At 38.8% G+C, this 72,089-nt stretch overlaps 2 long non-coding RNA genes across 2 annotated transcripts; one reads left to right on the plus strand and one right to left on the minus strand.

Moving 5' to 3' along the window:
- Positions 13,914-17,335, minus strand: LOC110260008. The gene is made up of 3 exons (XR_002342707.1): positions 17,258-17,335; positions 16,023-16,098; positions 13,914-15,037 (listed from the first exon to the last, which is right to left on the minus strand). It is a non-coding gene; the product is annotated as an uncharacterized LOC110260008 (long non-coding RNA).
- LOC102158999 lies at positions 19,691-52,516 on the plus strand. The gene is made up of 3 exons (XR_002342708.1): positions 19,691-20,882; positions 51,589-51,723; positions 52,127-52,516. It is a non-coding gene; the product is annotated as an uncharacterized LOC102158999 (long non-coding RNA).

Genomic DNA, 72,089 nt, shown 5'->3' on the forward strand with positions numbered 1-72,089 from the left:
TTTGTTTTGTTTCTCTGACCTCTTCAGATGGATTTGTATAAGTAGTTCTCTCTAAGGAAGAGAGTGGTAATGATTTCTTTTCTTTTCTTTTCTTTTCCCCAAGATACATACCCATGAATTCACAGGAATTTGTCAGGGTGATAGGAACATGTTGAATGTTCAAAGGTATTGATAATATTAAAGCAGCTAGCTAGAGCTAAATAATCTCATATCTGTATATATACACACACAATTGTGATAGATATCTTGCTAGAACTCTAAGGAACTGCTCTCTTTTTTCTAAAATATTTTCTTGTATCCTCTTCTAGGAATCCTGGAAAAGGAAAGATAAAAACGAAGTTTTCTGTATAAACTAATTGACCAAAGGACTAAAAAACAAGTTATATAATTCTAAAATTCCTTCCTCAGTCTGCTCATGATGACTGGTGACAAAGATGTCTCTTATCAACGGGTCATCTGATAGATCACATGTTCAACTATCTGGCCACAGCAGGTACAAAAGACAGAACCCACTTCTAAAAATAGGAATTTTAGCGACACTGTGTGTGTGTGTGTTTGTGTGTTGTGAAACAAGCAAGGATGGTCAGACTTTCAAGGTTATATTGGCATAGACCTGTGTGCTGAAGTGTGATTTTCAAAAACCCAGACAGATTTTTATGTCTTCTGAGATTCTTCAGTGATGGAGACCAAGATTGCTGTTCTAACTTTGCCTCCTTCATTTCTGATAAAACCACCGTTTCTCATCATATCCTCTCCTTTCATCTCTGCCAATTAACTAAGTAGCCAGAGCCTTGTTTTGAAAAGTTCTGAGTAGTTTGTAATCTCTCTCTTTTTTTTTCTTAGCCAAGTCAACGTGTCCTCTGGAGGCCTCTGAATGAGGGGTCTGTCCACTGCCCCACCCCTGACTGCCTGTTAGTGCAGGCCTGGGCTTAATCTTCTGCTTTCAACGAGTGGCGGGGGGTGGGGGGGTGTAGCTAGAGCATGGGGGGTGGGGTGGTGACCGCAGGTGGCTAAAGAAAGGGGGTCTTGTTCTCAGGATGCTAAATGACTGGTTAGCACTGCTTTTACTGTGAAATCCAGCTTCTGTCACTTCATGGCTAATTGCTTTATTATTCTCAGATCCAGATTGGACCTGATTTAGTTCTATCAGGAGCCATGACTCTCCCTGGCATTTGGCCAGGATCCTTTCGATCCTTTGATCTGAGGTTTTATAATCACATTACCATTTTAGGCGGAGGCAGGAGGCATGGGCTTTTGCTGATGCTTTCTATGTACAAGGGCACAGGTTTGCTCAGTGGGCAGATGGAGTGTGACTCTAACCTGGGCAGGGTTTGAGGAATGGAATCTTCTCTGTAATTTGGTTTTTCCTTCTCAGTCTTAGGCTTTGTGGGTTTAATTTGCTTTCTTCCCTCTATTCAGCCCCGTATGCGCTTACCCTGTCGGTGGGTTTAATTTTGGCCATTTCAATGTTGGACCCTGAGTAAGGTTTTGCTCTCCTCTTTTGCCAAAGCTTTTCTGCATCGGCTGGCTGCCCTTAATGTGAAATAAGTCAACAGGTAGTTATAATGACCTCCCCTAATTGTCAGCAGAGCCTGGCTGGTCCCCACCAGTTGTTCTGGGATCCAGACACCAGAGCTGAAAACGTCAAGTGGCCCACAGGCTGTGTTGGTTGTTAGTTTGCCTGAAGAGGGCGAGGAGCAGGAGCAGCAATGGCCTGGGATTTTTTAATAGGCAGGGCTGTAAACTGTCAGCCAGGCCTAAGTCACAGATGCACCACAGAGCTCTTTCAAGCCCTTATTCCAGTGCTCCACTTGTAACTATTTTTAACCTTATTAAAAGGGAGCGAAATGCTTCAGCTTCACAAGCACATGCTAGCGTCTTGCAGTAAATTTCTTTGCTTTATAACCCCACCTTTGATTCAGAAGGCCAGCGGGCATGAGAACTTGGATAAACATAAATCTCCTCCAGATCTGCTTCAGGGACCCCTGCACAGTCAGCGATGTGCTAGAAGTAGGCTCTGGGTCTCCAGCTGGAGCAGAGGGGAAGGAGAGGCTCCCCTCTTTGGATTTTCAGGCAGTTCAATCTTCAATTCAATCTTGCAAAGACAGAATTTGTGGCATTTGTGTAATAGAAACACAGACAAAAGTCAGAAGAGGCACCCAGGCAGGTGATGTCTGATAACTTGAGCTCCACGTGACCAGTTTCCCAGTACAAGGTCAGCAGGCCTGTGGAAGCCAGCTGTGGAAGCGGGAGGTGGAAGTGGGGCTGGCATTACAGGGCTGAGGGATTTTTGTCACTCTCTCTCTCTCTTTTTTTTTTCTACTTCTCACATGGCAGCTGCTCCTCTATCAGTGGCAGGGCCTAAAATCTCATTTAGAATTTCTTCCAAGCTTTCTAGTTTGGAAAGTCTTTGCTAACTTTTGAAAGGACTTTGGGGGGCCTGGCATAATCTTCATCTGAAGTACCTGCTTAGGTCTCTTTTTTGTTTTGATTCAAAACAGAAAGAGACTCTTGCCCAATATAATGCGTTGGGTTCAGGCGTCCACTATGTGGAGAAGCCCAAATTCTACTGAGCTTCAGATCATCCCCATGGGGGGCCTGAGATGAGCTGACATGATAGCAGAAGTTTTGGGGTTGAAACTGTAACTGTCATTATGTAGAGTCTGCTCTGTGTACTGTGCCAGGATGGAAGGAGCATTGCAAAGGACAAGTAAGACAAGACTTCTGTCCTCCAGGAGCTTCTCAGCTTATTAGCAATGTCATACCCAGTTATAGAGCTGTATGATGCAGTGCATGATGAGCATTAACAGCAATGGGGGTCAGAGAAGGAAGTATGTGTGATGCTAGAACAGGTCAAGAAAGGTTCATGAGGAGTTCCTGTCATGACTCAGTGGTAATGAACCTGATTAGTATCCATGAGGACATGGGTTCAATCCCTGGCCTCCCTCAGTGGGTCAGGGATCCAGCGTTGCCATGAGCTGTGGCATAGGTCGAAATTTCAGCTTAGATTCTGTGTTGCTGTGGCTGTGATGTAGACCAGCAGCTGTAGATCCAGTTGGACCCATAACCTGGAAACTTCCATATGCTTCAGGTGTGGCCCTAAAAAGACAAAAAAAAAAAAAAAAAAAAAGGGAAAGGCTTATGAGAGTTGGGCACCTCAATTCTCAGCTACTATTGAGTAGAGACTGTCATGGACATCTGGTATTTTGGGCTGTTGCCGATTACTTCTCTCCATTCATAACCTTCTTTTTGCTATGGGAAAAATCCAGTCTATATGGTTGGTTCCATTGGGCTGCCCTGCCATGGAGCTGGACATATGACCGAGGATTTGCCGGTCTCACCACCAGGGCTGTATTGATTGGTTTAGGGAGGAACACCAGACTCAATCTGGCCAATCCTCCTCCTCCTGGGACTTTGCTGACAGAGTGCTACAAGGAAGACTTGCTCTTTCTGCTGGGCTTGCCGGGCTGGACATGTGTGAATGAGGAGCGGCTAGCAGCTCTCTTTGACTCTGTGTGAAGAGAACCAGTGTAAGCTGAACAGAGATAAGCAGAGCGAAGAGATGGCAAGAGAAACAGACATCTTTGGGTGACATCATTTGAACTTCCATATCTAGCAGTGTCTGAAGCCAGTTACATGGGCTGATCATTTCTTTTATCTCTGTGAGCTTGAGTCAGGTTCTATAACTTATACCTGGAGGAATCCAACTAATGTGGGCTAACTGGGGTGCAGTGATAGAAATGTTTCAAGGAAGTAGGGTGTTGGGTTTTTATGTTAGTGTGGGTAGCTCATAAACAGGATAACTTTACCCAAAACAAAACAGTAATAACAGAACCGTTACCCTGGTCAGCTCTTTTCTCTTGAAGACCAGCTACAGGAGAAGGTATAGAAACAAAGCACGATGGAATGTTTATTAGTACTGGATCCATTGCATCCATTTTTAGAAATATATTTATCAGGTTCAGTCCCTCCTCACACCTTCCCCAGCTGCTCAGAATCCTCTTTGTTACTACATATTATACCTACAACACACTTTGAAACACGACACTTTAACCAGAACATTTAATTCAATAAATATGACTGAACTCTTTGAGTCAGGCACTGTGCAAGTTTTGGGGGTGGGGTGGTATACATTGATAGGCAAGAGAGACATGGTGTTTTTCCTCATAGAATTTATGAACTCAATAAAACAGCATATACTGGCATTACTTAATGACAAAAGTTTTTCTGTGGCCTTACATTTATTAGGCACTTAGTATCCAAGATCTCTCTCAAGACTTTGTTTATCCCTTGGGCCTCAGGGCATACCTGTCTTAAATATTGGTGATCCCTAATTCCTTCCTAGGGCTTGTCTACTAGTGTATCTTTGCCTGATCTTATAATCCATTGGCCTTGATTAAATTAAGTGTTGTACTCTTAAGGGTTGGGCCATTTCTATTAATTTGCTTTGTACAATTCTGACTAAAGTGTTCTACTCAAATTAGAAGAAAAAAGAATTTAAGGAAGAAAGAAAACAACAATAAATATTGTGCCAATTCTAGCCAAATTGAATACAGTATCCTATGTTCCCCATAAAACATCCTCCCTACTTTCTGTCTCGACCTAGAATGTAAAAAAATTGTAGCATCAGTATGTATGCTTTTAGGTCATGATGCACTCAAGGTAGCAGAGCAGGAGAGCCCAGGGGCCATAAATACTGGAGACTTTAGTTGCTGGTGTGCTTCTCCTCTCATGTGTAAGAGCAGCAGAATCAGACTATGTCCCAAACCATGGCTCCATCATTTAGTAGCTGTATGTCCTTGGTTCAGTTGCTTAATCACTCTGAACTTCATATTCCTTGATAGGAATTGAATGAGAAGTTCTCTTGTGGCGCAGCATATTAAGGATCCACTTTGTCACTGCAGTGGCTCAGGCTGCTGCTGTGGCACAGGTTCGATCCTTGGCCCAGGAACTTCCGCGTGCTGTGGGAGTGGCCCAAAAAGAAAAGGGTTAAATGAAATAATGCATGAAAAATGCTTAGCAAAAATGCTGGCATGTACAAAAAGAATCTGTAAAGGATGCTAAAATTAGTATGTGAATGTATGATGACAAACAGCATATGTACCATGCATATAAGTTTCAAAAGGAAAAATAATCATTTTTCACTGTAGAAGCCTGATGAATACTACCTATATCACGTGGTCAAAGATATCAACATAAAAATTAATGATGTTTATTATATAATTATAGTGGGGCAGGTCTAAATCATGTGCCTCCTGACATCAGCATTGAGAAGGGCACAGCAGCACTTGTTGATACTCTTGCTTGAGTTTAATCTTGAGGAAACATCAGATAAACCCAAACTGGGGGGCATTTTAAAAAATAGCTGATGGAGTTCCTATCATGGCTCAGTGGTTAACGAACCCGACTAGCATTCATGAGGATGCAGATTCGATCCCTGACCTCGCCCAGTGGGTTGAGATAAGGCGTTGCAACCTGTGGTGTAGGTCGCAGACGCCGGTTGGATCCTGCGTAGCTGTGGCTCTGGCGTAAGCCAGGCTCTGGTATTGGCCAGCAGCTACAGCTTGGATTGGATCCCTAGCCTGGGAACCCCCCTATGCCGTGGGTTCAGCCCTAAAAAGACAAAAAGACCAAATAAATAAATAAATAACTGAGCTGTACTCTCCACAAATATCAAGGTCATGAATGATGACAGATTGAGAACCTGACTAAATTCAATATCTGATCCAGGCTTGGCTGCTGGACCAGAGAAAAAGGGATCTAAATAGGACAGTCGACAAAACTTGAATATAGTTTTTAAATCCAACTATAACGTTGTTTTAATGTTAATTTCATGATTTAGGTAATTGTATGATGTTATATAAGACAATAGTTGAGAAATCCGGGTGAAGGACAATTTTATATTTTGAAGTCTGAAACTATTTTGAAATGAAAAAAATAAGGCAGGTAATAGACATTTGGTAAACCATGCTGTGTCAGAGGGAATCTTCCTGAATCTGGGCCAGCCATTTAGATGAATGAGGTTGGCAGTTTTGAGGGCTGGATCTGCTTTCTCTGTTGGGAGGTCTGCTAGCTCTGTGAGGGAGTCACGCATCTGCAAGGTCGTTCCTGGGCTGGTCTCTGGTCCTCTCCTAGGGTATATCCTTCAGCTCTATAGCTCCTTTGAGGAAGAAGTTTGAGACAAGTAGGAAGTTGCTCTCTGACAGTTTTTAGAAATGGGGCTCCTCCTTTCAGGTCAGTGAGATTGTCCTGTTGACAGAGATTCACCCAGAACACTCCCTGTGGCTCAGATATTAATTTTGTTCTGGAATCTACCATCATTCTATCACTTGCTGGACTTTGGCTCTTGATCACTGGGAACAGGAGGAATAATGATGGACTTATAAAAAAGTGCTGCGTCTACATCTGACATCTATATTATCAATATAGGATGCGCAGTAGAAGAAAACTTAGAAAAGATGACTAAAGCTACCAAAGGTACATTCTATGAAGATATATAAAGTTTTAGATAGAGACCCTGTTCCAGAAAACCAAACCAGAGAAAATGTTATCTGCAAAATGCATAAGATCTTGGAAAGTAAGAATGTGTTGTTCACCACCCATAACAGGAAGACTGCCTGCATGTGGAAATGTAGGAGGACCAGTTTTCAGAAAGTAAGAGGAAAAAATGATTTCACAAAGTAAACAAAGAAAAATATGAGTCTTGTTAACAAGTACTAAATCTGACAATGATGAGGTTCAAGACAGGTTTGAATTAACTCACAGGTGACAGTTATAAAAAACAAATAAGTGAAACTATGGAGAGTGTAGTTGCCAGCAAGGAGCCCAAGCATTTCCTAAGCTTCTTTTGATGTCCAAACTCTAATTTTCCTATTCTTAATTTTGCTTATTCACTATTAGCTCATTGAACCTGGGCTGCTCTCTAAGAGTGAATGGTGAGTATCTTACAAGGAATGTTGTGAAATTAACAAATACAGTTTGTAATATGCACTGCAAATATGAAGTGCCATAAAATGCTAATGAATGGTAATGCCTGTCCACTCATTAGCGACCGGTGCAAAGGGCCAAGGATAACAGGAAGAGAGGCTGCTTTTTGAACACACAGAGTGCTGTCCTATCCATCTGGCCTCATGCATGGCACCAGGGGAGGCTCTGGCTCAGCTCTCATTATTCACCCAAACAACTTCCTTTCCTTCCCTGTCTGGGTCTGCAGGCTGTGTTCTGAGCAAAGAAAGATTCCTTGAAATCCTTTGGCGCCATCAACAACAGCAGCAACGCAAGTTTGGCTTGAAAAATCCATTCCAGGAATGAAAAAATACAATGGAAATCTATCATTATGGATGTTTGAGAGAGAGAAAGGAAAAAAAAAAGACCTGGCTTTGTTTTGCATTTTGGTAAGAAATGATATATAGCTACCTAGTAAAAACAGTTTTATTAAAAAGATCCTCTAGCTCTGAATTCCAAATAAGAATTGTACCCTCTTATCATCCAGTCACTTTAGAATGAAAGTTAAAAATGCTGATACTGTGGAACTAGCCCTTGGTATTATATCTCATAGCTGATATATTTGTCTAATACTTTGGTTTTTGAAGGCCCATTACTCAGGACAGCGCGCAGGGCTGTTCATTTTAATCCTTTCTGGTTAGTGAAAGCAGGAATGCTAGGAAGAGCTTACAGATAAGATTTCATTCCTTGCTTTTATGTGTAGGTAGGTAGTGGGGTATAAACCAGATAGTGAAAGAAATGGAGTTTATCACCCTGAGGAAAGGGTTTTGACTTCAGATCTATGGGCTTTTGTTTAGGGGAACCCTGCTGAAAAGTAGGGTTCTATGTTGTCAGAAGCAATCCTTCCTCTTGCAGAGTGGAAAATTCTAATAGCCCAACAAGGGTCCAGATATATATAACTGAGAGTTCAGTTACCTTGGTCACTTTAGAGTAGCAATAAAGCAGTGTAGAATTTCGTTGTGTTTATTCTGTCCTCTTAAAAGGATCCTCTTTTCCTGTTGAAGTAATATATTGAGGAGCAGTCAGGGGGCTTGGGCTTTCTGTGCTGTCCTATGCTGTGAAACATAGGACAGTTAGGGAGTTTTTATGCAGTGGTTCCTTCTGGGCTCCTCGAATGGTTCAAAGGGAGGGTGGCTAAGTGACCTACATTAAGCAGTTTAATAGATCTAATACTTGTTTGGTTTACACAAAGCCGTCCAGCAATTATATTGATGCTTGACAGTGTTATCATCATTATTTATTTTGCTATAAGCTAGATTTATAGCATTTGTAATACTAAGCATAAGAAACATTAATAGTTTTACTAATTATATCAGTACTTTACAGATATAAATAGCGATAAAAATGCCAAGTAAAGTGAACTAGTAAAACATTTTAAAGAGAATTTTAAAATGAGTTGCTGATTGATGATGTCTTGGGTGAGCCTTGGAGTTTGAATGGAGACGAGAGTTTCTTTGTAGGTTTAAGTCTTGCTTTTTTCTGCCTGTTCTTAATGAACAGAAAGTAATTGTGTCTTAACCTAACCATAATCAACTGAACCATGTATTTAATGTAGCATCAGCAACATAAACTTTGTTTTGGATCAGAGAAAATGAAAGCCCAAATGTGAAGAAGGACAGAGAGCGACGAGAAAGAGAGGACCACACATGATGAGGGGATTAAAGAGAACAGAGTAACTAACATTGTGCATCTCCCATTCTAATTATTGATTTTGCTCTGTGTTCTCCAGAAAACACCTTCTTATAAATAAGGATATTGAGTGAAGAGTTAAATCCACTGCCTTTACCACAGTTGCTAATGGAAATCCATGAGCAGTTTAAATGCTGGACAAATGAAAAAAAACCAACTTGGGAATGGAGGACCTAGCAGATAAGACCAGGTAGGCAGCATGTTTAGTTTGTGAGCTGAAGCAGTGGGCAACCACCTTCGATAGGTTGCAACTTTTGGAATTGCTGAGTTCCTGTCTGTTGACCTACATAGCAGGTCAGCTCTGGGGAGGCCCACTTAGCTTAGAACAGGGGCCTCCTGATTTTGTAAATCAACATGGCCACCCCCATTTATTTAAGTATTGTCTATGGATGCTTTTGTGTTATTACAAAGTAGTTACAACAGAGACCTTCTGGCTCACAAAGCTGAAAATATTTACTATCTGACCATTTATTTTTTAAAAGGATTACTCTAAAGTACCCATTTTTATAATTATTTTTCACTGGGATTCCACATATAGCTGTTTCAGAATTTTTTTACTGCCCACCTCAGTGCAATCTGAGCATCAGAACTGAGATGGGGGTTGGGTATAAAGGTGTATAAAAGAAGGCCCTTCTGTTTGTGCAAAACTAGAAGTGTGATCCGTCAAAGTAGGGCCTTAGGTTGCATTAGATAATTCTGATTTTAAATGTCTATTCTTAAAGCCATAACTTAGGGATAAAAGAGTGTGAGTATTTTTATTTGTGGTTTATCGTGGGTCTTACTGCATTTCTCCATCTTCTTAGATCTAGCCAAGAGGTTCATGGTAGAAAATAAGTCACCTAAGCCAACTTGAATGAATTCTCCACTACCACCTCCCTGAAGAAAATTCCTAACATGGAAATTCATTTCAGTGGGAGAGGTCTCTATTTTTAAAATGTTTTGACCTGATTTAGAGGCTAGTTATAAATAAAATGGAGGGAGCTGTGTACTCACTAAACTTATAATAAAACATTTGAGAGCTCACACATATTGGATGCAATTTAACAGTATTTGCAAAATAGACAAATACTTTCTGCTGCTTTCATTTTCCGTGTAACAATTCTTGGGTTTTTCATCACATCTGATCTTATTGTTGCCTCTGTAGAATTTTATACTCTGTGAAGTCTAGCTAAAACTTCACCACTTTCATGACTAGTCCTCAACCAACTCAGGTGAGCATGGTAGAAGACTCACAGGCTTTACAATCAGATAGATACACCTGAGTTCACATCCTGGCTCATCCATGGCTCAGGGGCCATGAACAAGTTACCCTTCTTTCTCAGCTTCCAGTTTCTTATTGTAAACAAACTCAACCTCAGAGTTTTTATGAAGATTAAGTGGGATTGTGCATGGAAAGGGCTTGGCAGACAATACTGGCTTTCAGTGAATGAAAAGAATAAGTATTATTTGTTTTTAGGTAGAAGACTTCTGTTTTAAAGAATGGCAATTACCTGCACCAGTTATGCGACTTTTTCTATATACTGTCCTACATTTTTAGTTTATCTTTTCAATTACCTATTTCCCCTACCTAATTGAATTTTGGGCTTTTAAGAGTAGGCATCCCATTTGTGTATCTGTTCAAGTGTATTGCAAATAATCGGCACTTAATAAGTATCTGGGTTGATTCTGAGGTTTTGTTATTTTGGGTGGATATAGAGGGAAACCCAAGCAGAGAGACTATATTTTGCATGCTCACTATGTTGTCCAAGGAACTGTGCTGGTAATGGAGTGGAGAGCCTTGCCTTTCTGAGGTGTGAAGAAATAGCCAGGTGTCCACATTTGAAAAATGGGATAGGAGCCCCCATTGTGGCTCAGCAGGTTAAGAACCTGACATAGTGTCTGTGAAGATGTGGGTTCAATCCCTGGCCCCACTCAATGGGTTAAGGATCCAGCATTACTACAAGCTACAGTGTATGTCACAGATGCAGCTCAGATCTGGTTTTGCCGAGGCTGTGGTGTAGGCTGGCAGCTGCAGCTTCAATCTGACCCTTAGCCTGGGAACTTCCATGTGCTACAGGAGTGTACATTAAAAAAAAAATGTGAGAGATGTATGGAGTTGAGAAGATAGTTTCGAAATGTATGGTCCCTACTCACAGGGCACGAATCTCTGGTCTTTTCTCTGTTTACAGACCCATGTAAATACTGCTTTCCCATACAACATGGATAGTAGACTGTCAGTAGAGATAGCTTGCTTAAAAAAATTATTATTCTTTCAGTAGGGAAGATAGCATAAAATTAATTTTAAAAATCTGGAGTTCCATTGTGGCTCAGCAGATTATGAACCCAACTAGTATTCATTAGGACATGGGTTTGATCCCTGGCCTACATCAGTGGGTTAAGGATCTAGCATTGCTGTGAGCTGCAGTGTAGGTTGCAGATGTGGCTTGGATCTGGCATTGCTGTGGCTGTGGCTTAGGCCAGCAGCTTGCAGCTCCGATTTGACGCATAGTCTGGGAACTTCCATATGCTGCAGGTGTGTCCCTAAGAAAAAAGCAAAAAAAAAAAAAAAACAGCCCTATCATCTTTGAGTCCTGTTTTCATCTGGGAATGTATCAATATTGCTGTAGGCATTTTTTGAGATTATAAAATTGACTGTTTTAGGTGTACAGTTCTATGAATTTTGACAAACTTTTGCAATGTATAACCTTCACTACAGTAAAGATAGTGAATATTTCCTTAATCTTCCCCCCCCGCCCCCGCCCTCCACAATTTCTCCTAAACCATCAGTGTCTGGAAGTCTCTGATCTTATTATTGGTCCTATGATGTTGCCCTTTTGAGAATGAATCACACAGTATGTGTCCTTTTGAGTCTGGCTCCTTTCCCTTAGCAAAATGCTTTTGAGTTTCCTCTATAATGTTTCTTGCAGTAGGAGCCATACTTTTTTATTGTTGAAAATTTCATAATATGAATGTATCATGATATATTTATCCATTCACCATTTAATGGACATTTGCATGTTTCCAGGTTTTAGTGATTATGAATCAAAGTATTCTAAATATTTGTGCATAGGTTTCTGTGTGTTCATGTACGAAGACATGGGTATGGAATTCCCTTGGGTGAGGGATCACTGGGTCATAAGGTAAGTGTATGTTTAACTTTATAAGAAATATTATATTCCAGAGTAGTTTTACCACTTTGCATTCCTACCAGAAATATGTAAAAGTTCCAATGGTTTCATATATTTGCAGTATTTTGAATTGTCAATTTTTTTTCTTAATTTGAACAATTATAATATATGTGTAGTGGTATCTCATAGCTTTAATTTGCATTTCCCTGTGGCTAATGACATTGAGCAACTTTTCCTATGTTTCATTTTCATCCACGTGTCTTCTTTGGTGAAGAGTCTGTTCAAATCATTTGCCTATTTTTTTCTTCTTTTTTTGGAGGGAGGTATTTTTGTGTGTGTGTGTGCAATAGATATAGCGCATGCGTGCTAGTCGACACACACCATTTTGTAACATGATACCACAGTGAGTCAGTCAGTTCCCCATCCCCTTGGAATATTCCTTTTAGCACTTCATAAGTATAAAGACTTAGAAGCAAATTACCTAGGAGTTCCCGTGGTGGCTCAGTGGTAGCTAACCTGACTAGTATACATGAGGATGCGAGTTCGATCCCTGGCCTTGCTCAGTGGGTTAAGGATCTGGTGGTAGTGTAGGTGGCAGATGCAGCTCAGATTCTGCATTGCTGTTGCTGTGGCATGGGCTAGCATCTACAGGTCCAATTTGACCCCTAGACTGGGAAATTCTATATGCTGCAGGTGTGGCCTTAAAAAGACAAAAAAAAAAAAAAAAAAAAAAAAAAAAAAGAAGAAGAAGAAGAAGCAAATTACCTAAAATGTCCAGAGTGAGTAAATTACTGAGACAATTTCCTTTGTCTCAACTCACCTCCCCCTTCAACTCCATGCTTTCTTCTCCTCATCCTTGCTCCCCTCTTGCTGACAAAGGCACATGCCAAACATAGTCTTGCCTCAGGGCCTTTGACTCAGGGCTCACTTTACCTGGTGAATGTTTTCCCAATAAAGTTGCATGACTTTTACATGGCTTTCTCCTTCACTTCCTCTGGTCTCTAAACAAATGTCACCCTGGGTAGGCCTTCCCGAACCAGCCTATATAAAATACATCCACTTCCTCTATATCCTTTGCCTTATATTACTTTGCAGCCTTTGTCACTACCTCCTCGTATGCTATATTTTATTCCCTTATTTGTTTACTGTCTATCTTCTCCCACTGAAATCTAAGTTCTATGAAAGTAGGAACATGACCTGTTTTGTTTCTTTGCTAGATTCCACAGCCTGGAAAACTACCAAGGATATAGCAGATACTCAATAAATTGTGGGTGGAATTAGTAAGTCTTAAGGAGAAAGGTGAGAAAATGCTAATTAGCTTAGTGTTTAGACCAGCCTGCACCTCCTTCCAGACCTGGTCTGCTCCCAGTACTTCAGAGTTTATTAAAGTATTTCATATTTGGCTAGGTGAATGCCTAGACCAAGCTTCTTTGGCTGAAACCTGTGTAACATTTCCAAGTAGATTTAATGGTCTTTTTCAAAGCAGTCCCAAGATGGCAGCAAACAGAGGTGGCAATGGTGGCCTTTGTTTGAGGCCCACTGCCCAATTTCTTTTGCCTCTGGCTGGTTTATGGATACTGTAAAACAAAAGCAGATTCTGTGAATCTGAGAATTCTCTCTCAGGCACACTGTGATTGGGCTCAGACTCTTCAATCTGGGGTTGGTCCAGGTTTCTTACCCTTGCTTTCTCATGTTACACACACAGACAGGACATTTAACTGCTTGCTTTTTCCCCTAGGGTTCATTTGAGTAGAGTGTAGGAAGCATGAGGTGGCTGGTTTTCCATCCTGCAGTGGGTGGGCTGTCCTTGAGTTACAGGTCTCCAGAGTTAAGAACTTTAAGAAGTTTCTCTCTCTCATGGGGCTTAGATCACAATGGAGTCAAGGATGAGTTCAAACTTCTCAGTGTTTCTCAGTGTCCCGGCTCATAAATCATTTTCTACACCTGGTTGAAATCTGGAGACCTTCCTGAATGTGGATACAGTAGAACCCACTCTGGTTTGGAACTCAATGGAGAGAATGGAAAACTTCCTAGGAAAAATAATCTGTTAACCAACCAATGAAATGAGCAAAAACAAAACAAAACAAACAAACAAACAAAAAAACCCCAAAATCCACTAAACTGCCTTTGAAACAAAGAATATTTTATAATTACCAAAAAGTAGGGAGAAAACATTCTAGAAATGTAATGTTTCTCTTTTTTATTTGGTGTAGATATTCAGATTTTCCAATACTTTTTCAGTTCAGACATTACTGGAAGAAAGCGACAATCTAACCTCCATTAATAAAACACAAAACAGTATTTGTGCCTTTTTCTTGTCAAAACTTCACAAATAGAAGAGGGTGTTAAAAGAGCACAGGGACACCGTCTGTAGCATCTCTCTTGGGCTGAGTTCCTTTTTAAAGTGTAGCCTTGTGATTTCTGGTTTTCAGAAATCTTTTAAGCTGAGCATGTTTCAGAACTGATCTTTGCCTTCTCAGTGATCTTAAGCAAAATTATGAAAATCTTCCCAAATCCTGATTCTATAACACAAGAAATACTGACAGTGATGCTTCAGGAGGTTAATGATGGTCTAATTATCTTGCACCAATAAGGAAAAAGAGTCAGCCTTTTGGCAAGATTGTGTCAGAACTAGTCAGATAATATAGATATTTCTACCTCCACGCATTTTCTAAAGGGGGATGTTGCTGCTTTAATTAAATGTTATATGAATACATTTCAAATAGATCCAAACACAGGGCAAACTCTGTTTCAGAACTGCTGTTCCTACATTTAAAATGTATTTGAAATGTAATTTAAAAAAAGATAATGGGAAAGAAAAACTAAAATAACTCGAAACAAGCAGAATATAGTAGCTCATCATTACACTAATATATCAAACAATGTGATCTTAGCTTAATTATCCCCTTTGAGAGTTGAGAAAACTAAGCACAACCTTCAATTTACAGCTGTTTGGTGCCGGGAACCTGAATTATTATTGAAGAAGAAGGGGGGGGGTGAAAGTTTATTTATTGTGACCTCCACTCAGTTTTTATTCATCGTGGAAAATCTGTATATTCACAAATGAGGGCTATTCATCGTTAGTCCACAGCATTCTTCAGCTGTCCAGGCCTACATCAACTGCACATCTCCAGCTTTTGTGTTCATCTCGAAGGCTCTTCATCCAGATTGTTCATCATCTTGATGGTCGAGCTTTATCTTGCTTTTGTGCAGCTGCATTCCGCTTATCCAAAGTGCTGAGGGAGACAGAGAGGGAGAGAGAAAAGAGCTAGCGAGCAGGCGAGCGGGAGAGAGTAAGTAGGAGAGAGTGGGAGAATAGAAAGGAGAAAAAGCAATGGCCGGTGCACATATGAGGATAATTTGTAGTTTCTCAATAATAATATAAAAAAAAGGAGGACAGGCTAATTACTGGCTTAACTAGGGCAGCCTGTGGATCTTCATGTCAAAAGGACTGCCGTAATTATTTGCCATCAAAGCACATTCATATTGTGGCACAAAAGAAGGGCCTTTTGCAAATGGATCTTGCTAATAAACAGGGCTGAGAGGAGCATTATGTGTCTCCCTGGTTGCAGGCACATTAACACAGTGACATGGAGCATAACTTGGGGCCTGAGGAACAAAACACCAGAATGATAATTATCCCCCTCCCCTCCCCAGCCTCCCTCATCTTTCCCTTTGTGTTGGATGAGGAAGCTGAACATGACCTATTGGAGGGCCCAAGGCAGGCTATTAGTGACCCCTGAGCCCTGACAAGGTGCCTCTGTTCTTTTAAAAGCCTGCCTCTTGATGTCAGGAGGGTCACATGGACCGGCCAGCTCAGCTCGAAATGGTCCAGCAAACACTTCAACCTTACAGACACCTGGAAGGTCATGACCAATTTAATGCAGATGAAGACAGCAGAGACAAGGCTCTCTTGAATTCTGGTACTGAAGTTTCCCTCTCGCTCCCTTTTTTTCTTCTTTGTCCACACTTGCTCATGCATTTAAGTCCTCAAAACTAAATTCAAGGGGAAATAAGTTCTTTTTTTCTGTTAGTAAATGAAGAAAGTCTTAGGCAGTAAAAAAGAGAGGATGCAAATTCAGCCCCGTGGATTAACCCTTCTTCTGGCAGATGTAAACACTCTGATTTCCCACAGGTAGGGGTCACTGGGGGGTCAGGGGGCCGCCTTCCTCTCTGTTTGCCAGGCAGGTGGTACGAGGCTCATCAGTAATAGGAAGTCACCTGTGAACTGGTCCTGCCCGATGCTGGCGATCTCTGGAGCTGCAAATCATCTCTGAAGGCTCCAGGCTTGTTCCGGCTTTACACAGAGCAGTTGATATTAAAGAAAAGGGCCAGTAATCAGCTTGGAAAATGTACCTGAGACCATTAAGATTGGATTGTCTGTTCCCTTTTCTTCCTTTTCCTTTTCCCTCTTGTGACTTTTCTGTGAGAGAGGGGTCTTTAAAAGGGAGGCGACATCCCAGAACCCAGGCTGTGGGGGAAGGTAGTCTATTTTACACGCACTAGAAGCAAACCGGATCCCTCTAAGTCTTATTTTACCAGCAGAGAAATTAAGGGTGACAATTTGCATTGCAAAACGATTCTTGCTTCACAAATGTGGGCTTTCCTGAGCATTTAAATATTTAATTATTTGAAAGGTTGGAGGTTGATGAACTTCGAGTTAAAATGTTATGAGCCATTTCTAATGGAGGATCTACTAGGAATGACTTAGAAATAGTGAAAGATGTGTATTTGTGGAAAAATAGAATTAAGGGTTTTTAGAGTTTGATTGAACTGTTCAAAAGTGTGCCCTCTATCTGAAGCAGATTGAGTTTAGGGAAGGAACACGTTCTTAGACTGTTGATCTCCCAACAATCAATCGATTTCTCTCTTTTTGCCTCCCTCCCTTTGCCTCACACCTTCTCTTCCCTTCCTCCTTCCTTCCTTCTATTGTTTTGCCTCTTTCCCACCACCTCCCTCTCTCTCTTTCTCTCCAAATAATCTTGACATAAAGGAATTGGGGCAGTTACAAATTAATTATAGACCTAAAATTTCCAAACTGTGAAGAGTAGAAAAGCAAACAGATAAAAAGTTTGAAACCACACTATTTCTAGTTTTATATCTAAACTGCTCTTTCTCAGGAACTTTAAACTCTTATATTCAATTACTGACAAGACCCCTCTGCACCTGCATATCTAGTAGACATCTCTTAGTCAACATGACCAGAATGAAAGTCTTGATCTGACACAAACCCCTGCCCTGCCAAAAACAAAACAAAACAAAACAAAAAACTCCTCTCTTCATAGTTTTCCTAATATCAGTGGATGGCAACTACAGCCTTCCAAGGCTTAAGTCAGAAACCTGGAGATCATTCTTGTCTCTTCTCTTTCTCACTACATCAAGTCTATCAGAAAACACTGCTGGCTCTACCTTCAAGATGCATTAACTAACCACAATGCAGTCAACTCGACTGATACCTTGTTCTGAGCCACCATCACCTCTTGCCTCTGCTATTCCAGTAGCATCTTAACAGGTCTGCTCCCCTCTTCTATCCACTCCTAACCTGGCAGCTGTAGTGATTCTTCTAAATTGTCATCAGTTGTGTCAAAAGTTTGTGACAAATGCCCATGAGGCTCTGATTTTATCTCCTACTCTCCCTTCCCTTGATCATTCTGCTCCAACCATAGTTCCCCTTAATTTCTCCATGAACATGAAACAAGTGTACCCATTTTAGCTCACTCAGCTCCTTGAGCCCCAAGTCAGTTTTCAGAACTTCCTTTGTCAGGGAAGTCTACCCTAAGCATTCTGTTTAAACCTACAACTGCCCACTACCCACCTGGCTCCCCCTTTGCCCCTGATGCACTTTTCATTTTTTTCAGTCAAAGTTGAACATACTATGTAACTTATGTTTTATTTATTCAGTTATTCTTTTTGCTGTTCACTTCTGTATCATCAGCTTTAAGAGAGTAAGGACCTGTGGTTTGTTTTGGGTTTGGTGGGGTTTTGTTTGTTTGTTTTTCTTTTTTTTGTATTGATGTACCCTTAAGTACCTAGAATAGTGTCTGGAATAGTAAATGCTCAATAAATATTTGTGTTGTGAGTATTGAATAAATGAATTATAAAGTTCAGGAAAATAGACACCTAGAGTAATGATTTAAAACAAAACAAAAAACAGCAAAAATGCTCAGAAGGAAGAGCAAAGCTTGCCATGATAAAACAGATCTTGAATGAGAATGCAGGTCACTGGATTATTACATAGTCAGACCTATCATACCTTATTTCAGTCTTAGGAGGAAAAAAAGACAGGATGCAAATTCAGCCCCATTGTGGGTCAGCATTAACGAACTTGACTAATATCCTAGTATCCATGAGGATGCAGGTTCGATCCCTGACCTTGCTCAGTGGGTTAAGGATCCGGTGTTGCCATGAGCTGTTGTGTAGGTCTCAGATGCAGTGGCTCGGATCCAGCATTGCTGTGGCTGTGGCACAGTCCCACAGTTGCAGCTCCAATTAGACCCCTAGCCTGGGAACTTCTATATGCCACAGGTGTGGCCCTAAAAAGAAAAAGAAAAAAAAAAGCCATAGTAAAATAACAAGAGGTATTTTTGTTTCTTTTGCTTGTTTACTTTCTTTTTGCTTTTTTCCTTATTTACTTTGTTTTTGCTTTTTTTCCCCCTTATAACCATGAACATTTGAGGACTGAATTTTTTGGGGGGTGGGGAAGTGGGGCAATGGCCCTCCTCCCACTGCCAGTGCTAATCAATTATTGTGGAATCATAACAACCAAGGAGTCTGCTTTAGCATCTCCTACTTCCTCCCAACACTGGAAAACAATGAACATCAGGAGCTAAAATGATAGATCAGGTTCAAATATGTCTGTCTTGCCACCTTAATGGATAGCCTTAGTGATATCTATTTGACTCCATAGCTCTTAGATGGGCAGATCTTTCTTTCAAGGTTACAGAGCAAACCAGTGGCAGTTCAGTCACTAACTCTTCATTCTCAGGCCTGGGCTCAAGTCAGTCATCCATCTCTGTCCCTCTGTCTCTATCTCTATACAGGTATTCCTGCTTTTCGAAAGTTTGCTTTATGTAACTTTGCTTTTACGAAAGACCTATATTATTAGTACCTGTTTTCGCTAACCAAAGAATATCTGAGGTTTTTTGCCTTTATGAAAAAAAAAAAAAAGGGCAAAAAGCAAAAATAGCCTTCAGCATTTATTTGCAGTGAGCTGTCGTAGAGGCAGCTCACACCCTGAGCAGCATTGAGTGGCCCTGCCCAGCTCCTTCCCCAGGAACTACTCTCAGCATCTCAGCATTAAGCCACCATGACTTTGAATGGTGTCTGTGAGCATCTGTGCTTTATCTAGATTTTTTTGTGTGCATTTGTTAGCAAGATGGGTTCTAAGGTGATTTCTTCTTTACTTTACATGATTTCAGTTTACAAGTTTCCATAGGAATACTCTCCTTTCAGATAGCAGAGGACCCTGTAAATCAATGTCTTAAAGATTGGAGAAGGAATTGAGGGGAAGTATTAGAATAAATACAGCTATGTTTAATTAGAGTAAAGCAGTTTGTTACTCATCACAAGGTGCTTCTAGGACAAAGAGGAAGGTTAGGGAAAAGGAAACAGGATTAGATCAGGATGCCATTTTGAGTAGCTACTCTTCTCTGGGCTTTGGCTGAATCCCCATGAGACCAGTGGTCCTGGAAGTGTGGCCTGGGTTTTCCTGTCTCCCAGGACAGAACTGTTTCAAGCATCAAGTTCTCTCAGCCTTCAAAACCAGACAGGTGGAGCAGGTTGAGAACTGTGTTTATCTTAGAAGGCTTAGGGTCAGGTCTGCCCCAGAACAGAGCAGAGAGAGGCAGCACGACCCCTAGGATATGATTGTCAGCACATGACCAGAGTTGCCACCAGGTGCAAACCTCCATGTGTCACAGAGATACCTTTGGAAATTCTTAAATTCTTACTTTAAAAAGTAGACAGGGGAGCCTGATGTTCTCTCATGATTTCCCCTTCTGATGTGTGGAAAAGTTATACCAAGCAGTGCCCCAGTTCTCAGTGGACACCTGCTGGGTGTCCTACACATTTAACTCAATCCTGATACGGTCTGCCTAGAGATAGCATCCAATCCCACCGGCTAAGGGCTCAGTCCCATAAAACTGCCCACACTTCAGACACCAATCACAAGTTCAGGTCGTTACCTATGCTTATCACCACTGGCTATAGATTAGAGGTTTCTACACTGCCCCCACCCCCACCCCAGGTTTGAATAATTTGTTAGAGTAGCTTGCAGAACTCGGAGAACATTTACTTAGGTTTACCGGTTTGTTATAAAGGATGTTACATAGGACACAGAACTGCCAAATGAACAGGTACATAGAGTGAGGTCCCGAAGAATACGAGCACAGGAGCTTCTGTCCTCATGGAACTAGAGTGTCACCTTCCTGGCATGTGGAAGCTTTCATCAATGGAAGCTGATCCAACCTCATAGTTTGAGGGTTTTTATAGAGCATTCATCTCTGGCTCCCCTCCACCTTCCCAGAGGTCAGTGGGTGTGGCTGAGAGTTCCAATCCTCTAATCACTGAGTCTGGGCTGACTGACCAGCCCCATCCTGAGGCCCTCCAGGAACCTTGAGCAACGTCACCTCATTAGCATAAACTCAGGTGTACTTCTGAGTAATCAGAAACAATCCTATTGTTACAGACCCTCCTGCCTCATCCTCAGTAAGGGTCCTTCTGCTCTATGCTGTTGAAGCCAAAAGAGAAGACCTAATGCAGTTCAGAAGCAAAGGAAAGCTTCATGCTTTGATCAGAGAATGGAGAGGTGGGAACCTGAAGCCCTAGGCAGCTGGGATTGTTTTTTAGGCAGCAGGAGGAGTGGGTGGAGTTCTCGCCCAGCGGGCACAGCTTCACCCAGATCTGCAGTGCTTGACGCCTGGGCTCCGCCCACGGCGCGCTGCCGCCATCTTGAATCGAATGTTGGGGAGCAGCGGCTTTGCGGTAGGAGCTCCGGTCAGAAGGGCTGGGTGCAAGAGCTCTGCCTGCCGTACTGGTACCCTACAAGCAAATGACACTAGAGGAAGCACAAGGGAAAAAAAGGTTAGACTTTATTACCCAGGTTCTATTTTTATTTCCCAGGAATTGTTAATGAGCTTTGCTGGTGCCTCTATCATTCAGGTAAAGGATCTGGGGGCTTTGTGCCAGGAAGGGGGGTTCAGAGACCAAATCTATTTCTTCTTATACCCCAGTTACTGTGTAACCAAGGGCTCCATCGTCATCAACCTGGAGGACATTAGCAAATTTGTGAATCAGCTTACATGGCTATTGTGAGGGAGAACCATTTGTTAGCTTAAGTAAAACCTGAATTAATTGCTGTTGTCTGTCTGTGAAAATATTGAGTAAGGAGGCCTTTAGTACATATTTAAAAAAGGTGAAAATTTAACAGACTCATGAAATTTAAGACTCTTTTTTGTTCTCCCATAGTAGTTAGGGCAGTCATAAAAGCAGACTCTTGATCTGAATGATGATACAGGAAAAAAATTATAGTTTCAAATGAATGATTTTGCAAAGGTTTTTTTTCCCTTCTATCTCTGAACAAATGAGGTATGTCGTAGGCTGCATAAACAAGACTAGAAAATGCAGCTAAAGGTGACTCTGTGAAGTTTTTTTATTTGTTTTTTGTTTTGTTTATTTCATTTTTCCCTGCTTTTGTGTGACTTTGGAAGAAACAGTCCTAGAAAGCCTTATGAGAATAGTTAGGGGAAGATGTAAAAGTTTTGTACTTTTTGTGGGTTAACGTATTAGGGAATGAAGATCATTGGCTTGTTGTGACCTGTGTTAATGCTGACACTAACTTTCCTAAAGTTTTAGTTTGTTTGGTTCCCTGTCCATATTTTCAACTCCTGAATATGTACTGTCCAAAGTCATTTACTTTGGTTTGAAATCATACATGTGATGTCAGTTATTAACTTAGAAAGCATGTTTTGATGAAAGTGTTTATTGATACTAGCACATGCAGAAGAATCTTTGTTGAAGAAACAATACTATCTCTTCTTTGAAGATTTGAATGTAGAACTAATCAGGGCTCCCAGTGTGAGCCTGAGCATCTTGAGCTGAACTGAGCAATCTTCCTAGGCTGTGTTTTCAGGGACCCTCCCGCAAACAAAGGGGGGTTTCTTTTCCCCTTTTATAGCCTTCTGAGAGCCAAGTGGAATCTGTCACATAATTGTTTCCATAAGGAGAGGCCTCATTCTGTGGCTGAATCCTTTATGCCCTCATGTCCCTGAGCTTGCCTTTCCGGAGAACAACATGCAGAAAGTCAGTGGCACAGCCCAAAACCTCCTACAAAAGACAGAAGAAAATAGAGTCCCAACATTTAGATAAAAAAAGAGGCAAATAGGATAGTTACATTTAGATGTATAGATCGGGCTACTGGTTAACACCATCAAACAATGTTAATGTATTTATCCTGGTATTTAGTTCACTATTTTAGGGTAAAGTTTTCGTTGTTATAATAGTGGATAAATTTACTTAGTATTTTCTATTTTCCTAGAGGGTAATATGTGTGTTTATATCCTCTTTACCCATGTTTAAACCTAAATACACACCCCCACACACACACCCACACCACACATATACATAAAAAAGATATGTATACATATGTGTGTGTATACAGAATGGTATATATGTATACATGTATGTATATTATATCTATACATATGAATTTTCATATTTAAAATATAACAGAATTCTCAGGACTTCCAATAAGGCTTACAGAAAGAATGCTTATGATTTGTAATGTCTTTTATACCTATAGCATGATACATTTTTCTTTAAAATGCTAACTTTTCATATGCAAGTAATATATGTTTACTGTGGAGCATTTGGGAGATATAGAAAAGTACAAAGAAGAAAATTAAAATCACATAAAACCACTATGTCAAGAAAACCACTATTACTATTGGGATTTTTTTAGCGGGCTACTTTTTTTTTTTTTCCCTTTTGGTCACAACAACAGCATGTGGAAATTCTCAGGCCAGGGATCAAACCCACAGCAGGGACCCAAGCTGCTGCAGTGACAACACAGAATCCTTAACCTGCTAAGCCTCAGGAGAACTCTTAGCAAGCTACTTTTTAATTTTGATTGTCTTCAACTTATTATCCTTTAAGATGAAGGTGTTATCTCTATGTGAAACAAACAAATTATGGCAGTTGTGGTTTCTTTGTTTTGGTATTTTAAGATAATGCACATTTCATTTTTGCTTGTTCAAAAAATTTCCTTCTCTGAAGTACGTGACCATCCTCTATCCTCCATCTATTCATCCACAATCCATTCATCTATCTGTCCATCTATCCTTCCTAGTGGTACTTACAGATCTTCAAGGATTTTCTTCAGTTTCCTTTGGGATTTTGTTTCAATAGATATTCTTATCTGACCAGTCTTTTGCATCATCCTGGGTCTTCCCAAATTCTGTTTTGACAAGGTATTAAAATACTATTGATAATGTGTTTCCTTGGTGTTCTTTTTTTCCCACTGTCTTCTCTCACCACCAGTCCTTTAGAGACTCATCTGAATGGCTTGAATTATGATGTTACTATTCAACCCTTTTAACCTGTTACTCTGAGTTTTCCTTTCTGAGTACTGTCTATAGTCCATCCACCCAAAGCCTTCATGTCAGTTCACCTCCATCAAGATCTTTTCATCTTTGTCCCCATCTTTAACGTCCCTTTTATAATCACTGTCTCCCATCTGATTTGGGCACAGGACGTCGGTCCTGTGAACTATGTTCTATGCCATACCTTCAGATTATTGACTTTGTCCTTGTCCAAGTCCAGATCAATGTAAATAACTCTTTTCCCTTTCTTTGACAATGCCAAAAGAAATCTAATGATTTTATTGATTCATAATTTTTTCTTTTTATTTATTTGCTTGTTATTTCTGCAGTACAATTTTTTTTCAACTGTACAACATGGTGACCCAGTTATACATACATGTACACATTCTATTTTCTCACATTATCATGCTCCATCATAAGTGACTAGACATAGTTCCCAGTGCTATACAGCAGGATCTCATTGCTAATCCATTCCAAAGGCAATAGTCTGCATCTATTAACCCCAAACTCCCAATCCACCCCACTCCTTCCCCCACCCCCTTGGCAACTACAAGTCTATTCTCCAAGTCCATGATTTTCTTTTATGTGGGAAGGTTTGTTTGTGCCTTATATTAGATTCCAGATACAAGTGATATCATATGGTATTTGTCTTTCTCTTTCTGACTTACTTCACTCAGTTCGAGAGTCTCTAGTTCAATCCATGTTGCTGCAAGTGGCATTATTTCGTTCTTATTTATGGCTGAGTAGTATTCCATTGTGTATATATATCACGTCTCAATCCATTCATCTGTCATTGGACATTTGGGTTGTTTCCATATATTGGCTATTGTGAATAGTGCTGCAGTGAACATGCAGGTGCATGTGTCTTTTTTAAGGAAAGTTTTGTCCGGATAGATGCCCAAGAGTGGGATTGCTGGGTCATACGGTAGTTCTATGTATAGATTTATAAGGTACCTCCATACAGTTCTCCATAGTGGTTGTACCAGCTTACATTCCCACCAACAGTTCAGGAGGGTTCCCTTTTCTCCATGCCTTCTCCAGCATTTGTTATTTGCAGACTTGTTAATGATGACCATTCTGACTGGTGTGAGGTGGTATCTCATGGTAGTTTTGATTTGCATTTCTCTAATAATCAGGGATGTTGAGCATTTTTTCATGTGCTTGTTGGCCATCTGTACATCTTCTTTGGAGAAATGTCTATTCAGGTCTTTTGCCCATTTTCCAACTGGGTGGTTGGCTTTTTTTTGCTGTTGAGTTGTATAAGTTGCTTGTATATTCTAGAGATTAAGCCCTTGTCAGTTGCATCATTTGAAACTACTTTCTCCCTTTTTGTAAGATGACTTTCTGTTTTCCTTTTGGTTTCCTTTGCTGTGCCAAAGCTTGTCAGTTTGATTAGGTCCCTTTGGTTTATTTTTGCTTTTATTTCTGTTGCTTTGGAAGACTGACCTGAGAAAACATTTGTAACGTTGATGTCAGAGAATATTTTGCCTATGTTTTCTTCCAGGAGTTTGATGGTGTCTTGTCTTATATTTAAGTCTTTAGGCCATTTTGGGTTTATTTTGGTGCATGGTGTGAGGGTGTGTTCTAGTTTCATTGATTTGCATGCAGCTGTCCAGGTTTCCCAGCAAGAAAACTGGGAAAGAAAAGACTATCTTTTTCCCATTTTATGTTCTTGGCTCCTTTGTCAAAGATTAATTGACCATGGGTGTCTGGGTTTATTTCTGGGTTCTCTATTCTGTTCCCTTGGTTTATATGTCTGTTTTGGTACCAGTACCACACTGTCTTGATGACTGTGGCTTTGTAATATTGCCTGAAGTCTGGGAGAGTTATGTCTCCTGGTTGGTTTTTTGTTTCTCAGGATTTCTTTGGCAATTCTGGGTCTTTTGTGGTTCCATACACATTTTTGGATTGTTTGTTCTAGTTCTGTGAAAAATGTCAAGGGTAATTTGATAGGGATTGCATTGAATCTGTAGATTGCTTTGGGTGGTATGGCCATTTTACAGTATTTTTCCAATCCAGAAACATGGACTATCTTTCTATTTCTTTACGTCTTCTTTAATTTCCTTGATTAATGTTTTATAGTTCTCAGCATATAAGTCCTTTATCTCCTTTGTCAGGTGTAGTCCCAGATATTTGATTTTTTGTGGTGCAATTTTAAAAGGTATTATGTTTTTGTATTCCTTTTCTAATATATCATAGTTAGTATAGAGAAATTTGATTTCTGAATGTTAATCTTATATCCTGCTACTTTCCTGAATTTGTTGATCAGTTTGAGTAGTTTTGGGGTTGAGTCCTTAGGGTTTTCTATATATACTATCATGTCATCTGCATACTTTGACAGTTTTACCTCTTCTCTTCCTATTTGGATGCTTTTTATTTCTTTTGTTTGTCTGATTGCTGTGGCTAGGACTTCCAGTACTATGTTGACTAACAGTGGTGAGGGCAGACATCCTTGTCTTGTTCCAGACTTCTGTGGGAAGGCTTTCAGCTTTTTTCCATTGAGTATTATATTTGCTGTGGGTTTTTCATAAATGGCTTTTATTATGTTAAGGTGCGTTCCCTCTATACCCACTTTGGTAAGAGTGTTGGTCATGAATGGATGTTGGACTTTGTCAAATGCTTTTGCTGCATCTATTGAGATGATCATGTGGTTTTTGATGTTTCTTTTGTTAATGTGGTTATGATGTTGATTGATTTGTGTATATTGAACAATCCTTGTGCACCTGGAATGAATCCCACCTGGTCGTGGTACATGAACTTTTTTATATGTTGTTGGGTTCTGATGGCTAAAATTTTGTTGAGAATTTTTGCGTCTATATTCATAAAAGACATTGGCTTATAGTTTTCTTTTTTGGTGGTATCTTTGTCTGGTTTTGGAATTAGGGTGATGATGGTGTCATAGAATGTCTTGGAGAGTGTTCTTTCTTCTTCAACCTTTTGAAATAGTTTAATCTGGATGGGCACCAGATCCTCTTTGTATGTTTGGTAGAATTCGCCTGTGAAGCCATCTGGTCCTGGACTTTTATTTGTAGGGAGTGTTTTTAATGACATACTCAATTTCATTTCTAGTGATCGGTCTGTTCAGTTCATCTACTTCTTGATTCAGTTTTGGAAGGCTGTAAATCTCTAGAAAGTTGCACATTTCTTCCAGGTTGTCTAATTTGTTGGCATACAGTTGTTCATAGTATTCTCTCATGGTTTTTTGTATTTCTGTAGTATCCTTTGTGACTTCTCCTTTTTCATTTCTTATTTTGTTTATTTGGGTTTTTTCTCTCCTCTTCTTGGTGAGTCTAGCCAGAGGTTTGTCAATTTTGTTTACCTTTTCAAATAACCAGCTCTTGGTTTTATTGATTTCTTCTATTTTTTTAATCTCTATTTTATTGATTTCCTTTTTGATCTTTATGATTTCCTTCCTTCTACTGACTTTAGATTTTGTTTTTTCTTCTTTTTCTAGATGGTGGGTTGAATTGTCAATTTGAGATCTTTCTTCTCTTTTTGAAAGGCCTATATTGCTATGAATTTCCCTCTGAGCACTGCTTTTGTGACATCCCATAGATTTTGAGTGGTTGTGTCTTCATTATCATTTGTCTTGAGGTATTTTTTAATTTCCTTCTTGACTTCCTCATTGACCCATTGGTTTTTTAGTAGCATGTTGTTTAGTCTCCATGTAGCCAGTTTTTTCTCATTTCTTTTCCTGTGGTTGATTTCTAGTTTCATGCCGTTGTGGTCAGAGAAGATACTTGAAATAATTTATGTACTCTTAAATTTGTTGAGGTTAGCTTTGTGCCCTAGTATGTTATCAATTCTTGAGAATGTCCCATGTGCACTTGAGAAGAATGTATATTCTGATTTTTTTGGATGTAATGTCCTGAAAATGTCCATTATATCTAACTTTTCTATTGTGTCCTTTAGGATCTCTGTTGCCTTATTGATGTTCTGTCTAGATGATCTGTCCATTGATGTTCAAGTCTCCTACTATGATTGTATTCCCATCAATTTCTCCTTTTATGTCTATTAGTATTTGTTGGAGGTATCTGGGTGCTCCTATATTAAGGGCATATGTATTGACGATTGTAATATCCCCTTCTTGAATGGATTCTTTAACCATTAAATAGTGTCCTTCTTTGTCTTTCTTTATGGCCTTCGTTTTAAAGTATATTTTGTCTGATACGAGCATTGCAACTCCTGCTTTCCTGTCTTGTCTGTTGGCATGAAATATCTTTTCCCATCCCCTCACTTTCAAACTATATGTGTCCTTTGCTCTAAGGTGAGTTTCTTGTAGACAGCAGATTGGAGGTTTTTGATTTTTTATCCAATCTGCCACTCTGTTTCTTTTGATTGCAGCATTTAGTCCATTGACATTTAAGGTGATTATTGATAGATACATATTTATTGCCATTTTAAACCTTGTTTTCCAGTTGATTCTATGTTTCTCTTTTCTTCTTTTGTGGGTTGGATGGTTTCCATTTATTTTATACTTGAGTACTTTTCAGTTTTTGTGAATGTAATGTTTGGTTTTGATTTGTGGTTGCCATGTTTTTTAAGCACGTTAAGCACTTCCTATATCTGCTTGCCCTATAGATAGGCTCAAACATATCATTAAAATAAAAAGAAAAGAATCTGTATTTTCTTATTTTCCTTCCCCACATTGTTTGATTTTGATACCTTTTTTTTTTTTTTTAACATCTTCATGTTTATATCTGTATGCTGGCTTATTTAAGTGACTGCTTTCCAATTGTGGTTTCCTCCATCCTAATTCTTCTTTTTCTCTTTTCTCTCCTCCCCTTTTTTTTTTTAATTTAGAGAATCCCTTTCAGTATTTATTTTAGAATGGGTTTAGTATTGCTGTACTCTTTTAGCTTTTGTCTGTTGGAGAAATTCTTTATTTCCCCTTCTACTTTAAATGATATTCTTGCTGGATGGAGTATTCTAGGTTGCAAGTTTTTGCAGTTTAAATATATCTTGCCGCTCCCTTCTGGCCTGTAGTGTTTCTGTAGAGAAATCAGCTGATAGCCTTATAATTAACGCTTTGCTTTTCTCTTGCTGCCTTTAGAATCATCTTGTTATCTTTAACTTTTGCCATTTTTATTATAATATGTCTTGATGTGGGCCTGTTTGGGTTCAACTTGTTTGGGGCCCTCTGTGCTTCCTGTATCTTGATATCAGTATCCTTTAGATTTGGAAAGTTTTCAGCCATAATATCTTCAAATATATTTTTAATACCCTCTTTTTCTTTTCCTCTGGAATTCCTACTATGCATAGATTGGCCCACTTTATATTATCCCATAGGTCTCTTATATGCTTTCATGTTCTTTCATTTGGTTTTCTGTCTGCTGTCCTGACTCTGATTTCCATTATTCTATCTTCCATGTCACTAATTTGTTCCTCTGCATTGCTTATTCTGATGTTTATTGCCTTTAGCTCAGTTTGTATCTCTGCAAATGAATTTTCTAGTTTTGCTTGGCTCTTCCTTATATTTTCTCGTTCCTTTCTAAAGGAATCTGCATTACTGTTCATATCCTCTCTCAATTCCTTCAGTATTTTCACTGTCTTCCTTTTGAACTCAATGTCTGTCAGACTGCAGAGGTCTGTTTCATTGTTGAATGCTTTAGGTGAATTCTCTTGTTCCTTTAATTGGGAATGGTTTCTGTGCTTCTTCATCTTGCTTGTGTTTTTCTTTTTCTGTGAGTTTGGGGAAGACAAACTGTAGTATTGTAAGGTTACTTCTGTGCAAGAATAACATTTGTATTCTTTGGGGGCTTTACTATTTATTTTTGGTGTGGGAGTTTGAATATTTGCTGTCTCTTTCTTTGGTGTGAGCAGGCTGTTGTTCCCAGGATGCTCAGTGTGTTTTCAGGGAGAAGGAGGCAATGGGTAGGGCCAGCAGTCAGGCTTTCAACAGCAGCAAGGACCTGCAGGAAGGTGGAAGAGGCTACTCCTAGTTGCAGGGCCCTGGGAAGTGGTAATGAGCTCTAGGCAGATCTTCAAGGTGACCAGAGCATTTGGCAATAGCAGCAGCAGTGTGTGAGTTCCCAGGGGAGTGAGAGCAACAACAGCTTGTGTTTGATTGCAATGCCCTCCTCTGAGGTGATTGGAACTGCAAGTGGTGCCTGTTCAGGGACCCCTATTGGGAGCAGGCCATGACCATCTCTAGAGTCAGTGATAACTGTGGTGGTTTGCCGCCCTCCCGCCACCTCTAGGCATGATGAAACAACCCGCCTCACTTAGCCCACATATGAGGTGCTGTACAGACTGCTCCTAGTTGCAGGATCCTGGGAAGTAACAGGGATCAGGCGTGTGGGTACTGCCTAGAATGTTTGGCGGTGGCAACAGCAGGGCGGGTGTGTTCCTGGGGATGCGAGAGCACCAACAGGTGGTGTTTAGTCACAATCCCTCTTCTGTGGCACCCTTTAGGTGAATGGGGCTGCAAGTGATTTTTGTTCAGGTATCCACATGCACGTCTGGAGTCAGGGATAAATGCAGGGATTTGCCCCTGTTGCCTGCAGGCAGTGCAAGAAGCACTCTGTCCCACTTAGCCCACGCAGGAGGTGCTGCACCAGCTGCTGCTAGTTGTAGGATCTTGGGAAAGGACAGTGACCAAGTGTCTGGCTGCTGCCCAGAATGTTTGGCAGTGGCAGCTGCAGGGTGGGTGTGTTCCCAGGGGAATGAGAGCAATAGCGTATGGTGCTTGGCTGCAGTGCCCTCTTTTTTCTTTTTTGCCAACCCCTGAGGTGACTGGGGTCACTGGTGGATCCCACTCACAGGCCCCCAGTGGTGGCAAGCCACTCTTCTCTCTGGCCTCTGAGACAACTGCCGCAGTCTGTCCCTGCCACCTGTAGATCGTGCAGGAGGCACCACACCACACTTAGCCCCTTTATGCCCTTAGCCCACACAATAGGTGCTTGGCCACTGGTAGCCTGCTCAAGAAGCACCTAATCTCCCCTAAACGAGCAAGAGGCTTCTTGCCACCCATAGCCTCCATAGAATTGCCTAGCCCTTTAAGCCTTCATGCTCCAGAGCAGGGAGTTTCCTATGGCAGCCCACCCCTCCTCTCCCCTCCCTTCCCCAACAATGGCACCTTGCCTCTCCTTCGGGTCCGGACCTTCTCCCAGGTTCCCTCTGCCATGGTGTTCCCCTCCTTAGCTGGTGGCGCACTGCTCCTTAACCCCTCATGCTATCCTCAGTTCTCTCCCCGGGTCTGCCCTTGGAGTCTGAGTCTCAGTGCCCAGCCCCCGGCCAGGCATCTCAGGCTGTGGTTTTTGAGCCAGTGGTTCAGATGATCTGTGAGGCTCTCACTCTACTTTGCTGTTCTCAGTCCAGCTGATGCGCTTTTCTCGGCAACTTTGAGGTCCCTCGGACTTGACTGATCTTTCGTCAGTTAGGTGGCTTCCCAGGATGGGAGTTCCTTTTCTCCTTCACAGCTCCAAATGCTAGTCCTGTCCTGATTCCTTTTCTCTCTCTTTTTTTCTTTTGTTCTACCCAGTTATGTCAAAAGTTTCTTGCCCTTTTTGGAGGTTTAAGTTCTTCTGCCAGCATTCAGTTGATGTTCTGTGCGAGTCGTTTTACATGTAGATGTGTTTTTTTGACGTGTTTGTGGGAGAAGGTGCACCTGACCTCTTACTCCTCTGCCATATTGCTCCGCCTCCGCTGATTGATAAAAATATATGATTTCTGGTCTCAGCTGAACTTTTAAAAAGCTGCTGAAAATAACTTTTTAATGGCAAGTTAACGTCTTCCCTTTTTGGTACAGTTGCTGCTCCATGTCTGAGGTACAACTAACCATGGATGGAAAGTATTTGAAAAAAAAAGTCCAGAAAGTTCCAGAGAGGGATATCTGAGGGATAAGTATTTTATCACCTCTTTAAATAACCAAATTTGTCTTTAGCCTCCTTTCTTTTAAAGGGTAGCCTGCAAGGTCATGCACGACAATCCGGTATGGTGAAAAAATTTTGGACTTTGGAATTTTCTCATGTAGAATTCTGGCTCCAACATTTACCATCTGTGTGACCTTGGCCAGTTGATTTAGTCCTTTTAAAGTTTCATTTCTTTATTTTGAAACCTTACTTTATTTGATTTTTCAGGAAAATGCAGTGACATAATCATGTTCAAAGAGCTCAGAACACAGTAGATCCTCAGTTGAAGCTATTATTGTTTTTATTATGTAGCAGTGCTTCAAAATTCCTTTTCCATTTAGTTTCAAGTTTATATCTTTGTCCTTTCTTATCCCTTCCTTATTTATTTGGAGAAGATATAGCAGCTCCTTTCAAGACGAGCTCCTAGGACTACAAACTCCATCCTGGACCATTTTTCCAACTTATTCTTTTTTTGCATCTTCATTTTGGGTAGCTAGACATCTTTCTCATGTGAACATCCAGTATCTCTCAATTTTTTCTTTTCAACAATACTTTTTGAAAATAGGTCTATTCATAACTCACAGATGTACTTTTTTCACACAGTCCGCTGTTGCATGGCATCTCTTTACTGAAACTGCATGTAAAAGTTCTCAGTGACTCCTGATTGGTAATTTCAGTTGGGGGTGGGCCTCAGTTTTCAGCCCAACTCCAATATTACATCCTTGGAAGCAAGAGGGGAATGTTGCCATTATCATACTTCTATGAGACTTTATTTCTACTCATACAAAGGCATTGTCACATTCTGTTGTTGTGGTGTTCTGTCTGTCTCACCTGATGGATGACTGGAGGTCTAGAAGAGAGAGAATGGGCTTTATTCCTAAACTGATGGATAAACACACATATATGCGCGCACACACACACACACACACCCTTATTGACGCCAAAGACTGTGGTTTCAGAGGAAAATTGACATAAAAAGTATTGCACTTGTGTACATCCTGAGGTTCCTAAATGCTAAGAATGGGCATCTTTCATGTTTAGTGAGTGTTAGCAAAACATTTCTGACATTGCCATTAGCCAACCAGTCAGCAAATATTTATTTATTGACAGTGCTAGATACTGTCATGAGTAATGGGAATTCGGTTCTGAATAAGACTTAAGATAGACACAGTCTCTGCCTTTGGGGCTGGTTGAAGATTCAAAGATTTGAATTCTGTATGTGTATGCCTCCCCATATGACATATTAAACACTTGAATTTTTACAGTTTCACAATTAGAACTCTTTGGAGGAGAGAGTTACCCCAGAAATTTCTATAATTTTTCACTTGGGTAGAAAATATCTTTCTTTCCAACCTCATCTGGAGCCAGGGATTGATTTAGTGAATTCAATTTAAATTTCAATAAGTATTTTTGACTTCTACATAAAAATGATTGCATAATATGGGATGTACTTATTATTTAAATACTGAATACCTGTAAACTTAGTGAAGCCCGTGCATTAAGGTTTTGTGCAGATGGCATAGGTCTAGAAGGGAGTCATAAGCACTGGGAAAACATATCCAGATTGGAAAGTTTTACTTTTTTAAGGTCCTCTGTTTATAACAAATTATGGAAAAAAATCTCTACTTTGAAAGGATGAGCTTTAAAAATAGTCTTTAAAAATATATATGTATAAACAGAAGTAGTCTATCATTGCTTCAAATCTCAATATGTGATTTTTCCATTCTGAGATTTTTATTCTGAGATTCCTGTATATATGTATGAATATATATATATTTCATAACGCAGTAGCCTGCTATTTATTGAACAAGAAATACATTTGAAATATTCTTATAAAAATGATTATGTAACTTCTGAAAAACTGAGTATCCTACTTTGAAAATATTTAAGACAATGTAACGCATTATTGGGACAAGATGATACTTTGCAGTTTGTTTTGAAACAGTTGTTGTTGATGGACCACAGAACATTAATCATTGCCACTGTTTTTTTTTTAATCAGAAAAGAAATATGATATGATCACCTCCAACCAAAGTGCTGGAAGAACTTAAGCCACTGTTATCTTCCAGTTGCTAGCTATGAATGAATGTCAGTATTATCAGGTACACTTTAACTAAACCGTGACCCTTTTACTATTATTTCTATGTTGCCCATACTTTTATTCTCTTTTGCCCTCTCTTTGCTTTTTGGTTCCACTTTTTCGGCAGCTTGGGAAGAGCAAGGTTTTTCTGAGACTTTGGCCACTGAGACCTAGGGATGATGACTAAGGGAACTGTCTTTTTCACTTCTGACTCACAACAGCTTAAAGAAAGTCTGATGCCTTACACATGCTCAGCAGCTATCTTGTAAGACAGGATGGGGAGGCATGATTGCTCCATTGCTTTTTAAGTCTTTGTAGTTCCCATAGACTGAGACTATGGTGCTTTCCCATTTGAAGGGTACCTTCTCCATTCTCCTGCATCCATTAGCAAGAGAAGATGGCCATCCCATGATTCCATAGAGACTACCTGAGGCTCTGAGAGTGGCCCCTTAGGGAGATTATGGCTTTGATGAAGTTATTTTCAGTTTTCTTAGACCGATTCCTACCCCGCTTCTTAAACCAATTACTTTCTTCTTTGCCTATGCTTTCTGTATCTTCATTTGCTTCTTAAATCTCAAAAAGATTTTTCAGGAAATTTTGAACTAAACTAAAGGAGTAGCTCCCTAACTCATTTACTCACAGGCATTGCCCTTGGGGTGGGGAAGAAAATGATTGCAGCCAATTAGTTTTTCCTGGAACCTCTTGAAATCAGTCAAGTCATGCCACTGAACCCTCTACCAAAAGATTAGACAAGATCTGAAACTGAATAAAATATTGTTTGTTGCTGGACAAGGGAAATTCCACAGGGACATGGAGTGGGATTTTCCTAATTTATTAACATTTTTAAAATGACTATAACAAAGAGTCTTTAAATTACTTGTACACAAGTTCATTTTCTCTTTAACTCAAAGCCCCTGCTTCCGCTGCTACACCCACACCCAGGCACACTCATGCTCACACAAGCATATACTTCTTATGTATGTTTTACAGCATCACTGCCTTCTGGCTCCCTGTTGAACCTATTCAGATATTTGGGCAAGGGTCCAGGCTGGAAATGCACCCCTTACCCACAGTTTATTGAATCAGGATTCTCAGACCAGGGGCTGTTTGTCTCTGATAGAAAATGCCAGACATCAGGTCTATGACGTACCTAGAAAAAAGCTGGGAGATATCCTCTTCACATAACTGGCTTGTAGAAAATAATTTGCCCCAGACATTTTCATCTTTGAAAGAGTGTGGATTTATAGGTTTGATTTCTTAATCAGGGTGAACTTTTGTTAATGTTTCATGGCTTGGATATATATGGTCGTGCCATGGACCCAGTGGTGATATTAGTAATAAAGACAATATTATTAATATCACTACATCAATATAAAAAGAGTTATAGAGTTAACATTTGTAAGGAAAAAAAAAAAAAAAGAAAGAAAGAAAAATCCCAAGTTAACAGTTGCCTTCACTGCCATTAACTTAGTCATTGGCAATGTTTTATGTACTCATAGTTTATGTACCAGGACTAGTATTTGGCAAGAATAATCAAAGACACACACAGAAAAAACAAGTTGCTTCTTTTTCTCATTTTCTTCTTCTTTTTTTTTTTTTCTTCTTTTTTTAGCTTTTCACCTCCTGTCCCCTCCCCACCCTCTCCCCACCCCCCCGCCCTGGTCTCCTTCCAATGAAATTTTATTATTTCTTTGAAATTCTGAATCAGCCTCCGGGGGTAGATGGGGGTCTGTGTCCTTTTAGAGCCAAAGTGCAGCATTTGAACTTTGCTATCACATAACACTTTCTGAGGCTGCTTGTCTGAAATGACTTAATTTGCACTGCAGACTAGCACTGAACCTGCAAATACTCCAAAAAGCCACAGTGAGCCAGGGCAGCAGACCTATTACTAATTTTTTATTAAAATCCCTGAGGCACCCAACCCAGGGCCCCAAAGCAGCTTTAATAATAGACAACATACAGCACATTTTTCTTGTATTGCCATGTAATCAAATCTGAGGCTGCTGTTCACTTTCTTTGTTTTACCTAGAGGACCAGCTTCCAATTTAGTTGTGGCCTACTCTAAACTGATTTTTCATTGTAATTAATGCCTACTTTGGCCTCAGCCACTTACACAACTTTCCATTAGAGGTTTGCAGCCATCCGCTGAGTATTTTACTAAGTTACCCTCACAGACCTGCTATAGCTGCAATTTTGTGAAAGTCTTTCTTTTTATTATTTTTTTCACAAAGAATTTTTAAATTGCTTAGCTAAATAGTTTAAAATTTTTTTTCTTCTTTCTTCTCTCTGTGTTGTACGTATTAAAATATTTGGGCATAGGTCCAATTTGGGGAAAAATACACATATGCACACACACATAACCCTATTCGGCCCCTCTACTGTCCCAACAGCTCCAGCCTTTAAAGCCTTTAAATGGTTTCAGAAAGGCCAGTGGAACTTGTTTATATCTAGGGTCTGCTGTGGCTAATTTTCTGTCTGTTTTGTGCTGTCCATTTCCTCTGAAATAGTACCTGAGGTTTAAAGTTCCTCAGCAGAGGATGTCAGGAGACCTCTGCAAACATTCAGGCGGCAGCCTTCCCACCACTAACCTTAAAAAAGATTATGGCAGTGGGCCCAGGGTCAGATTGAATAGATGAAAAAGTATATGCCATGCCTTTGCTGCTCCCTGAACCTTTCTTTGTTGGCTGAGCTGACATTTCCAGTGACTTTTCCTAGAGCCTTGTTTAGACTGACTTCCTAGAGAATTCTGGATGTTTCCTAGCCATCTTTCCTCAACCCCCCTTTGTCATTACTAAATCACAAAGAAACCTATCAGAAATTAGAGCCTTCTAGCTTTTTGGATGTTCCTCTTTCAACCTGAGGATGTAGTTTTTAAGAGGATCCAGTGAATCAGTGAGGACAACTTTGTGGGGGCAATTCCTTTAAAGACTTTGGCTAAGAATACTCTGAAAAGAAATTATGAGATATTTGTGCAGTTTTTTAACTGTTATATTTTAAGCATTAGTACTTTACCCTTTGGGAGTGATGGGGAGAATCTCATACTTTCCGATAATGAGTAATGGATTTCCTTGTCTTTGGTGATAGAGATTACAAAATTTTGCTAGCCATTGGGTACAGTAATTCTCTTTCTAATCTTTAGTAGTCATTTCTCCTTGGATAACATTTTGCACTGATATATAATGCTGTCAGCCTTTTAAATAACATTTGCAGACTCTTGATCACATCTGCAGTGTGAGTTGAAATTGAAAAGTACACAAAGTCTTTATGCAACCCTCTCTCTATGTTGGGGCTGTCAACAACTGGGTAATGTTTTATGAAGGAGAACACATTTCTAGGTTGGGAAAGGTGAGATCTAGATCTGTTTCCCACCCCGTTGCTTGTTTATTGAACAAATAAGGCCTTCTGGTCCTCATTAGTTGGTTTCCTCATCAGATTTAAGGCAGGTCCTCCTCTCTTTCTCCCAGCAAGGACCCTCAGGTGTCAAAAGGTAACAGAAACACCTATATAAGGCAGTTGATAACCCATTTTTTTTTTTTTTAAGTGGGGACATGTTTCTATTGGTTATCATTTACATAGGAAGGGAGACTGAAATAGACTGATTTGTGTCTGAGGCTTAAGAAATCAGGCGGTGTGCCTATATTCACACCTCATGCATCATATATTTGCATTCATACATATAAATCATCTAAATTCATTTAAATGTAAAGTGACACTGAAAGGAGAGTGGATTTGTAATTCATCAGGTGATATGTTTTCCTTCTAAAGTAAAGGGATCTTATGTAGGGTAGAATATATTGTAGGTTTTGAAGATCAAAAGGAATCTCCACCAAGATCAAGAACCAAATTTCTAAAAGTTTAGTTAAGAAAAATTCTATTTCTTCTATTTTTCTCCAAACTCTTCCTTTTGGGATATATAATCAAAATGTCCTATCCTACCTACTTTCTCCATGTGATACCCAGTCATACCTGGACTCATTGAGCAGCTTCCCCTCCAATCTGCCATTAGCACCTCTCACCTCTTCTTGCCCCAAATATTTCTCCATTGTATACCAAGTGGGTCTGATTTTAATGAACTGCCTGAAATCGAATATCGGAGACTGCCCAATACCAGTTCTGGCAAATAAAGACAGACCTCCTCTTTCCTTTAGAAGCATCAGTATGATTTTATTCCACCCTACTTTCAAGTTAAAACACGAAGCTTGACTCTGGTCTTAGAGTCCCTGAAAAGAGCAGTAGTGATTCTTTTAAGTAGGCATTCCCAAAACGTGTGTAAGTGTAAGATAAAGGTCAGAAGAACATAATCTTTGGGTCATTGATACATATTAGGATTTTCTAACTGAACAATTGTGCATCCTATCAGGTGCCCAACCAAAACATGCATTACCGGCTTCTAAGTGGAATCAGATGGACTTAACACAAGTGCATTTTTTTTTTTTCAATGTGAATGGGATATTTTTCTTGTCTTTTTGACATAAAACATGATGCTAAGTGTTTGACAGGGGTTGTTTGGGTAACTGTGGTTGGCCTGGGCCACGTGGCATAAATGCCAGGGCTGTTCAGAATACTAAATACAATTGCAAGGGCTCATTCACATTAATTGGAATGACTTGGCATCACAAAATATCTGAGCCAAAGGGACTGCAGAGATAATCTAACACAACACCCTCACTTTACAGATGGGGAAAATGAGACCCAGAGAAATGAATAAAATTGCCAAAGTCCCCACAAGCAGTCAGCAAGTCAACTGAGAATAAAACCTAGATGCTTGTAGAATGTTCTTTCCTTTGATCTGTGCAAATAATTCTGAGACTTTCCATCAAAGCCCAACTTTATACCAGAGACAAAAATACTGAATTTTGGGAAAGCAGTTTAAGGTATCACTTAATCTGCATATGCCCAGTACGACTCTCCAAACTATACTGCTAGAGCAGCTGTTTGAAATAGACCAGCCATTTAAAAACTGCAGCTTGATGTGGTAGAGACAAGGGTGTCTGCCCAGCTCAGGCTAAAGGATTCATGGTCTGGACTTTGAAACATAAATGTACTTTGAAATCATCTAGGAGACTATTTAAAATACATATCTCCAGGCCTCTCCTTCTAGAGATAGGAACTCTAGGTCTGAGATGGTGCCAGGTAAGCTCCATTTTATTGAACAATAAATGTTTTTTGCATTGTTCTCTGTTGTCTAAATAAGACAGACAAATTACTGCCTTTATGAACCTTTAAATGTGTATTTCTGTATGTGTTTGAGGAGGCAGGAGAAGTAATCAATGAACACATCAAAGATAAATGTTAAATTCAGACATTGATAGGTGAAAAGAAGATATAATAAATGGATACATCGTTGTGTGGGCCTGCACCTGCTAGAATGGATGGAGATGGCTTTTTTTTTTTTTTTTTGCCATTTCTTGGGCCGCTCCCGGGGCATATGGAGGTTCCTAGGCTAGGGGTCCAATCAGAGCCGCAGCTGCCAGCCTACGCCAAAGCCACAGCAGCGTGGGATCTGAGCCGCGTCTGCAACCTACACCACAGCTCACGGCAACGCCGGATCGTTAACCCATTGAGCAAGGGCATGGATCGAACCCGCAACCTCATGGTTCCTAGTCGGATTCGTTAACCACTGTGCCACGATGGGAACTCCCCGGAGATGGCTTTTTAAGGGCTCCAGTAGGAAGGAAAAACTTGCTATTTGGAGAGCTGATGGAGATATTTCCAACTAGAGGGAACAGTTGTACAAAGACCTGAGCCAGGGACACCCTTGAGGTGAATGAGGGCCATGCAGAAGGAGCAAGTGGGCACAGAGCATGGGTGAGGGAAGAGAAGCAGCCATGAGGTTTGAGGGTGGACAGGAACACGTCCTTCAGCCTGTGGTTTGAAGTGTGAAATCAGAGTGTGGATTCCTTTCTAACTGATGAGCAATTATTGAGTGGCTGTTAGCAGGGGAATGATATGGATCCAATTTATGCTGTAAAAAGATGCAGCTGAACAGGTGTCACAGGTAATTCTAATTCAGGGGATCCTCAGACACATATTTTGAAACACTCAACTCACCTGTGATCTTTAGTAATGTTTTACCTTTCTGGGTTTCAGTTTTCTTAAAAAATTTAATTTCTGGCCATATCTATATTACAGGATGGTAGAAGTCAAGTGTTCCCTTGGGGATACTGTGCAAAAGTAAATTTAGAAAACTTGATTATTCATTTTGCTTAACTTTTGTCTCAATAGCCAAGCTGGGAGACAGTTGACTAGGAGATAATTCAGATTTTGGCCACTGGGTTGGAAAAGTCATAGGCTGCAGAACACCCACTTGTAACCAACTTATTTTTCTTCTTTCCAGTATTTATTGTAAGTGGATTTCCCTTTGTGTGTGCGTGTTTGAGACAGATGGCAACTTTACAGCATGATGTTAGAGGAAAAAGTGTTTGGAAAGGGAATAAGGAAGGCAAACAAGAAAAGCAAGCTTTGAATAAGCAAATTTTCTTAAAAGGAATATATTCTGGGACAGTTTATTTTTGTGATCTGCCTGGAATTTGGGGACAATGTGCTAGAATTCTCTTTTTGCCTTGAGCTGGCAAGCAGCCTAAAAAAGGTGGGGACTTGGAAGAGAGACACAGTGTTTCTATTAAAATAAGACTTTATTGAAAGCAGGACCAGTGGCTAAAGTTAGTCCTTGGCTTTTTTTGAGGCACTATGGCTGGGCCTATGTGAACATTGAAGTAGAGAATGGAAACTATTATCCAACTAGGGCACTTAGGCTCAAATATCTAAGTACATATCTTCAAATCATTGCAGGCCAAGTCGTGTGCTGTTTTTGGAGGAAAATATGAGTTATTTGGATTACTTCCTTAATTTCCCACTTTATTTATGGGTAAATATGGTCTATATTTGAGCTGAGGATGAGTTTAATGTATTCTCCTCTTCCAAAAATACTTCTCTGTAGTGTTTCTTCCATTCAATTTGGGGTTGTTCCTATTAGTGCTTATAGGAAAAGCTTTCTGTAGCCTGGGGATCATCCTAGGCTCTGGTCACAACTAGTTCTTTCCCACAGTGCTGCCGTCCCTTAGGTGTTTAGGGCTTGCTTCTAAGCCAAGTTCTGGTTCTTACATGATCCAAAAGCAAATACCTCTCTGTCACAATCAATGGTTGTCATTTTAAAATTTTCTATTTCAATTAACTTTAAAACTTTAGAGCCATGATCAGTTTCTCATTTTCCTTGTGCTTCCATCTCTGGCTGCAATTTATTGATTCTTCCTTTAACACACTTTCCAGATAATTATAGTATTCTTTAATATTTATTGAGGCCTAAGATGTGTAAGTTGCTTTTAATTTTTTTTAATAAAGTATTGTTGATTTACAGTGTTGTGCCAATTTCTGTTGTACAGCAAAGTGACCCAGTCATACGTGTGTGTGTATGTATATATATATATATTTTTTTTCTTTTCTTATATTATCTTCCAGCATGGCCTAGCCCAAGAGACTGGATACAGTTCCCCATGCTATACAGTATTACCTCATTGCTTATCCAATGGAACAGTTTGCATCTACTAACCCCAAACTCCCAGTCCATTCCACTCCCTCCCATCTCCCCTATGGCACCCACAAGTCTGTTCTCTATGAGTCTGTTTCTGTTTTGTAGATAGGTTCATTTGTGCCGTATTTTAGAGTAAGGCATACTTATTATTTCAAAATTTCCTACAAAAAAATGGATAAGAATAAATACTAATGTTTTAAAATTTGAGAAGAGTAAATATAAATAAGCATATCATATATATATATATATAGAGAGAGAAAATAAGTATGTTAAATATATTTAACCTTACAACCCACCAAAATATGCAAATAAAAATAACAAAACGCTGCATTTTTATTAAGTCGGCATAATCTTAAGCAGTGGTGTTGTCATGGTCGTGAATGTGGGCAAAAGGGCCTGTTCACATAGTGATATGGGGATGTGAACTGTTACAGTTTTTCTAAACAGTATATTTTTAACATGAGCAAAGAGCTTTGAAATTTTCAAACCTATGGCTTTATAGTACTCTTTTAAGATTTTGTCAGAAGGAGACAATAGGAGATCTATTAAAAAAATCACAAGTAGACCTATTTGTTGCACCATGATTTATCATGGTTTTACCATGAATTTCTGATTTATCAGGAAAAAAGTTTAGAAAATGACAAAAATGCCCAATATAAGGAAATAGTTAAATTATGATATATACAGCATAGTTATAAAATATGCAGCTATTTAGAATAGTATTTGAAGAAGTATTTTATGGTATGGAGAAATATAGTAATAAGTAAAATAAGACTGTATATATATATTTCATCCTTTTAAATATCTCTGTCTGTCTCTCCCCTTTTCACTGAATAGGCATGATAAAAATAGTAAAAGTGGGAGAATGAACACTTAGTGTATGTGAAGATGGGTAAACGGAAATTCTGTATCATACATGTCTGTATTTTTCAAGTTTTTTAACTTGATAAAATGGTATTTTAAGAGGAAGAAAACTGATCTTAATATTGGGTTAAGTCAACTTCCTAGCCTAAAGGGGAAAACTATTCTTGGACAGTATCTCTCCTAAGCAGTCAAGTCTCTAGGATGTGGCAATTCCTGTTTCATCAATAGAACCACTTTTTTTTTTTTTTTTTCCAAATCAAGGGAAACTTGAATTCTCAGAATACTTAAAGCAATGTTTGGCTCACATTGTCATTCAAATTGGTTTAATTTCATTGAATTTTATTTTATCTCTAGTAAAACATTTTGAAATGGTCCTATGAAAGACCCTCTACAACCATGCTATTGGCTGATCAATTTGATTAGCAGTTAGGAATTATAAATGGAAGATAAAACGAGTCTTTTCTTGTTATGCAGCCCTGGTAATAAATGGCAAGTACATATTTTTGTGAGGCTTTTATTCTTAGAAAGAAAGCAAAAGGATATAATAGGTTTTTTAAATACATGGCACATAATTTATTCTGACAAACAGATGTATTTTGTTGTTGCTATTATCATTTGATGAAATACTTTAAAACTAGTCCAAGGTGGTCCATTTTCAAATATAATACATACAGTACATCTAGCAGTTAACAAAATTTGGATGTGTAGCATAGAATGGTCATTATTTTTACTGAAAAAAAAAATAAAGGCACTAATTACTTACAGACAAGATACTTAGCACAAACAGATAAGCTTCAAAATGAAAAATTCTCGGTTTATGATAATTATGTTCTCTGCTTTGTTTTCAGAGACTGATAATTTGAGGCTTTAAAATCACCAGGAAGCCATTAATTGGAATTCTTCAATAAAAAATAAATTACATAGAAGTTCATGATGAGTTGTAAAAGCAGAGAGACTGCATTATACAGTGAGCGACGTTGCTTCACTATTTATAGCCTTGTGCAGATATGTCTAACAGAAAACTGTAAAGAATTTGAGATGTGCAGATAGCAATTATTCACAGATCCAAACTATCTGCAGATATTTTAAATAACAGCTTTTAGCAGATCTCTGCACCAAAAAGGCAGGGCTTTGATTTGAAGCAGGGATTTGCTAAACATGTTGCTTCTTGTTTTTGACATCATCCTTGCCTTCCTAAGGCCATGTCAGTTCATAGCTTCAGGAGAGAGAGATCCTCACTTTATATGGCACAGTGCAACACCCTGTATAAGTGTGATACAGCCCCATGTACAAGTAGGTACCTTTTGGAGATGGTGCCTGTCAATGGGGGTCTGGGTTGGACTATTTGTACTTGTTAACTGAGCATTCTCAGCTTCAGAATATTATCTTCTTAATCCCTGTGAAGGAAACCAAATTACTATGGATTCTAATATATCATGCTCAGAGTTAGAGGCGAGGGTTAGGGAAGAGATGGGGGTGCCAGGATATCCTCTTTGGGATGTTTCAAGAGAACAGCAAATCCAGTCTGAGTAAGGGAGGCAGGCAGGTAACAGGTGCAGTGTGGGTGAAGGTCAAGGGGTTGCCTACACGTTTGGGTCTATAACTGGATAGTGAATGTGACTCTGATGCTGAAGTCTGAATGCTTTGGACCTCCCTCTACTTTGATTTCATTATGGAGATACTGGCATGACTCATGCCTGTTGTACTGGGAAAGAGAGGGATTTCCATGACAGTGGCAGACAAAGACCATCCTCTAGTGAAAAGGGAATGGTGAGACCTGGATATAAGAATGAAGTTGGGGTTCAGTTTCAGATTTTTAGGATCCCTGCTTCAACTATTCAGTCAATAATTTGATAGGATACACTATAGCCTGTTCAGAATTGTGCGTTATTTGGGTAAAAATGACCTTAACATTTAAGGAATATGATAAAGAACTGGAGATTGTAGTCAGATACATATGTAGGAGGCATCTTGGTTCTATGATTGAACACAACTTTTATAACCTGTGTTTGTCAGAATAGGCTTGGTTATGCTTCAGTAAAAAAAACGCAATCACCAGATCTCAGAGGCTTGATATAATCAAGGTTGTCTTCTCCATCCTGCAGTACATTTAATATAGGCTGCCAGGAGGCTGTGTTCATACTTAATCAGGGACCAAGGCTGATGGAAACCCTCTTGACCAAAGATAAGAAAAGGGAATGGGATGAATTGTGCATTGACTCCTCAGAACTAACATGTCTCTTCTACTCACATTTTATTTGTTAAAGGAAGTCACATGGTCACTCCAAACTTCAATGTGAGAGAAGTACAGTCTTAGCATAGATATGGGGAGAGAACTGGAATATTTGTGAACCATCCTAATAAGTAGCTACCTTAATTTCCTAGGGCTGTTGTAACAAATAACCACAAATATGGAAACATAACACAAGTTGATTCATTTACAATTCTGGAGGTCAGAAATCTAAAATCATTCTGACTTACTTCACTCAGTATGAGAGTCTCTAGTTCCATACATGTTGCTGCAAATGACATTATTTCGTTCTTTTTTATGGCTGAGTAGTATTCCATTGTGTATATATACCACTTCTTCTTAATCCATTCATCTGTCATTGGACATTTGGGTTGTTTCCATATCTTGGCTGTTGTGAATAGTGCTGCAATGAATATACCTGTGCATGTGTCTTTTTCAAGGAAAGTTTTGTCTGGGTATATGCCCAAGAGCGGTATTGCTGGGTAATATGGTAGTTTTATATATGGTTTTCTAAGGTACCTCCATACTGTTCTCCAAAGGTGGTTGTATCAGCTTACATTCCCACTAACAGCACAGGAGGGTTCCCTTTTCTCCACACCCCCTCCAGTATTTGTTTTTTGTGAACTTAATTAATGAGCATTCTGACTGATGTGAGGTGGTATCTCATGGTAGTTTTTCTAATATATGGCATAATGAACCTTTCCACAGGAAAGAAAATCATGAACTTGGAGAATAGACTTGTGGTTGCCAAGGGGGTGGGGGAGGGAGTGGGGTGGATTTGGAGCTTGGGGTTAATAAATGCAAACTATTGCCTTTGGAATGGATTAGCAAGGAGATCCTGCTGTGTAGCACTGGGAACTATGTCTAGTCACTTATGATGGAGCATGATAATGTGAGAAAACAGAATGTGTATATGTATGTGTAACTGAGTCACCATGCTGTACAGAAGGAAAAAAATTGTATGGAGGAAATAACAATTAAAAAAAATAAAAATAAATCAACTGGAAAACAAAAACAAAAAAAGAAATCTAAAATCATTTTCTCTTGGCCAAAATCTAGGTTTAGATAGGGCCACGCTCCCTCCATAGGAACTAGGGGAGAATCTGTTTCCTAGATTGCCCAGTGTCTAACGTGGCATTTCTTGCATGTCTTGGCTTTGGTCTCTTCCTTCATTTTCAAAAGCAGCAGTAGCCTCTTGTTTCAGTCTTCACAATGCTGCCTTCTCTGTAGTCAGTTCTCTCTGCCTTCCCCTTGTAAGGATATTTGTGATTACATTTGAGGCCCACCTGGATAATTCAAGGTACTCTTCCTGTTTCAAGACCCTTAATTTAATTAATCTGAAAGTTTATGTTGTTATATAAGGTGACATTCAAAGATACCAGGGATTATGACCTAATTTTGCCACACTGACAAGTGTGGCACACAAGAATGAAACTATACACCAATATTCTTCTGCTATAGGTATAAATACCCTAAATAAAATGGTAAAGTAAAAAAAATTAAATACAGTAGTACTTCAAAAGTATCATATATCCTTACTTGCTAGAGTTTAGTCTGAGAATGCAAATATATAAAATGTTTGAAATATATTAATAAAATTTACTCTATTAAGAGATTAAAAGGGTAAAATAATTTATTAAGATAAGTAGTTTCTGGGGAGATGTCAGGAGTATTTGATAAAATCAGCCCCTATTAAATTGACATGAATTTTTTGTATGGCCATTTGGTAGGATCTATCAAAATGTAGTATGTGTGTACCTTCTATCCCAGCTATTCTTATTTTAAGTTTATATCTTAGGGGGAAGAATGGTCACTACCATGTGCAAAGAAACATGGACAAGAATATTTATTTTGTATTGTTGGTACTAAATAAGAAGTAAAACCATATAAATGACTGCCAGTGGGAGATACCAGAAGACATGGAAAGGCCACCAAAGCATTTTGTTTCGTTTAAAAAAAGAAAGAAAAAAAAAGCAAATGTGGAACAGTCCATGTAGTATGATTCTTCTTTATATTAGAACAAGATAATAATTAAGCCTATATATATTAATATAGAGAGACAGCCTTAAAGGATACATACCAAAAGGAAAACTTTTGGGGAGGGAAATGGGGTTGGAGTGCAGAAGCAGGGATACTATTCTATATACTTAATTTTTGCTTAATAGTCATAACTATACATATGCTTTTTAAAAACACTGAAATGATTACAAATTTTAATTGCATCACAATTATTTTAGGAAAACAGCAAAGGAAGAGGGGCTTCCCTTGTAAAACCCTTCACTAATCCTGCTACATCAGTCAAAAATCTGTATTTCCTCTGTGGAAGAAGGCTGTCCATTAGTTTTTCATATCATGTGCAAACTAGGTCTATCCATGTTGCTGCAAATGACTTACTCTTTTTTATGGCTGGATAATATTCCATTGTATATAAGCATCACATCTTCCTTATCCATTCCTCTGTCAATGGACATTTAGGTTGCTTCTGTGTTTTGGCTATTGCGAATAGTGCTGCAGTGAACATTGGGCTGAATGTATCTTTTTGAATTATGGTTTTCTCTGGATAGATGCCCAGGAGTGGGATTGCTCAATCATATGGTAGTTCTATTTTAGTCTTTTAAGGAACCTCTATACTGTTCTCCATAATGGTCGTACAATTTACATTCCCACTGATAGTGTAGGAGGGTACCCTTTTCTCTGTACCCTCTCTAGCATGTATTGTTTGTAGACTTTTGGATGGTGGTCATTTTGACTGGTGTAAAGTGGCAACTCACTGTAGTGGGTTACCAGTTTGCCTTTCTCTAATAATTAGTGATGCTGAACATCTTTTCATGAGCTTTTTGGCCATCTGTCTTTCTTCTGTGGAGGAATGTCTATTTAGATCTTCTGCTCATTTTTGATTTTTTTTTTTTATATTGAGCTGCATGAGCTGTTTCTATCTTTTGGAGATTAACCCCTTGATGGTTGCTTGATTTACAAAGATTTTCTCCCATTCTGTGGGTTGTCTTTTCATTTTGTTGATTTCCTTTGCTATCCAAAATGTTTGTTTAATTAGATCTCATTTGTTTATTTTTGTTCTTATTTTCATTACTCTAAGGGTTGGATAAAAGACATTGATGTAATTTAGTTCAAAAAGTGATCTACCTGTGTTTTCCTCTAAGATTTTTATAGTATCTGGTCTCATATTTAGGTCTTTGGTCCATTTTGAGTTTATTTTTGTGCATGGTGTTGCAGAATTTTCTGTTTTCATTCACTAACCTGTAGCTGTCAAGTTTCCCCAGTACCACGTATTGAAGAAATTGTCTTTTCCCCATTGTGTATTTTTGTCTCCTTTGTTGTAGATTAATTGACCGTAAGTGTGTGGGCTTATTTCTGAGCTTTCTATCTGGTTCCATTGATCTATATTTCTATTTTTGTGCCAGTATCATACTGTTTTGTTGACTGTAGCTTTGTATTATAGCCTGAAGTCAGGGAGCCTGATTCCTCCAGCTCAGCTTTTCTTCCTCAGGATTTCTTCAGCTTTTCAGGGCCTTTTGTGTTTCTGTACAAATTAAAAATTTTTTTTGTTCTAGTTATGTGAAAATTGCCATTGGTAATATAATAGGGAAAGCATTGAACCATAGATTGCCTTTGGTAATATAGTCATTTTGACAGTATTAATTCTTCTATACTGAGACTATGATTTATCTTTCCATCTCTGTGTCATCTTCAGTTCCTTTCATCAGCATCTTACAGTTTTCAGAGAACAGGTCTTTTGCCTCCTTAGGTAGATTTATTCCTAGGTATTTTATTATTTTTAATGTGATGGTAAGTGGAATTGTTTCCTTTCTGATCTTTTGTTATTAGTGTATAGAAATGCAAGAGATTTCTATTTTTTATCTTGCAACTTTACTGAATTCATTGATGAGTTCTAGTAGTTTGCTGGTATCTTTAAGATTTTCTATTTATAGTTTCATGTCATCTGCATATAGTGACAGTCTTACATCTCCTTTTCCATTCCTTTCATTTATTTTCCTTCTCTGATTTCTGTGGCTAGGACTTCTTAAAACTATGTTGAAGAGTTGAGAGAGTAGACATGCTTATCTTGTTCCTGATCTTAAAGAAAATACTTTTAGCTTTTCACACTTGAGTATAATGTGAGCTCTGAGTTTGTCATTTATGGCCTTTATTATGTTGAGGTAGTTTCCCTCTGTGCCCACTTTCTGGAGAGTTTTTATCCAAAATGGGTGTTGAATTTTGTCAAAAGGTTTTTTTGGTATCTATTGAGATGATCACATATTTTTTTCATTCTTGAGCTTTTTTTAATGTGGTGTATCACATTAATTAATTTGTGTATATTGAAGAATCTTTGCATCCATGAGATAATCCCACATGGCCATAGTATATGATGTATTGTTGGATTTGGTTTGCTAGTATTTTGTTGAGGATTTTTACATCTGTGTTCATCAGTGATATTGACCTGTAATTTTGTGTGTGTGTGTGTATGTATCATATCTTTGTCTGATTTTGGTATTAGGGTGATCATGGCCTCATAGAATGAGTTTGTTCCTTCCTCTCCAATTTTTTGGAACAATTTCAAAAGGATAGGTGTTAACTCGTCTCTAAATGTTTGATAGAATTCTCCTGTGAAGACATCTGTCCCTAGACTTTGGTTTGTTGGAAGTTTTTAAATCACAGTTTCAACTTCAGCACTTGTGATTGGTCTGTCTCATATTTCTTTCTGGTTCATTCTTGGAACATTCTGTCTTTCTAAGAATTTGCCCATTTCTTCTAGATTGTTCATATTATTGGCATATAGTTTCTGTTTTGACCCCTTGTATTTCTATGGTCTTAGTTGTGATTTCTTTATTTCTAATTTTATTGATTTGATCCCTGGCTCTTTTTTTTTTTTTTTTCTTAGTGAGTCTGGCTAGAGGTTTTATCAATTTTGTTGATCTTTACAAAGAATGAGCTTTTAGTTTCATTGATCTTTTCTATTGTTGGTTCATCTCTATTTCGTTTGTTTCTTTATGATTGTTTCTAATTAACTGGATTTTGTTTTTCTTTCTCTGGTTGCTTTAGTTGTATGGTTAGTTTGTGTATTTGAGATTTTTTTCTTGCTTCCTAACATAAGATTGTATTGCTATAAAATTCCCTCTTAGAACTGCTTTTTACTGCACCCCATAGTTTTGTATCATCATATTTTTGTTGTCATTTGTCTCTAGGTACCTTTTGATTTCCTTTTTTTTTTTTTTTTTTTTTTTTTAACAGTCTTTTTCTTGTAGTTGGTTTCTAATCACATAGCATTGTGGTGAAAAAAGATGCTTGATATGATTTCAGTTTCCTTTAATTTACCAAGGCTTGCTTTGTGGCCCAGCATATGATTTCTCCTGGAGAATGTTCTGTGTGCATTAGAGAATAAAGTGTATTTTGCTGTTTTCAGATGGAATGTTCCATAAAGATCAATTAAGTCAATCTGGTTTAATGTGCCATTTAAGGCCTGTGTTTTCTCTTTGATTTCCTGACTGGATGATGTGTCCATTGATGTAACTGAGGTGTTAAAGTCCCCCATTATTATTATGCTACTGTTGATTTCTCCTTTACACTTGATCTTAGCCAAAAGGCCGAGAAGCGATTGATTTCTCCTTTTATGGTTGTTAGCAGTTGCCTTATATACTGAGGTGATCTTGTGTTGGGTGCATATATGTTTATAATTGTTGTATCTTCTTGGATTGATCCTGTGATCATTATGTAGTGTGCTTCTTTGTCTCTTGTTACCGTTTTTATTTTAAAGTATATTTGTCTGATATGTGTAGTATTAACTCCAGCTTCCTTTTGATTTCCACTTTAAGGCAATACCTTTCTTTTTCCATCCCATCTCTTTCAGGCCATATGTAGTCCTAGATCTGAAGTGGGTCTCTGATAGAGGGCATATATACAGGTCTTGCTTTTGTATCTATTCAGCCAGTCAGTTTCTTATTTATTTATTTATTTTCTTTTTATATCTGCACCTGCAGCAAATGGAAAATCTCAGGCCAGGGGTTGGATTGGAGCTACAGCTGTGACCTACGCCGCAGTCGTGGCAATACCAGATCCGAGCCACATCTGTGACCTATGGTTCAGCTTGCCAGCATTGCTGGATCCTTAAATCAACTTAGTGAGGCCAGTGATTGAATCCAGATCATTACGGAGACAATGTTGCATTCTTAACCTCCTGAGCCACAATGAGAACTCCTCAGTCTATTTCTTTTGGTGGGAGCATTTAATCTATTTACATTTAAGGTAATTATTGATGTGTATGTTCTTACTGACATTTTGTTAATTGTTTTTGTAGGTTTTTTTCCCCCCCCTTTGTTCTGTTTTCTTACAATTTGATGATTGGCTTTAGTGTTGTTCTTGATTGCTTTTTCTTTTTTTGTTTTGTGCATGTGTCTATTGTAGAATTTTGGTTTGCGGCCACCATTTGGATTTGTTATAGGGGTCAGTATACACACAAGATTTTTTTAAGCCACTGGTCTTTTACTTTCAAGTGAATTTCCAATATCCTGCATTTCTACTCTCATGATTGTTGGTTTTGATACTATATTTGTGTATGGATGATTTCCTTATTTTACTCTACATTTGCTTTTACCTATGAAGTTTCCCACTTATACTTTTCTCATTTCCAAAAGTTGTGGCCTTTTCTTTGCTGCCTAGAGAAATTACTTTAGCATTAGTTGTAAAGCTTGTTCGATGACACTAAATTCTCTTAGCTTTTGCCTGTCTGTAAAACTTTTGATTTATCTGCTGAATCTGAACAAGAGCCTTCCTGGGTAGAGTATTCTTGATTGTACTTTTTTCCTTTCATCACTTTAAATATATCTACCATTCCCTTTGGCCTGTAGTTTCTGCGGTAAAACCAGCTGATAACATTTTGGGAATTCCTTTTTATGCTGTATGTTGCTTTTTCCTTGTTGCATTAAATAATTTCTCTTTGACTTTTTGTCTTTTATTATTATGGGTCTTGGCATGTTCCTCTGTGGTTTATCCAGTATGGGACTCTCTGTGCTTCCTGGAGTGGAGTGTTTCCTTTCCTATGTTCAGGAAGTTTTCAGCTATTATCCCTTGAAAGATTTTCTTAGGCCCTTTCTCTCTTCTTCTCCTTCTGGGACCTCTTAATGCAAATGTTTGTGTGTTTAATTGTTGTCTCAGAGGTCTCTGAAGCTGTCCTAATTTATTCTCATTCTTTTTTCTTTATTTTGTTCTATGGCAGTGATTTCTACCACTCTGTCTTCCAGCTCATTTATTCATTCTTCTGCCTCATTTATTCTACTATTGATACTTTCTAGTGAATTTTTCATTTCAGTTATTGTATTGTTCATCTCTCTTTGTTCTTTAAATTTTCTAGTTCTTTGTTAAACATTTGTTGTATCTTCTCAGTCTGTGCCTCCATTCTTTTTCTAAGATCTTGGATCTTTTTTATTCTCATTACTCTGAATCCTTTTTCAGATAGTTGTTCTTTGGCGTTTTATCTTGTTATTTTGTCTGGAATATATAGTTTTTCTTTGATGTTTTATCTTGTTATATTGTCTGGAATATATCTCCCTGACATCTCATTTTGTCTAACTTTCTGTTTTTATGTTCTCTTTTCCACAGGCTGAAGGAAAGTAGTTCTTCTGGGAGAACTCAAGCTGATAAATATTCCTTGGGGCATCTGTGACCAGTGTTCTTGCCCCCACAATGAGCCACAGCTGACTCCTGCATCCCCAGGAGACCCTCCAAGTCCTGCAGGTAGGTCTGGCCCAAGGTCTTGTGGAGTCACTGCTTTGCCCTGGGTTCCAGTGCATGTGAAACCTTGTGTGAACTCTCCAAGTGTGGAGTTTCTTTTTCTCCTAGTCCTGTGGAGGTTTTGCACTCAAGCCCAATTGGCCTTCAAAGCCAAATACTCTGGGTGTTCCTCCCCCTAATGCCAGTCCCTTGGGTTGGAGTGATTGACATGAGGCTCGGAGCTCTCATTCCTGTGGGAGAACCTCTGCAATATAATCATTTTCCAGTCTGTGAGTCACTCTTGCAGAGGTTATGGCATTTGGTTATATAATGAATGCACCCTACCATCTCATTGAGCCTTATTTGTCTTTGGATGTAAAATATCTTTTTTGGTAGGTTCTAGCATTTTTTGTCTTTGGTTGTTCAGCAGGTACTTGTGATTTTTGACGTTTTTGTGAGTGAGAGTGGCTGTGCTCAAGTTCTTCTGTCAGCCATCATGTCTCTGATCCTATGATCCTCCAGTTGCTTGGTTCTTATATCAAGTTTATCTCTGTTTTAAAAAGATATAACTAGCCCCTGGTTAGTTTGAATAATGAATTGATGCAGACCAAACCCCAAATCCCTGGAATTCTCAGTATTTGGCTTTTTTGCTTTCCACCTGTTCAAACATATTCAGAAGGTTTTCGTAATGTTTTAAATATAATGCTGATTTCTCCATTACTTAAATGTGATAATTCATATCTTTTCATAATCTAATGGCACAGCCCTGTGAATTTATGGAGACAGCCTAACAATGTCAAGATAAAATAAAGCAATATTGGCCAGTGTCTGTGAATATGTTTTAATGTCAAGACAGAGTGGGGCAGAGTTGGGGACAATGCCATACAATAAAAATATTGGGTCTCTGCAGGCACAGAAACAGCTCATAATTCTTGTTGAATAAAACCCACAGTATGAAGTCAATTGATAAGTGATCCCCAGGAGATTAAAAATTATCTCCTCCCCTTCATTAATAAGTGGCTGCAGTCCAAAGTTGATTGTTGACGAGGCTTACTTTGATAAATGCCTTCTTACTCACTGAAAAGAAACTTGCTATAATGAGACATTGTCTTCTGTTTCTACTATCAAGTTTATATTTCTGTGTTGCCATACAAGGAAGAGGGAGAAAGAAGATTCCATTGAACAGACAGCTCTAGCCAGGGAATTTGTTCCTGACAACTAAATTGTCCATACTATATTCTTTTTTTTTTGTTGTTGTTGTTGTTTTTTGTTTGTTTGTTTTTTTGCTTTTTTAGGGCTACACCACAGCATGTGGAAGGAAGTTCCCAGGCTGGGGGTCCAGTTGGAGCTACACCTGCTGGCCTATGCTACAGCAATGGCAACATCAGATCCAAGATGCATCTGTGACCTACACCACAGCTCATGACAACACAGGATCCTTAACCCACTGAGCGAGGCCAGGGAGTGAACCCACAACCTCATGGTTCCTAGTCAGATTCCTTTCCGCTGTGCCACAATGGGAACTCCCACACTATATTCTGTCTTCCTTCACAAATTTTACCATCAGGAAACTTTAATGAAATTATACATATACATAAAAGCCCATCCAATAAGGTGTACTATAAGATGCCTGCACGTCTACATTAGGGACTGCAAAGATATCCTGAGGCTTTGAATTCTGTTTCAGATGATACTTTCTGGAAAGCAGCCTCTGAGATGATGATTAGCATGAAAGTAGTTGATTGGGGAATATTCTAGGAACAAAACCTATGAGGAGTGAGGGGAGCAAGGTTGGTCCAAAGGAGCAACAAGACTACAATACAGTGACAACAAAGGCCTCATCTGATCCCATGTAATGCTCTGCAGCTGAGGTGGTCCTTCAGAGTTGTCTACCAATTGGTTCAAGGGGTAGATTCTTCAGAGCTCACATTGGATGTGGGTTGTTTCAGGAACAGGTACTAATCTTGATGAGGCAGCTCTCTTCAGCAAAGGACTCTCAGAAGGCATTTCCAGCCATCACTCATCACATACTCAGTAGCTAGGGAATTGAGTGTCTCATCTTGGAGGACAAGACCTGGCCACTACAAGTCTCCTCACCATCTAATGTTAGTTAATGTTTCTGAATCATTCTCACCAGAGTGATTGTTGGAGTATCATTGCATTACCAGTTACCTCAGTTAAGTAACTCCACTCTGTAAAATGAAAAGATGAAACTCACAACTAGATCATTCCATCTCTGAATTCTATGTACTAAGGATTTTCTTGCTGGAATGTTTTAAGCATCAGGATTTAAAACAGAAGTATAACAATTGATATACTTTATCATGTCTTTGGTGGACAAGCCTACTTCATTCCTTTTACATGCTTTTATTTAAACCTCCCTTGGGTGACTGGGGTGAAAGGAGGTCACAGGCATCTTTGACAGTCTGAAATTTTCAGGAACAGTTCCAAAATTTAATTAAGTACTGATTGTCTTCTATGCACATGAGAGAGATGAAAAAAACCTTCAGAAATAACAGAATTAAGCATGCTCTATTTTGTAGCCTTGTAATGACCTCCAGCAAATGCCTGACCTACTTCTGAAGGCCTTGAGTCCACTTGCATGAACACGATGTCTTAAAAAGCTGACTTGGAAATCAAAGTAAAAAACCGGCACCATCCCTGGTAATGGAGCAGGGAGAGATATCCTGTGCTATTGGTAGAAAAGGCAAATTTTAAAATAGAATGAAAATTGCCTCCAGTCACTTAATTTGGGAAGTCAGTCACTTAAGTATGGGAATAGTGTAGCATTTCAGTCTGATGGTACCTTGAATTAAAAGAACTAATCTATAGTGGATTTTCTTATTATTCTGATGGCGTTGGGAACAGATATTTGCCCAGCCACATTCTAGAGGGAGCCACTTCTGTCTGCCTTGAAGAGGTTAACTAGTAGGCCATGCTCTGAGAGGGCCCCAAATGTTATGTGTGTCAGATTCTTATCCCTCCTGCGGCAACCAATACTGTTATTGGTCAGCAGAAACAGTGCTTTTGATGTTTTACATTAGAAGGCAAAATTCACATTGAGAAGTAAAGAAAGGATTGTGTCAGAGAGGTCTTGAACTCAAAGCAGATCCGAGAGTTATTCCTTTGCACCACAGAAGAAGGCCCAAGGAGAATGACTTTTCTCCCTTGTCAGTCCTGATGTAGGTCACTTATGTGCAATATCATTTCCACGCTGTGGCTTATTTAACAAGTCCTATGACTTCCTTCAGTGAAAAATTTGCTTTCCATTAAATTGATTTAGGAAATACTATTTTCTATGCCCCTGTCTTGCAGATTTACAATGAATATTAGTGTATTAAAAGATTTTGTGCTCCTGTCTTTAAAAAATCTGGTGAATCCAGGTTTTTCCAGTCATATTTGATTTTTATCTCTCTTCCCCTTCCCTCTTTAGATCACACCTTCATAATTCCCCCAAAATGTACTGCAGATCAGTTTGGGAAAATCTGTTTGAGCTAAACTATCAGACTGTCAGGCAAGGTCAGACTGTCAGGCAAGGTCAAAGGCCACTCCTGTGCTCTGCTTCCAAGTCTAACCTGTCCGCTTTCTCCAAGAAACCTCTGATCACCTGAGGTTAAGTGAGTGCTTATGATTAACAGTAAAATCTCTTGCCTCTGCCCCCTTCCCATTCCTTTTCCTTTCTTTCCCTCCTCTATTCTCACCTCCCTCTTTTTTCTTTAAGCCAAAGTAGTACTTTCATAGCATAGGATCACCCCAGCTCAGTTAGAAGCTCTCAATATGTTGCAAACATCTTTAACTCTCCACTCTTCTCTGCTCATAGTAAACCCTAAATAAATAGTGATGTATAATTGGAGAATGCAAAGCAATGGGCTAGATGACTCTGAAAGTATCCATCCCCAAAAGCATGTGTGGTTAAGAACACAGCTAACTCAGAGGCAGGGGAATCCTGGAGAAGTGCTGGGGCTCTGTGAAGGTTGTTTCCTTTGCCTGGAGCTTAATACAAGAAGTGTGGGATTCACAGCAGCATGATTGGGATCCAGAAGGACATCTAAACAAATATGTGTGGATGATGACATATTCCCCTGGAACAAATCACTAGTCCATTTGACTACCTTTATCCTTTTAGTCAAAAAGGTGCAAGAAAATTCCTTTACCTTCGCCTCGCCTCTAGGTTTTTATCCACCATGGATGCTATTCAATTCTGAAAGCCCTTGAGAAGCTCCCTAAGGTACACTGTTTCTTGCTTTCACCACATCCCCCACTTATAACGCTTTTTTATTTTGGCTCCTTGAAAAATGCTATAACAGCCTTTTACTGTAAATAGTGGCTACTACCCTCAAATTTACCTCTCCCAAAAGAAAGACACAAAGGCAACTCCAGTGTGAAGTATAAGGAGGAGGTGGTGGCTATTATACCACTTGGATTCATATGGTGTTATAAATTTCTATAAAAATGGGAATTATAGAGAATCTGCTTTGCTTTCAGGCAACCTGATTACCTTATAGAACATTCCACTTCTGTTCACTGCAGAGCATGGGTGGGAGTGTTCTAGCCATGAAGCCACTAGGTTTCTCTTTAGATAAATAGATCAATGGATAGAGATGTATAAGTTTTGTATACTCTGGAATTATCATATCTTTTACTTTGTAAGTATAAATGATGTTTCCTATATAACTTACTCTTTTTTTTTGAAAAAAATGTATTGAGCCTGTGAAAGCATTTATAAGTAGATACATGAATATATAAAATGTTAAAATGCCCCAAATATAGTATTTTTTAAACAAATAAGGTTGTGAGAAATTTTATTTCGTATTGTTCATTATAGAAAGGAAATTTACCAAAGAAGATGAAACATTATGGAATTCAATCCTGGATTCTAAGTGACAGAGAAGCCCCAACATAACCATCTAATTTCTTCATTCTTAGCATTTCAGTCAGCCAAATGGCACATACTGCGTGCCATTCAGTATAAGTATCTTTGAAAAAAGAGCATTGCAGACTTTCAGGTTTACTTGATGAGATGAAGAGCATGGGCCGATGGCATCAGGGAATGTTTCCTGGTAGAGGAGGCATTTGGGTCTTGCATGGTGGTTAACATTTGGACAGTCTTTCCCTCAGTGGGAATAGAGTTGAGAGTGTTTGAGGCTTTGGGAACACCATTATGAATGTTGCAGAAATAATGAAAGCACTACCTTTGCCAGGGAAGTGCTCCAACTGTGGAACTGGAGTGCAGCCCTTAATCAAAAAGGAATGAAAATGATGCTGGCATGTCCACTTTGGAAATGGCTAGGTGATGGTTTTGCTTTCCTCCTATGGGCCAGCCACCTTCACCCTAGTTTTGCAACATGGTGACCTGTTATAAACCATTGTGAGATGAATCAGATAATTTGATTCTAGGAAAAATAATTAGTAGAGATTTTGTTTGACTTGTATTTGTTTTATGTAAATTAAAATTGCTAGTTTTAGGGTACTGTGAAGTCTTCTACTATCTGTTGCTGGAATTTAGGCATGACTGGGCCAGTTTGACTAATCAGTGGAACAGAATGAGTAACATGCAGTGCCATATCCATAACATCCATTGTTATGGGGCTGAAGGGCATCAGTCTAAGGGTGAAAGTGTGATGCCAAAGCCTTAATCATCAGATAGTAGCCTATGTCCTCATGGCAGCTGCTCCTGGAGTCTGTTCCTGATCCCACCCCTTGATGCATATCTGAGCCCTGAGATGATAGAGGCTGTATATACACATCACATATAGGGGCTCAAAGAACATTGCCTTTTGGCTTCTATGATAGAATGTCATGCGAAATGGAGAGAATGCTTTGCCATGTATCTCCCCAGAAGTAAAGTGCAGCCAAAAGAGAAACACTATCATTAATAGAACAGCTGGAAAGACTGAAGCACAAAGAACAACTCAGATGCTGTGAGATACTCTGGAAGCTTCCAGAAGTACTTTAGGCAAGGGCTTCAGCAGGTAGAGAGAATTATAAAAGGGACTTGAGTTCCTACCAAAGCAGGGATCTGATTACTTGGATAAGCAGTGTCACTCACATTCTCTTACATACCAATGCAATCAACTGGATGGTAAGAAAGGGGATAGCTTCAAGGCTTAGAGTCACAAGGCTTATTGTGTTAACACAAGAAATCCAGTGCTATATGCATGAACATCACCCATCAGACATAAAGGGACAGCGTGAAACACTTGAGAATCTTAGTTATAGGTAACTGGTCCTGGAGCCATAGAATTTCAAATGGATGATGTCCAGAGGAAAGTGATTTTCTATGATGAACCTAGGATCCAGGTGAAGCAAGGATTAATTAGAGCACATATTGCCAGCTAGGAGGCTAACCTAACTGGGTGGAGTCTAGTTTCAGTGGCAATGGAGGTTTGTCATTGAAATCAGAAAGCATATGTTCATGCTCTGGCTCTCCCAATTAGTTGCTGTGTGCCCACAGATAAGTTTCTTTGCTTCCTGAGCCCACTTCCTCACATACTAAGTGGTCCATGAGATGAGAGTCTTGGTTTATCTCTCCTCCTCTTCAGCATCAGCATCACTAATTCTACCTAGAACGTACATCTTCCTTGTCCAGAGCTTATGGGGCATTCTTACTTGGATTTGCTATATCTCCAGCTATCCCTTTAAATGTATGAAAATCTTGAAGAATATTCTAAAAGTTTTTAAGCTATTACTACAGGGGGTATTCAAGGAAGAAATTAGCAAGTATACGAAAATTTACAAAGCAACATTTTGTAAAAGGCTTTTTTGGTAATCCTTCATTCTCATCTTCATGTTTAACTTCCCTGCACCCTGTCTTGTACCCTGGGGACTCATCTGTTAGTTTTTCCCCTGGTAGTCAGCACTGCCCCAGCCTATTCTCTCTGATACTGGCATTTATGTGTGCTTCTCCCCGCTTTTTTTTTTTTTCATGTGTGTGAGCTCTCTTGCTTTTTATGTAGTAGCCACTGGAGGAGAGGCTTAGTGAGTGCTCATGAGGTCATGGTGGCGCAGGAGGCCCAAGGAGGAAAAGCATGACCTCCACAGGGAGCTCCACGTTAGGCAGCTGCTCAGTCATGTCTTCCTTCTTCCTGCAAGAAGCATGGGGTCCTATGCAGGAAAATTATTACAGTGGTTGTGTGGTAGTTTCACAAGCAGAGTTGTTCACTTCTTTTTCCCACAGTTCCTGGAGTATTCTAAGCTGAAATCATCTGGATGTGAGCTAGGAAAAGGGAAAGGAGATAAACCAAGTGTTCATTTGTGTCTTTAACAGGTGTGATGATTATAGACACACACACACATATACATATATTTGATGGGAATATTCAGAAAATGTGTATGGGGAAGGGGAGAAAAATGATTCTAAACCTATATTTCCACTCTTAGATAATTAAGATAATCACGCCTAGCACATAGTAGGGGGCTAAGGAATGGTGGTTCATTTCCTGGTGAAATTAACTATAAAAGTGTGAACAGGTCATACATATCGGGATTCCTACATATTGAAGTGTATAACACAAATCCTAGGACAAAGTATTGAAAAGTTATTTCCAGCTCAGGTTCTTAGGTTCTTTTTGTTGTTGTTTTTCTCTCTTTTTTACCCCTTCCCCCTTTTTTTATCTGGTGAACTAGGCCTGATGCTGTTCCTGAACACAGATAATATTCTCTCTTTTCCCCATATTTGATGGATTCCCATTTCTGTAAGGTGTGACATGCTTCTGTAAGTTGGTTAATTTGCTTAGAACTTCATGGCCATGTGGGTTTTCTGCAGGAAGTTATTTTTCTCTCCCTGTTTGACATGGTGTTGGCGGGTGCTTGGTGAAAGAATGTGAGCGCTCATTAGAGTTTATTGTATGGTGCAGCAGGGGGAAATAAAATTATAGAAGCCAGGGGGCGTGGGGGGAAAGGCAATTGCTAGACCAGTACTGACACCAATAACTTTTTACGAGGGTGAGTCAAAGCATCAGGGAGGCTGGAACCAAGTTTCCGCCCTCTTGAACCTATTACTGTAGATCATGACACAGAATGGAGAGAAGGCAAGCCTCTCTCTCAGGCTGGGTGGAGAGAAAGACTAAAGTTATGGAGACAGATGTCAAGGTATTTGAACTCAACTAGTGGTTAGGGTGGGTGGGGATATTAGGAGAAACCATTAGTGTAGCAAATATAGTAAAATTCAATACCTGATTGCCTAGAATAATGGGGGGCAGGAAGCACATCTTTAGTGAATAAAATAGCTACAGTGGGTGATTTCCAGACACTGAGATTGTAACTTCTTCCTCTGTTTTCATCTCCTTATGAGAACAAGGAATTAGAGTATTGCTCAGCTTGCTGGAGAAATGCAGTAAATCTTGGATTCATTATGCTTGAAAACTAGCCCCTTGATGGAGACAATGTGATGTCCCATCTTCCCAACTTTTTGACCTTGAGAGGTGATGGGCACAGTGGCATGAACTGATCAAGCAATGACCTTATTGCTGATGAGGCTGGTGCAAACTAATTGCTCTCTGTGAATTCCCATGAGACTCATTTCTTCAGTCTTAGAGGAGGCCACAGTTAGGAAAATCATGAATGGACCAAAACGTGGCTCTTCTCTATGCCAGTGCATCTAGATCTTTGCATTTTCCAGAAATATCATTGTCCTAGAATACTTGTAACTCCTCAGGTGGCCTCAGCTGTGTCAAGCACAAAGGAGAGAACCATCTTCTTTGATCAAATGGGAATAGAACTAAATTAGTAGAAACGTGTATGTCTTTACATTTCATCCCTTCTGATGTAAGTGCTCTAAGCATTTTTCTATTTATTGTTTATTACTTTCACTAATAAATATATCTGCCTTTGAATTTTACTAGCAGAAGATTCAGGGACTATGACATCCCTTATCTCATTTATATTGCCCATTTTGTACAAAAATCCCAGTGGCAGCCATAGCCAACTATGGAGGGTTTGTCTGTGGTCACAGAAGTTATCACATTGTTAGCAGTTACCACTCACTACCAACTTTGTATAGCCTGTGAGCAGTGCTTTGCCTATGGTCAGCTTTATGTGGACACTGGCAGTGGTGCGTAGTGTGAGAAGAGAGGGCCTCTCTTTGAAATTTCTTACAGCAGCATTCTGTCCTGTGTAGCAAGAAAGCTGCATTGTGTGGGAGCACAAAGGGAGGTTACAGATACCCATTGGGACTGGATGGCAGGCCTCTGGTTTCCACTTGGTCATTGTGCCTGCCCTGTGTGTGATCACAGTGGTGCTGCTCCATTAGAATTCTTGGAGAGTGAGGACTTCTTGGATGGTGTTCAGTGGTCTTTTGTGCAGACCTGAAAACCAGCCTTGGTGAGGTTTTAATGCATGTGAAGAAGAGACTGTGTATAAAGGAAGTAGAGAAATGGAGCTGATTCCAAGGCCCTGGGGTCTGGACCTTTTGCCTTTAGCTTACACTAGCTTTGGCATTCAAGAGTTTCATCTGATAAGTCTCCTGGAGACAGAGGTGGATCCATCTTTTCTGCCAACCTCAGGAAAGCCATTCACACCCCCAGCAGTGTTCCCTCCGGGGCTGGGGGCAGTGGGAACCATACACATACATTTGGCAGCATCTTCTCACTGAGCATCAGATCCTACTCTGCTCTCCCTGGGCTTGGGACCTTTGCTTTGGGTAAACTCCCAGATAAAAGGTTTTCCCTTGTGGTTGTCATGGACAGAACTAGTAATGGAAAGGCGCCTCCTAGAAACATTTATCCTCAGGCTGTCTCCTCTTCATAGCTACTTTTTCTGCAGAGCAACATGCTACAAGATCTAGCCTACTTTTTCTAGACTCTCTCTGACCTTTATTTTAAGTTATCTTGTGACATGTGTACATGTGTTTTTATTGCAAACTGCCTCAAATCCATTTGGATATGGATGGTATACAAATTATAAATAAATAAATACATGATAAAGAGAGGATCTCTTCCCTGCCAGCTCGTTGCTTAAAAAGCAGCAAGTTTGCACTTGCGTGACTCTGCTTTTGCTGGGCCCCATGCCGGCAGCCAACAGGAGTGAAAACAAAATCTGTCCCTTTCAGCACCACACATTCCTCTCCTGAGCCTAGGGGAAGAGGTGGCAAGTATCATTTGCCAATCAGGAACCAGCTAGCCTTTCCTTTACTGAACCCACATCTTTAATGAAATTCCAACCAGTTTTGGAGAGTCATGCTGGTAAATAAGATAGATACGGCTTTCCCTAGCAGGTTCAGAATATGTCTATCTCATTCCTTCCCCACAGTTCTGTCTTGCCCCCTGGCTTCCTCTCCTGTTCTGCCCTCTGCGTATCTCTTAGGAACCTTGCTTTTTCTCATAAGCAAATGTTCCACCATCCTTTGTTTCTTCTACACGTGGATCTCTCAACAACTGCTTTAATGAAATCTAGGTTTTCCTCAAACTCCCACTGCTTCCAAAGAGGGCATTTGCCTATTGTTTTGGTAGTTCCTTTATTCATCTCTTGCTTACTTCTTATCTTGCTGACTCTTTCACATCATTTTTCTGCCTTTGAATCCGAAAACCACCTCTTCTCTTTTCATTTTCATCAGAGAACACTGGGCCTGCCAACAAGGCTTTTGAAGTCATTGTGGGTGATTCCTCTGTGCCTTCTGTTTGGAGTTTTAATTTCTCCTGTCTCTGTTTTGTAAGTTGTCTTCCTCTTTCCCAAGTCTAGGTTTTCTGCTGTGTCCTGTATTTCAGTCATTTTCTTCTACTTTACACTTTCCTCCTCCATCAGTTGAGCCCTTCCCTCTCCGTGACTTGATTTACTTTTCTGTGAGTTTTACCCTGATCTTAGAATTTTAAAAGTGTTAATAAAATAGAAACCCTCATTCTGCCTTTTTACTTCCACAGGCCATTTTCCTCTTGCTGTTTTTGTTTTCATTACTGACCTTTTGGAAAGAATGTCTTACATATTGACATTCCCTGCCTACTTCACCACCCTCAGGTCATTGTTGTGTGACTCCCAGTACCATAACCAGAAAGAAACAACGTTCTTAAATATTATTCATAACCCCTCATCTGCCAAATCCAAGTGACTCCTCCTACCTTACATTCTATGAGGTATTGTCTTGCCCCTCACTCTTTGCTTGCCTTCTGTGCTATCCTTTAGGTCCTACTACTTCTAAAATTATTCCTTTCCCATGTCATTTTCTGCTTCTTTGAGTCCCTTGCTCTTTGACCTATCCTGAGATTTTCAGTTTTTGAATCTCAGTATGCTATTGAAAACTCCTCCTATTTAAGGTTCTATCCCATTAGAACCTCAAGCTTTCTTTTTGTCCACTCTATTCTCATACCAAAAAACAACTGGTCTCTTTCAGCTTCTTCTGGTCTCTGTAAGCTTTGAATTCCCTTCTTCTCTATTCTGCACTTCTAATCACTGGATAGATATTGTAGATATCCCTCACCAGTGTCTCTTATATTCCTTCTCTTTCTTTCTCTTCCCACTATCAATCCCTCTTTCAGACATCTCTACCTCCTCCAAAAGCTCTCCACTGAATATCATGGATATCGGAAGGGTGAACTTCATTTGGAGCCAGAACCTCTAACATAAGATCATTCCCTCCTCTACCCTCTTACCTCACTATGCATATGCATACAGACCATGAAAAAGATCAGTTCTGCCTTCCTAATGATGGTTAGGCTTTAGAGCAAAATGATATATTTTTAAATCAGGTTGTTCTGTGCTGACCTGTTTACTCAGAAAGACCAGAGTTAATCAGGTGTAGCTTGTGGAAGGCAAAAATCAGAGGTTGAACTCATGGAGAAACCCAGAAGAAGGGGCTGCCCTATGAAGATAGCAGAATGCAAGAGACATTTCAACAGTGGTAATCTTCAAATAAGACAAGGAAGAGACTCTTAATGAAGTTCATGGAAACATTGCTTCCTAGCAACAAAACAGTGTTGGTGTCATATTTAACATTTTAACTCTATAGCAAAAATAAACAAGGTAAGGAGGAAAAAAATTATGTAAAGATTAGATACAACATGTGTTGAGGAGCAGGAAGGCCCATGCAGAATTATAATAACAGAAGTCTTATTGCAGCGAAAACGTTGTATACCCTTTGCCCTATGTGTTTATATGTAGTGTTTATATTTTACATTAATTTTATTCATTTCTATGTTGCTTTATGGATAAATAATTATATTTTTGAATGCAAAATAGTAGACTGTTATGTGTATCTTCCAGCTTCTTCTTCTATAGATTTTCCTGTGCTAGCTTAAGGAGAACTTTGCTAGATTTTTGGATATGCTAAAGAGGCATCACCAACCAAGTGATACAAAACAGAAATAAAGGTGAAGTACTAAGGAATATTAAACAGCCTCATTAGATCTCACCTCTTAATTTTTTTTTATTGTGGTAAAATGTATATGTCAAAATTTGCCATTTTAATTATTTTTGAAGTACACAATATATTGGCATAAATTACATTCACAATGTTGTACAATCATTTCTCACTATCTATTTCTAATTTTTTTTCTTCTATCCAAACAGAACCTCTGTAATCGTTAAGCAACAACTCCCCATTCTTCCCATGCCCTAGTCCCTGATAACATCTAACCTATCTTCTATCTCTCAATTTGCCTATTTCAGATATTTGATATAGGTGAAATCATACAATATCTTTTTGTCTCTGGCTTATTTCACCTAGCATGTTTGTAAGGTTCATAAGTGTTGTGGAGTGTATTTGAACTTACTACTTTTTATGATTAAAGGTATTGTGATTAAACAGTCAGCATTTCATATCTGTGTGTTCTACACCCCCAGATTTAACCAACCATGGATTGAAAATACTAAAAAAATTCCAGAAAGTTCCAAAAATCAAAAATTTAATTTGCAGCATGCCAGCAACTATTTACATAGCATTTACATTGTATTGGGTATCATAAGTAATTTAGACATTGTTTAAAGTATACAGGAGATTGTGCAGAGGTTATATGCAAATAGCACACCATTTTATATAAGGTACTTGAACATCAGATGATTTTGGTATCTATAGGGGGTCCTGGAACCCATCCCACCAAGATACTGAGAATGAATATATATTACATGTTGCTAATCCATTAACCCATGAATGGATACTTTTGATTATTGTAAGTAATGCTTGCAGAAACATTAGCAAGTATGTTTCAGTTCCTGTTTTGAAATCTTTTGTGTATATACTTAAGAGTGCAATTGCTGGGTCTTATGGTAATTTTATGTTTAGCTTTTTGAGGAACCATCAAGTTGTTTTTCACAGCAGCCACACCACTTTACATTTTCATCAGCAATGTATAAAGGTTCCAATTTCTCCACATCTTTGTCAACACTTGTGATTTTCTGTTTTTTAGACTAGAGCATTGTAGTAGGTATGAAGTGGTATCTCTTTGTGATTTACATTTTCATTTCCCAGGTGACTAATGATGTTGAGGCCCCCCCCCCACATATCATTAAGCATCTTGATTAATGATTGGCCATTTGTGTATCATCTTTAGAAAAGTGTCTATTCAAGTTCTTTGTCAGTTTTTGAATTGGGCTGTTTGTCTTTTTGGGGTTGAATTGTAGGGGTTATTTGTCTATTCTAGATCTTAAACTCTCATCAGATGTTAAGATATTTTCTTCTATTCTGTAAGGTGACTTTACTCTCTTGATAATGTCCTTTTCTGCAGAGATTTTAATTTTGATGAAGTATGATGTATTTATTTTTCCTTTTGTTTCTCATACTTTTAGTATGCTTGTTAAGAATTCATTACCAAACCAAAAGTTATGAAGATTTACTCCTCTGTTTTCTACTGTGAGTTTTATGCTTTTAGCCATAGTATTTAGATTACTATTCCACTTCGAGTTAATTTTTGTATATGATGTGAAGTAGGGGTCCAGTTTCATTCTTTTGCATATGGAAATTCAGTTTCACACATACTGTTATTGAAGACTGTTCTTTTCCCTATGGAACAGATTTGGCATCCTTCTCAAATGTTAAGCAACCATAGATGTATGGGTTTATTTCTGGACTCTCTTGTTGCATTGGTATGTATGTCTCCCCTTAAGCCACTATCAGATGGCTTTTGTTGCTGTAGTTGGTTGGTAAGTAGTTTTAAAATTAGAAAATTTGAGTCATCTGACTTTGTTCTTTCCAAGATTGTTTTGGCTATTTGGGGCCCTTTGCATTTCCATATGAATTTGAAGGATCACCTTTTCCATTTTTGCAAAAAAAGGCTATTGGAATTTTGAGAGGGATTGCATTGAATCTGCAGGTTGCTTTAAGTAACATTGCCATTTTAAAAGTGTTGTCTTTGTACTTATGAACATAAGATGTCTTTCCTTTTTTTAAGCAGTATTTTCTAGTTTTCAGTTTACAAGTCTTTCATTCAAATTTCAGTACAATGTTAATTAGCAATAGTGAAAGTGTGTGCCCTTGTCTTATTACCATTCTTAGGGAGAAAGTTTTCACTCTTTCACCAGTGAGTGTGATGTTAGCTGTGGGTGTTCATAAATACCCTTTTTCATGATGAGGAAGTTCCCTTCTATTTCTGGTTTTGGAGTTATTTATCATGAAGGAGTAGTAGATTTTTCTCAAATCCTTTTTGGGTTGATTGAGATGATCATGGCCCTCCCCCCCCACCAGCATTTCATCATTGTGGTATATTACATTGATGGATTTTCTTCTGTTTAACCACCTGGCATTTCTGGAATAAATCCCACTTGGTCATGATATATAATTATTTTAATATGCTGTTGGATTTGGTTTGCTAATATCATTGAGGGTTTTTACATTTATGTTCATAAGCGATCTTGATTTATACTTTTCTTTGCATTTGATGTCTTTATCAAAATTTAATATCCAGGTTATGTTGGCTTTATAGAGAAAGTTAGTGAGTTAGGAAGTGTTCCATCTTCCTCCTCTTTTTTTTTTTTTTTTTTTTTTTTCCCATGAGTTTGAGAAGAATTGGTGTTAATTCCTAAATGTTTGGTAGAACTCAGCAGTGAAGCCAACTGGTCATGGACTTTTCTTTGTTGGGAAGTTTTGGTTGTTTTGATCACCTTACTTGCTATAGGTATGCTAAAATTTTCTGTTTCTTCCTGAGTCAGTTTAGATAATTTGTGTTTCAAGGAATTTGTCCATTTCATCTCAGTTGTATAATTTGCTGGAGTAAAATTTTCTAGTATTCTCTTACAATCCTTTCTATTTCTATAAAATCATTTATAATGTCCCCTGTTACTTTTTTTTATTTTAGTTATTTGTGTCCTCTTTCTTTTTCTCTTTCTCAGTCTAGCTAAAGGTTTGTCAATTTTATTAATCTTTTCAAAGAAGGAACCTTCAATTTCTTTGATTCTAGCTACTGTTTTTCTATTCTCTATTTTATTTATATCCCTCTGATTTTTATTACTCCCTTATTTCTGTTAGCTTTGGTTTCTACTCCCTTAATTTGTAAAGTTAGGTCATTGATTTGAGATCTCCTTTTTAAATGTAAATGTTTATTGTTATAAATTTCCCTCTGAATACTGCCTTCACTGTATCCTATGAATTTTGTTTGTTTGTTTCTACATCAGCATCCACTTTAATAAAACATAGATTGTCTAGCAGGGAAAAGTGGGGAGAGTGAATTTACCATTTACAACCGCACAAAACCCTTTGTACATGTCTAGTACCTGAGAGATGGAAGGGCAGGCATGGCAGTGGCAGGCAAGGGCAAGCCCTACTTGTAGATGATATCTTAGTGTCCACGTCAGTAGAGAAGAGAGATCTTAGCCTCTAAGCCCTTGTGGAAAATGTACATGTTAGTAGTAGCATACTATAGATCATGTGCTCCATGTGGATGAAGATACCAAGGGCCTGGGTCAATGTGATGGTATAGATGTGGTTACTCTTCTTACACATGGCCTTCATTTCCTGATGACAGAACTCCTGGATAGTTTTTACACCTTCAGTGAAGTGCTTGAAGAACTTGCTTTCATACGGCAAGTAACTAAGGTGAACAGCCATGGCTAGACCACCAGCTAGTTGGAGGTACTCTAGTTGTTGAAGGAGGCCTTTTTTATATGAGTACTTTTTATAGAGGTCCTTGTCTTATGCTGATAGATGTTGTCATCCTCAGCATACACTTTGTACAGGAATGAGAGCTCCAGCTGCTCAGAGACCAGAGGATTCTGCACAGCAGTTGCTTGCTGAATCTAGTCCTGCTGAGCCATGATAACTTCATCACAGATAAGACAATTAACACTTTTGGAGTTGCTGCCAGGTTGATTTCGGTTACTCAATAAAATGTTGTTTAATTTCCAATTCTTAGTAAAATTTCCAGCTTCCTACAAAACTTTAATTGAGATCAGACAATATATTTTGTATGATTTAAATAGTTTAAAATTTATTGAGGCTTGTTTTGTGGCCTACTGTGTCTTAGTGTGTGTCTCTTTGAGTTCATCCTATGTGGGATTTGTTGAGCTTCATGGATTTGTAGATTCATGTTTTTCAACAAATTTGGGAACTTTTCCAGTATTTCTTCAGATATTTTTTCTGTCTTATTCTCTCTTCTCCTTCGGGAGAGTGAGTATGTTTGTCTGTTTGTTGTTATCACAAAATTTTCTTACGATCTGTTCACTTTTTTTCACACTTTTCTTTCTATTCCTCAGACTGGGTACTTTCAATTGCCCTATGTTCAGATTCGATGAATCCTTCTTCTGCTGGATCACATTGGATGTGGAACCCTGTTGGTGCATTTTTCATATCAGTTATTACAGTTTTTAGCATAAGAATTTTCTTTTTGGTACCTTTGTATAATTTCTATCTTTCTACTCATAGTCTCATTTTTCTTATATTTTGTTTACCTGATATCGTCTAGTTCTTTTGTCTATGTTTTCCTTAAATTGCCCATATATATATATTTAAGAAAATTGTTTTAAGATAACTTAATCCTGCAATGTCAGTATTCTCATGCTTGGACTTCACTCAGAGATAGTTTTTGTCAGTTAATTTTTTCCTTGAATGAGCTATACTTTTCTGTTTCTTTGTGTGCCTTGTGAGTATTGAAACTAAACACTTGAATAATAATGTAGGAACTCTGGAAATCAAATTCATGTTCTTTCCCTAGAGTTTGATAATTTTTTTCTTTGATGAATGCTACCATAGTTCATTTGTTTAACAACTTCTCCAAACTGTTTTTTCAGGACTGTATTCCTTGTTGTGTGTGGCCACTGAGATCTTTGTCCCTGAACTTATGTTCAGCCAGAATTTTGGCAGAGATTTCCTTGAATACCAGAGCTGAGCAAACAAATACCTCTCCTAGTATTTGCAGGTTGGCTGTCTGCCAGAGCAGTCCTTCAGCACTTAGTCAGGCTTGCACTGAGCCTAGGGATCAGTCTGAAGTAAAAACTTAGTGTATTCTCAAGTCTTTTCTGAGCATTCATCATACTCTGAGCATGCACATGGTTTTCTAAAATTTCCTGCATATATGACTGTTTTTATATATTCTAATTTGTTGAAGAAACTTTCCCCAGCTTTTGCTCTCAGGCCTTAGGTGATCTGTTGTATGTGTTAACCATAATCCTTTGCTCAGATGCTTAGGCAACTGAGGTTTGTTACTTTGGCTTGCAGTGTTTTTGATTAATGCCAACTGCTTTAATGGCCTGAATTCCTAGTTAGGTGAAATAGAAATGAGCACATTGTGTTACTGCTTGAAGTCACACACTTGTTTAGAACAGACATACACAATCATTTGTGAATAGGCTCTACTATATTCCTTCTTAAACCAGAGACCAGGGTCCTGCAGTGGGAATCTGAACTGCTGCTGCTTTGATATCACCACCATTCTGAGGAGGGGATGGGGCATCAGCAAGTAAAAATGACACAAAGCTTTCTTACTGTCTTGAAGTTGTTTGTTATTGTTAATTCAACATCGACTTAGTTGTTATAAATCTTTTTTCCCAGAGTTCTGATAAAGTTGATTCCAACGGTTTGTGCTTATTTTTAAATTTTTCTTTTTTTTTTTTTTTTTTTTTTTTTGGTGGGGAAATGAGAGCTTGGAGCTGTCTGTTCTGCAGTTTGCTGATGTCAATCTAAAATTAACCACTTCATTCTTTGGAAAGGCTTATGAGGTTCCTACAATTTCAGTCCTAGAAGAAGCTTTTGAGTTCATGTAGTCTGGTGGTTTGTAACCCTTCCTCCAAGGGCACTCAGAATGTTTGAGGCTTTTTACTATCACTCTCCCCCATTTTCACCTAGGATCACTCAGAATTTGTTAGTATTATTATTATTTTTTTAAATGGCAAGTTGTCATTTGAATAAAAAAAATTTTAGCTTAAAATATTTTAGAAACCATTGATTTATGTTAAGTGGTTAGTTCAGAGATAAGGAAAAAAGGTTCAGACTTCTCATTCAGAGTCATCTAGTTTCCCAGATACTCAGCAGGGTATCTTAACTAAGACACGTAGGCATACTTGGCAGGATAATAAATTCATGCCTTCATTGCAACATTAACTAGGGTAAAGGTACTATGCTATGTAGGGGAAGTTAGGAGGATATTGTTGTGACAGTTCTCAATACTTCTCTATCATCCTGAAGAATCCAGTTTTGGCTCCAATTTGAATTCTCTCTCAGCACAAGTAGGCCCTGTAGTTGACTACATTTGAACCTTTTTGGAGGGCGACTTGTCAACTATTTGTGTTGCTGTCTAATGCCTGCCTCACTTTTTCTTCCACTGTCATCTTGGGTATTAGCATATAGCCTTTTCTTATCACACGTAATTCTCCCCCCAGAAGATATCAAGAAAATAAAATGTTCTCCATCTTGTTACATTTTCAGTTCCGCTTACCTGTGGCCACTAGCTCTGAATATGTAAGAATATTATGTGGTGGTAGTGAAACTTTTTTCCCCCATTTTTCACTGTTTTTTGAGCAATAGATAGGAGCTTAAGTGATTATTGAATGGTACATTGGTACCCAGGGAGGTCATGAAACACCATATAATATCAAGGTAGAGCTAAAGAAATACTCTCTAAGGTTGGAGAAATTTCTGCAGAGAGAAAACAGCAGTCTTTGCTGGATGGATTTTACTGCAGTTCTTAAAGAGAGTGAGCTGATCTCATCTACTTAACCTCTCACAGTTTCTCAGAGCCCTAAGAATCCATCTTTTACTTATATAGTAATTAAGTAATTTCTGATTCTGCTTGTATTATGTAGATATGGTAAATTTTATTTTCTTTGGCACAATTGTATATATTTATATATATATATAATTCAATAGTATGTATGCATATATAGATACACACATATTTTTATTAGTTGATTGTATAAAAGTATGAGAAACATGGTAATATCACTCAGACGTTTGTAGGAGCAGCAGTTTTCAATCCATGTAATACTATATCTAAATAGAAACAATAAGGTTGGAGGTTTTCTTGCTGACTGGTATATTGACATGATTGTGATACCTCCAGCTGGCTTTTTCACACTGAATGACAATTACACGCATGCCCCATGATACTTGATGCTCACAGAGCATAAAGAGAAAGGAAAACAGTGATCTTAGGTCCATGAGGGAAGGCTATAACCACGGACAAAGTAAGCAAACAGAAAGCCAGCTAATTGAAAGGGAGGGTAGTTAAAATTTAGCAATGTTGAATTGGGAATAGCATCAGTGTCAAAGGGAGCTTGAATTTAGCTGGATGATTGAAAAATAACATGAGGAATTATTTCTTCCTCTGAATTTCTGATACAAAAATAAGCCAATGATTTTTTCCCCCATGTCTTAAAAAGGGGCCATTGAATACATAGGGTTGGAATGAGTTGAATAAAAGCTATTATTTTCTAACATAAGAAATATGTTTAACCTTTTTACATGTTTTAACTATGACATCATAGATATGTAGCTCTGCAGTAACATAAACTTTGCGGCTTCTGTTTGAAAGTTCTATGTATTTAACCTCTTTACTACCATGTAGCTTCCTCCCCCACCCACAGTAATAATATTTATGATTTTACTTATGATTTTTTAAGGTAAGGAATAATATGTACATATTACATTAATAATAGTGTACATATTAAGGCAAAAAAATACAAAAAATATTAAAAATCCTCCTTTGCATGTTTCACCAGAGGTATCTGGGAGTATAGTGGAAAGAGCTTGAGCAGGGATTTCAGAAAATTTGGATTTAAGTGTGTACTCTGCCACTTACCCTGTGATTTTGTCAAGGTGCTTTTCTTCTCTTAGCCTTTTTTTCTCCCATCCCTAAGCTCCCCCATGTGCAGAATCTAATTCCTTGGTTGTTTTAAAATAATATGTAGGAAACCATTTTTTAAGAAGTGATATATAGATGTTATGGATGATGTCCTCAACTAGAAATCAATATTTTCAAACATTCTTCTTCTTCTATGATATTTTATATTTTAAAGGTGAAACATGGCCAATAACCAAC

This window comes from Sus scrofa, chromosome 3, assembly GCF_000003025.6.
Source record: "Sus scrofa isolate TJ Tabasco breed Duroc chromosome 3, Sscrofa11.1, whole genome shotgun sequence".
NCBI lineage: Eukaryota > Metazoa > Chordata > Mammalia > Artiodactyla > Suidae > Sus > Sus scrofa.